Genomic DNA, 72,089 nt, shown 5'->3' with positions numbered 1-72,089 from the left:
AACAGGGCCAGTGGCCTGGTGATCATTTCTCCAAATATGTGTCTGCATTGAGAGAATTACCACTTCATTGTAAGTTTTGAACACTGCACGATGAGATGATTTGAGATCAGCTGACTGAGAAAACATCAAGTGCAGAAGTGAGGAGAGACTTGCTCGAATGTGACGACCTAACGTTGACTTAGGCTATAAAGATAGCCATTCAAGTGGAAGCAGCTTTCCACAGTGCACAATAAATTACCAGAAGAATCTCACCTGTTACAGCTTCAGACGACAGTTCAGGGAATTCGGCAAACTCACAACAACGGGAACAGATTTCGCAGCCCAAAATACGCAGCAACAACCCACGTAGTCCACACAGCATTACAGCAGCTGTGGGTCCACCAGGCACGAGTCCAGAGCTACAAAGAGCCCTGCCCAGGGACAACGGTGCAGAAATTGTGGAAAATTTAACAACTTTGCCAGGTGGTGTCGCTCCACCTCAACATGAGCAACCGCTCAGCCACAGACCTCGCACACTCCACCGGCCAAAATCCATACTGTGATATCGGCCATGAAACTTTAAAATATGAGTTGTTTCTCAAGATGAGGATGGGCCAGTCATCTGCTTGGGGGATGGCCAGACAGAGGTGGACGCAGCAAAGTGGATGCAGCAACGAGCTGCTCCGGTGCATTCACCCATACATGACCTGACCTGACACTTTGGCCCCTTGAGACTCCTTCAGACCCTCATACCTGTGGAACCCTCTGGGTAGTTTATCAAGAACCCTCACCCTCCTATATACTCATTATATCATATATCGATGCTCATTACAATGCTTCAAAAACTCAAAATAATCCTCACTGCATGGAATGCATGCTTCTGTAGTCTAAATAGTTTGTGCTGATTGAAATGTATACTCCTATAGCGCTGAAGTAATCATGGTGCGTTAGTTGGGCCTCTAGTTACATGTTAAAGACGGGGAGAATGTGGTGAATTGAAGGACGTGACGCGTGATCACATGTCGTGCGGCTCGCACACGGGACAGATAAAACCGAGATTCCGCGCGGTCGGTGGGATTGTCCCTGGGGCATTGTCATTTACAGCGGCGGTTCACTTGGTGCTCGTTGAATGGTGAGAATTGAGAGTATACCGGACTCCCTGCGAATTGCTGATTTATTTTGCGGTGATCGACTGCACATGTATACATTGCTACACATGTACTCCTTGCTGCACATGTATCCCCTGGTGTGCCCGGAGAAGCGGCTTCAATCAAGAGAAATAAAGCCGACACTCTGAAGGTTCTTCCCTCGCATTCATTTCAGAAGCCATGTCGACAAACACAAACAAAAAGGTTCATCAACAATCGACGACAGCCAAGTATAATAATAATGAACCAGCAAACACACAGAGCGAGGTTCACTCTCAACTCTCACCCTTTAAGCCTCAATGGACGACAACGCCGGTCAACGACAAGAACCGAGGGACCGTCCTTTCATCAGAGCAGTTTGTCAGCGATTGCTCCACAAGCAAGTCACACGTCACGTGGTGCGGTATTGTCTTCTTCTTCTTTAATTCCACCACAGTTTATAAACTTAATTTTGAACATTCAAATGTTGAAATCACAGTGAATCATAATTATCAGGGAATGTTATCTCCACTCGATGAGAGAACCCTCCATCACAAGGCCCTGTTGTACTGGTCCCGCTCTCGATCTTTCTGATCATCTTTGAAGGAAACATTTAGTTTTTTGTTTGTTTTTTAACCGCCAATGAGAATCTGACTACCAGTGACGTCACCCGCTGGTGAAGACCCACCCCGCCAGACTCCGCCCACATGGAACGTCACAACCGGTGACGGAACTCCATGGATTGCAGATCTTTACAGCACATTGTATATAAACATTACAACAGTCAAAATAACCGAAAACAGAACAGGAAGTGAATCGATGACGTTCACCATGACACATTATTTATTAAAATATCCAGTTTTGTGTAAAATCGCTGGCTTGACATGAACTCATCCTGGGAGTTGATTCTTCATTGTGAGATTCAGTGAGTGTGAGGTGTGAGTGTTATTTATGGTTTTGGTTACCATGGTAACGTGTATATTTCATTTACCACTCATTTTGGGACTCAAATGGTGTCATGTCAAAAGGTGTGGGACGGTTAACCTGTCGATGACGTCACAGTGCACATGTAACACGATCCGGTTTCTCAACGTCACGTGACATCACTGGACAGAGTCCGTCCATATAACTTTTTGGGATATCATGCCATATATCGTTTTGACCCCATCTCTGAATGGTGAAGAATGAGTTAAAAATTAAAATTAATTCTCCTTTCTGTATCCCGATCCGATCAATTCGTTCTCGTCAAACACCAAGCACACTGACGTCACTGAGGTTGTTTGACGTCACAATGACAATTCCAACAATACATAAGGTAGAGACGTATTGTTGAAACGTCAGTTGGAGGATCGACGGACGGCAGAGATGTTGCTTCTTATCGCGCTCTTCGTGCTGGTCGTCGTCGGTGGGACATCGCGACCTCCGCAGCAGGTAAGTGGGGATTGTAAGAGATGACGGACTCGGGAAGGAACTCAACACGAAAGTGGGGATTTGTAAGATACCCTCGGGGAAAGGTACACACAAACTGTCACACGTTGGTACTTTTTCAAGTTGGTAAACCGGATACATTTGTGATTTTACAGGGAACCTGTTTGGGACATTTTCTTTTGTCTTATCCGAGTTTAATTCCATTGTTATCGGATCCATTTATAAAAGCTGTCATCCTTGTGCACCAGAACCAGTATATTCCGTCTCAATTGGTCAGCCGGCTTAACTTTCTTTCCCTTCAGAGACCAAATTAAGATGGCTGTCTGGTCCAATGGCACTTTTTGGGAGAAGTCAAAGATTCCTGGAGTAGCCTTTAAAAAGGAGTAGGCCAGTGTGTGTTGGTGCACAGTTTAAATGCCATATTTAATCTTCCTTGTCTGTCCTTTCAATGGTTGCGATCTCTCATTGCCATGAGGATGTGATGAGGAATACAAAAGAGAGTTTATCTTTGGTTAGAAACTGCAGGTTTTGGGTGAACTATCCTCACCAAGCAAAGTTGGAATTTGTCCCTTCAAGAAGCTCCTTCATGGTCTAGTCGATGGAGGAATCTTCACGGGACACTTTACTCATTGGTGGACGTTAAAGATCCCACGGTGTTTCTCACAAAGAGTCGGCGAGTTATCACCAGCATTCTGAACAAATCACAAATTCCTTTCAAACCCTTTTACAAAACTGTTCTTGTCAAACATGGTCACAAAACGAATGTACCCAGTGTGAGTAAAATGACACCTTCATGCTGGAGAGGATTGAAAACGGGATGATGATGATGATGATGATGATGATGATGATGATGATGATGATGATGATGATGATGATGATGATGATGATGATGATGATGATGATGATGATGATGATGATGATGATGATGATGAGGATGATGATGAGGATGATGATGAAATGTACCTTGAAAAGTTGGGTCTAAACCCTTATCTTTAACAAATGATAAATTCTCATACATTCCATGACCCGTTGTGTTTGAACTCGAAAAAAAATTTCACCAACATCTTGTTCTTTGTCACGAAGTTTTGGATTTTGTTAAATAATTGTAAATATATTGTTTAGTTTAATTTGAAATGTAATAAACTTTTCTCCTGTCCCTGCCCTTTTCCATGTCCATAGATTTTCCAGAATGAGCCTGCGGAGAAACCACCGATCTCCACATTTTGTGATGTGGTCTTCGTCTCCATTGCCATCTTCTTATTTGTGGTGGTGATATCGTTTCGACCATCGTCGTTCTTCAATATTAAGAAGAGGCACAATAAAAAGCCCCACGTTCACTGGTAAGGAACACAAGTGACATTTTCATCAATATTATAATTCCTTCATCCAAGGGGACAAGATCGCTCAGGAATTTTAAACGAATTTACATTTAATTTTCACAAATAACGAGCAGAGTACCCTTCCTCTGGGTGGGTCGAGTTTGAACATTACTTGCTGAAAAAGTGAAGTCTGTGTTTTCAAGAAGACTGTTGATGTTTGTGTGGTGTGTGTTTAAAAGGTTCTCGATGGTTTTCAGGTCTAAAGGGTATGTTCCAATTGAAGTTAGGGTCGAAGGGGTTGAAAGGGTCCAGTTTCTCAGGCTTGTAAAAATGGTCTAACAAGGTCAACTGGTCTAAAGCTCGAAGTTGTCAATTGTGAAATCTGTCTGAAAGGTGTAAAGGGTCCAAATTGTGTGAACGTCCAAGGGGTCCAAAGGGACTTCAGGGAAGTAAAGGTTTAAAGTGTCTGTGGGGTGAAACGGTTAATGGGTTCCAAAGGGTGAAGGGGTGTAAAGGGTCTTCAAGAGTCATGGGGGTCTTTACGGTTTTGGTGCACTGAGCGATCTTGATGTTCTTTGGGATTTTATCATTATTTGGGGGTCTGAAAGGTCATGGGGGTCTTCAGGATCTCAAGAATTTTAGGAAAGGCTCCTCTTATTAACAACGCTGACATTTGGCTTGTTCAACATTTTGATAATCCTCATACTCACCTGGAGCATCGTTGTCACTGCCTAAGCAGGATCCTGAGCAAGGGTTACACGAGATGTTTTGCTATTGCCTTCCCAGCAGTAGTTTTGGCATGAATTTGTAATTTGGCCATACTGTCAACAATAGCGCACCCACACTTCATTCTCAAACATCACCGTGGGGATCTTTCACGTCCATCAACTGATGGCAGACGGGACACCCAGTTTAACGTACATCGGAGGAACGGCACACACATTGATTATTCACCCAGTCGGTGAAACACTCAGGATGCTAACCCAGGCTAGTGAGACAGCTTCGAGTCAAGTGTGCGTTCCTGGAGGCCATCCTTTCAGCCCAGGTCATATCTTCATGCATTTCTTCCGGTTAAACGTTAAACTTTGCCTGCATGTGGAGCTTTTGAAACGCAGTGTGTGAGAAGCGGCCGCTAGAAACGGGAGACAGCCGAACGTGCGACCTTACAAACATACGGACAGACACCACACTTCACTTTATATAATAGTGAGTGTACTTCATTTTAGCTCAAACTGACAAGTATTGTGTCTGTTTCTTGCAGTTTTGGATGTGGCCGCAAACATTCAAAGAACAAAATTGGAACGAAAGAGCAGCCATTACTCGAGGAGGTTCCAAAAACAGAAACAGTGGAGATGCAGGATGCAAAGGAACAGGAGGATCAAAGGATGATGTTGTGGCAGAGAGAGAATGAAAAACTACAGGAGATGGGGGAAAAGTTGCACCAAAAAGAGGAAGAACTGAAAGAAAGAGAACTGTTAGTTCAGCTTGGAGAGCAAACACTTCAGGAAAAAGTTGTGGAACAAAAATATGAGGAAGAAGAATGGACGAAAGAGAAAGAAAAGCAGAAGGAAATCGAGGAAGAACAGCAGAGGAAAAGCAAGGAAGAGGAAATGAGGAAAAAAGATGAAGAGGAGAAGATAAAAAAACATAATGAAGAGCTAAAGAAAAGAAAGACGGCAGAGTGGAAGCAAATAGAGGAGGAAGATCGGAGAGAATTCACAAAATTTGTGCAATGGAGGGAATCAGTGTATCAGGAGCATACACGTGCATGGCTTGAGATCGAACGAAAAGAGAAAGAGGTTCTCAAGAGTGAGTACATGGTGGAGAAATTACAGAAAGGGATTTCTGAACTCGAGGGAATGGAGCAGGAAAAACGGGCTCAATTCGAAAAAAGGAAGATGTTAAAAGAAGGGGAAATAAAACATAGAGAGATTGAGATATGCCGACAAGAGGAAGAGATTAGAGAACGAGAAAAGGATGTTGAGAAAATGGAGAGAATGTTGAACCAACGAGAAGAGGAGGAGCGTGGTCGGCAAGAGCGATTTTTAGAGACCAAAAAAAGAAAAGAGGAAGAGTTGTTCAGGAGAGAGAAAGAGGTACATCAGCTGGAGCAGGAGATTTATAAGAGGGAAAAAGATGTGCACTCTCGGGAACAAGAGGTTTGGCGAAGTGAGGGGAAGGAGGAAAAACGACGAGAGGAGGAAGAACAGAGACGAGTAGAACAGGAAAAGCAGACACGACGAGAACAGGAAGAACAGGAACAACGAGAACAGGAAAACCAGAAACTACCAGAAGAGGAAGAACAGAAACGAGTGGAACAGAAAAAAGAGACAGTAACTGATCAAGAACTCAAAAAACCTTGTCAAAAATCTGACGAGACCAACGAGGAGGCAGAAGCAAATGTTGATGCAGAGGAGGCAGAACATGTGCAAAAGATTGCTGACTGGAAACTGCATCGACAGCAAAAACGGAATGAGAATGTCATTGAGTGGTCTCAAAATTGGAATGAGAAACAACGGGTGAAGCAGCAAGAGAAACAGCTGCTCAAAGAAAAGGAAAAAAAATTCAACAAACAAATGAAGAAGCAAAGACGGGCAGAAAAGAAAAGTACAGAAATTGAACTGAAACCCCATGGTGTTGGTGTGATACAGCAACAACAGAAGCATCGCCATGATAGCGAGCTACAACAACAGAAGCCTCGCCATGATAGCGAGCCACAACAACAGAAGCCTCGCCATGATAGCAAGCCACAACAGCAGCAACAGCAAACACAAGATGTTGTTCAAGGGTTCCAGCAGGAACAGAAGCCTCATTCTCATCAAGTGCTGCAACAGAAGCAGCATGGTGTTGAGGGGCCCGGCCACATTCAGGACCTTCAACAGGTAAGCATTCTTACAGGTAAACACTTGATTTGATGAAGAATAATATCCTCAATTGTAGAGATAATTGTGATTATAATTTTGGTGGGAAAGGTAACTTATTGGCACGGTCATCTCCACGCAGGATAAATCACAAGTATTTTAACTCCCCTTGATTGGATTAGATCAACGAATTCACCTTTTCACTGATTACCTGTTTTATCAGTGATTTTCATTCTGTGCCACATCCTGAACAAGTTATCAAACTGATGAACATATCAATGTATTTAATCTTTCTTATTTTTTATTGTTTTTCCAAAGACCCCTCAGAAGAGACGCCCGTTCCCTCCTCCACCACCGTCATACGTCAAACCATCCTACCGGATGGAACGTAAGTTACCAAGAATCTTACCTTACAATACAAGTTATCTGAAACTTTGTCTAAATTAGATGTTCTTCACCTCCATCATGCCCCATTTTGTCTGTGCTCCAGAAGTGTTGAAAATAAATTTATATTTTGCTTCACTTGCAAAAGCACCAGACAAGCACCAAACAAACATTTCAATTGGTGGAAGTCTGGGATGAGTGTCAGTGTTTCCACACAGTAGTCATTGTGAACACCTGGATGTTCATTAAAATTAATTGTTTGAAAAATCGAAATTTTTTTAAAACCCACTTTCAATCAGCGATGGAAGATTTGAGCTCTCTTCCATGAAGCACTCCATCATGGTTCACTTCTACGTCATCAGATGAGGTTTCGTTATTTTAAGTCGGACAGTAAGTGGGGATTTGTGGGCTCTGTCTGAAGCACAGGAATGATGGAACAAATTGCAGAAATTCCCTTGTAAGGTGACAGAAACTAAACGTTCATGCAAGTCCAGTGGGAGTTGGTGATGGAGAAAATCAAGAAGTGAAGGTGGAGGGAAAAGTGAAATAAAACATGAACTGAAATGTAAAAAATGAGGGAAAGGGAGAAACACAGAGTTGGAGAGAGATAGATATTCATTCCAGGGTTGTGTTGGAAGACAGGACAATGATGGAGATTATAATGACAATGCTGTTGAGTGGTTTTGACTTCCTTTTGTTGATGTGTGTGCAGAGGAAGAAGTCATATTTATGGCCGCTGGAGAGGAAGATGCCATGTTTGGCTGTGATTCCCTCATCACTCCTTCATGCAAGCTCTCCAGGAATGCAAAGCGATTCACCAGGCTCATGCAGATGGCTGATTCAAGATTTTTCAAATGAACAATCTCCAGAACTAAGGTACGGTAAGCACTTGATGGACTGATTTCATCACCTGGATCCTTTTTGTGTCCATGTTTATCAATCTGTCACTTCCTTGTTTAAAATATCATGATGAGAACTAAATAATTCCAAGTGTAGAGAATTTAATAAGTTGAGTGAATCCCTCAAGCAGGTGAAGTCTCTCCCTGGTTCATACAATCAATGCCAATTATGAAGGGAACTGCAGATATTAACCCTTGGTGTTCGCTGCTTGACTTCATCACTGAATATCATGCGCGACTTCATTAATGTACATCATGTGTGACTTCATTACTGTACATCATGTGTGACGTCATCACTGAATATCATGCACAACTTCATTACTGTACATCATGTGTGACTTCATTACTGTACATCATGTGTGACTTCATCACTGAATATCATGTACGACTTCATTACTGTACATCATGTGTGACTTCATTACTGTACATCATGTGTGACGTCATCACTGAATATCATGCACGACTTAATCACTGAATATCATGCGTGACGTCATTTCTGTACATCATGTGTGACTTCATTACTGGACGTCAAGTGTGACGTCATCACTGAATATCATGCACGACTTAATCACTGAATATCATGCGTGACGTCATTTCTGTACATCATGTGTGACTTCATTACTGGACGTCAAGTGTGACGTCATCACTGAATATCATGCACGACTTCATCACTGTGCACCATGCGTGACATCATTTCTGTACATAATGTGTGAGTTCATTACTGGATGTCATGTGTGACGTCATCACTGAATATCATGCACGACTTCATCACTGTACATCATGTGTGACGTCATTTCTGTACGTCATGGATGACTTCATTACTGGACGTCATGTGTGACTTCATCACTGTACATCATGCGTGACGACATTTCTGTACATCGTGTGTGACTTCATTGCTGGACGTCATGCGTGACTTCATCACTGTACATCATGCGTGACGACATTTCTGTACATCGTGTGTGACTTCATTACTGGACGACATGCGTGACTTCATCACTGTACATCATTGATGACTTCATTACTGTACATCGTGTGTGACTTCATTACTGTACATCGTGTGTGACTTCATTACTATAATAACAAACACATTTAAACTCGAACGTTGTATTTACATTTCTTCCCTCCATTTAGCTGCTGCCATCATCTGGATTGACTTCAAATATTCTGCTGAATCATCTCCAGTCTGAACTGTGACCATGGTCTCCTCCACCTCATCGACTCAAGGACTTGGTCAATCAGAAATCCAATTCGTTTTTTCCCAACATCCTTCACCCCAACCAGATTACCAAACCCACCTGCAGATTCCATGTAAACAACTTCAATCAAGATCTCATTCAAATCCTGTCCTTAAAACATTCATTGTGTAATTATTGAAAAATTCTCTTCTCATAACTTTTCCTGAATAAAGGTTCCTTTCCATGAGCATCTTTCCATGTTTCTTTAACCTTGGTTTCTCATTTCACTCTCACATCCAAACCTCCACCCTTCAGTTATTCCAGTTCAACGACGGGTGTTCAGTTTCGAGTCTGACCAAAAATAACATTATTTATTTTCAACATTGTCTCCCTTGAGATAATTGCAGTTCGTCCATCTCTGTTGCATCTTGATCAAGGAGATTTGTAAACAGCCTGACCTTGCTTTTTCAGAATGTTCTCAACCTCTGAAATTATTTCCTCATTATTTGTTGCATCTTACAACTGTGGCAGTTCATCAGCACAGTAATCCTCAATATCATGTCTCTCACCTGATGAAATGGAGAGTCATGAGAGCCTTGACACTGCAATCCCACAAAAAGTAGCCACAACCTTTCCAGATGACACTTCAATGTTGTTGTGCTTCCAGGGAGTTAAGACGAGCACCAAGGGTTCATCGCACAATCGGGGCTGGATTAAGGCACATGCCAGACAGGCCATGGCCTCGGGCACCATCTGAAGGGGCCCCACACCTATGGCTTTTGGATGAAGCCTTCACCAATCTCTACAAAACTGAATGTGAATAGACAAATAGAGCATTGGATATGGCCTTCAACATTTAAAATGTCCGAGGGCCCCGCAACGTCTTAATCCGGCCGTAGGCACAATGTGTGCTTACACGGCATGCTCTGCTATTTGGTCTCAAGATCAAAGCAGTTAACCCGTAACTCTTTCTGAATCACAATCGTGTTCATGACGCCCTCGACGTTTGTTTTAAACTGCTTAAAATATTCCCTGCAGGTCAAATCAATCTCTCTTCAAATCAGCAGTCAATATCCTGGGAATCCATCTCACTGAGAACTTTCATATGATGGATAAAATTCCAGTATCCAGATCTGATTCTCGGTGAGAATGGACTGCCCTGACCCAGTGATTGGACTCGGTCTCACCAACGTTCCTGTTCATCTTCCATTGTTGGTCAAAAGCTGTGGAATGTATCAACCTCTTCGAGTGTGGTTGCCTCTTTGGGACATCATTATCTTGGCTCAGACTCAGTCCTGTTTCTTTCTCAAAGAAATTTAGTTGCCCAGTTGTTATTTTTCAGTGGCGCATGAAGGGGCATCATCTCCCAGTGTGAACGTCACGTCCTCATGAATTCCATTTGGACCTTTCTTCTGGAGTTATTTGACTTATTGCTCTGATTTCAGTCCTTTTATTTGACAAACTCATAGTTAGACTTCTGTTCAGATGTCTTGCGAAAATAAACAAAAGGTTGTTTATAAATAAATAAAAACAAGAGTGCATCGATCGACGATCGATATTTATTGGGTCTGAACAAATCATGAAATGAGTCAAGCTGGAGACTTTCTGAATGGCCGTCAACATGCTTCTCATTGGCTCCCTCTATCATTTCATTTTCATTGTTCCTTCCACTCCTCTCTTTCGTTATCCTTCCTATCTCATCATATGTCCAGTCCATGCTCGGTGTTATCTTAATGGCCTTCAACAGTGTTATCTTCATCCAACACCTCCATCTTTTCATCTCAACCTCCCTTTCATGATATCAACCATCCTTTCCAACCTTTCTCCCAAAATGTTCAGCAAATCTTTATGAATATTTTATTATTATTGAACTGAAAAAATGTTCTATTGCTTTTATTACAAATAAATCACATTATTGAATTGCAATGTTGAATTGGACGTAAAAGGGTACACGCATCGGGATGTAAGGGTACTGGTGCTTCGTGATTTATGCGCAGATGTAATTCTGGGTCATAATGTCCTCAAGCAGCACACGAGCGTCGAAATACCCTTTGGAGGAAGCAAACCTCGTCTAATTCTAAATGCTCTGACCACCGCAGAGGTATCGTCCCAATAGCTGTTTGCTAACTTGTCGCCAGACTGTAAACCGATAGCGAACAAATCGCGACGATATACCACTGCCGATATGAACTTCATCACTTCTGAGACCAAGCGATTACTGGAAGAAGGTATTATAGAACCAAGCGATTCGCCATGGTGCGCGCAGGTGTTGGTAACCACCAGCCAGAACCATAAGAAACGAATGGTTGTCGATTACTCTCAAACGGTCAATCGCTTCACCCAACTCTATGCCCACCCTTTGCCGCGCATAGATGAGATGGTCGAACGCGTGGCCAATTTTAAAATATTCAGCACCATCGATTTGCGAAGCGCCTATCATCAAATTCCCATTCGAGAAGAAGACAAACCTTACACCGCGTTCCAGGCAGGTCGACGCCTCTACCAATTCAGGAGGATTCCGTTCGGTGTCACCAATGGAGTAGCTTGCTTCCAACGAGTTATGGACGACATCATCTCGGATGAAAACCTCAAAGACACTTTTGTTTACGTGGACAATGTCATGGTGTGCGGTAAAGATCGGGGGGAACATGATATGAATCTGGACAGTTTCTTGAGCATTGCTAGAAAATATAATCTGACCCTCAACTCCGAGAAATGCATATTCTTGGCAAGGTCAATTAATCTTCTCGGCTGCACAATAGCAGACAGCACGATTAAGCCCGATCCTGAACGATTGCGCGCACTCCGTGAGCTACCCCCACCTCAGGACCTGCAGATAATGCATCGGGTGATCGGAATGTTCGCTTACTACGTGAGATGGATCCCCCAATACTCTGAAAAAATACATCCCCGAGTGCATTGCAAAAACTTCCCACCAGATGCCGCTGTTGTAAAAGCTTTCCACAGCCTCAAAGATGATATCAGTAATTCCGTGGTATTATCGATCGACAGCTCAGTGCCCTTCATGGTGGAAATGGATGCTTCCGATCACGCGATCGCTGCGATGCTCAATCAGTCCGGCCGACCCGTCGCGTTCTTCTCGAGAACTCTCTCTGGAAGCGAGCAGAGACACTCAGCAATAGAGAAGGAAGCGTACGCTATTGTCGAAGCCCTGCGTAAATGGAGACATTATTTACTGGGAAACCACTTCACACTCATCACGGACCAGCGATCCGTTGCATTCATGTATGATGGGAAAAATAACGGGAAAATTAAGAATGAGAAAATAATGAGATGGCGGATAGATCTAGCTTGTTATAGTTACGACATTGTTTACCGGCCCGGGAGGGAAAACCCTGCTGCAGACACCTTCTCTCGGGTCTACTGTTCGGCGACAATCAGTCGGGCTTTGCAAGACCTCCATGAGTCTCTGTGCCACCCAGGAGTAACCAGAATGGCACATTTCATGCGCAGACAAAACCTTCCCTATTCTATCGAAGATATTAAACAAATGAATGCTTCATGCCCTGTTTGTGCTGAAATAAAACCCAGATTCTATGGCGCGGCATCTGGCAGGTTAATCAAGGCCACTTCACCCTTCGAGAGACTAAATATCGACTTCAAAGGGCCCTGCCGACCGAGACAGACAACAGATACATATTCACTGTTGTTGATGAATACTCAAGGTTCCCATTCGCATTTCCGTGCTCGGATATGACCTTGGGCACTGTCGTGAAATGTCTGTCTGACCTCTTCGCTATGTTTGGGAAACCTTCCTACATACATTCAGACAGAGGGCCGTGTTTCATGTCGGCCGGGCTAAAACAGTTCCTATTTGAGCATGGCATAGCAACTAGTCGAACGACGGGTTACAACCCACAGGGTAATGGGCAGGTGGAACGATGTAATGGAATAATTTGGAAAGCCATAACTCTGGCACTGAAATCGAGAGGGCTGGGGCCCGAGCGGTGGGAGGTTACCCTTCCCGACGCTCTGAATTCCATACGCTCTTTGCTCTGTACGTCCACCAATGCTACTCCTCACAAACGAATGTTTACTCACCAACGACGTTATGTTGACGGCCAAACGGTGCACAACTGGCGAATCTATCCCGGAACAGTGTTCATGAAACGCCCGGTACGACAAAGCAAGTATGAACCCATGGTGGAGGAGGTCGAACTCATCGATGCTAATCCAGAGTATGCTCATGTCAGACTTCCTGATGGCAGGGAGACCACTGTGTCGGTTCGCCATTTGGCTCCCTCAAGTACTCCTCCTGCAGGTACACCACCATCTGGCACTCCTCCCTCTGACATTCCCTCCCCAGGTGTTTCCCCCCCAGAAACTCCACCCGGGAATGGTGGTGACGGAGCTGCCGCGTTCCACCCGAGAGCGATCGAGGAGTCATCCCCGGCACGAGTCGAGGCTCCCCAAGAGGATCGGAAGCCTCCCTCAAGTGAAACCGCCATTTACTCCCGGAGAGGTCGACGGATAAAACCCCCTCGCCGACTCGATCTGTAAAGGGGATTATCGGCATCCTTTAGACCCTGAAGAACCCGATGATCGTTTCTACCTTTTGTAACTCCAAGACACTTTATGGAATGCAGCCTGACTCTGACTGTTCCACTTCAAACTATTCATTCGTCCATCCCCTGCGTAGGGGCAAAAGATGGGGTTCTGGTGTGTGTGTGTGTGTGTGTGTGTGTGTGTGTGTGTGTGTGTGTGTGTGTGTGTGTGTGTGTGTGTGTGTGTGTGTGTGTGTGTGTGTGTGTGTGTGTGTGTGTGTGTGTGTGTGTGTGTGTGTGTGTGTGTGTGTGTGTGTGTGTGTGTGTGTGTCGTAAGTTTTTCTTTATATTTGAGCTTTTGTCATTACATTTTCAAGAAAATATTGTTGTGAGAAGGTCAAAGGTCAGCATCAGTTAAAATCGTCAGTTTTTATCCAATTGACCTGAAATTTGAAGAATTTGTATGCTGGGTCACTGAATTGGTTCACCAATGAAAAGCTACTGTCATGGCCAAAAATATTTGCACTCTTGCACGTTTTTTCAAATAACTCAATTTTCTTGAAAAATAAGTTGAAATTGACAAAAGTATTTCATGTTCACAATTCTTTAATTCATTGTTAATATTATAGAACCTTGATTTTTGATTCAGACCTTAATATATCCTTTTAAATCAGAAAATAAAAGAAATGGCATTGACAAAATTAATGACACCTTCTTCTTCTTCCTCTTTCGGCTTGCTCCCGTTAGGGGTCGCCACAGCGGACCAACTGTCTCCATTTCGCTCTATCCTCCACATCTTCCATTGACACTCCAACCACCCGCATGTCCACCCTCACCGCATCCATGAACCTCTTCTTTGGCCTTCCTCTTCTCCTCCTGCCTGGCGGCTCCATCTTCAACATCCTTCTCCCGATATACTCCGTTTCCCTCCTGTGCACATGTCCAAACCATCTCAATCTCGCCTCTCTCACTTTGTTTCCAAACCGTCCTACCTGCGCTGTCCCTGTAATATACTCATTTCTTATCCTATCCATCCTCGTCACTCCCAACGAGAATCGCAGCATCTTTAACTCTGCCAGCTCCAGCTCCGCTTCCTGTCTTTTTGTTAGCGCCACCGCCTCCAAACCATACAACAGAGCTGGTCTCACTACCGTCTTGTATACTTTCCCCTTCACTCTTGCAGCTACCCTTCTGTCACAAATCACTCCTGCACCTCTTCTCCACCCACTCCATCCTGCCTGCACTCTCTTTTTCACTTCTCTCCCACACTCTCCGTTACTTTGGACAGTTGATCCCATGTATTTAAACCAATCCACCTTCCCCACCTCAACTCCTTGCAACCCCACCATACCACCACCCTCCCTCTCATTTACACACATGTACTCCGTCTTACTCCTACTGACTATCATTCCCCTTCTCTCCAGTGCGTACCTCCACCTCTCGAGGCTCGCTTCAGCCTGCTCCCTACTCTCCCTACAGATCATGATGTCATCCGCGAACATCATAGTCCATGGGGACTCCAGTCTGATCTCGTCCGTCAACCTGTCCATCACCATTGCAAACAGGAAAGGGCTCAGAGTCGATCCTTGGTGCAATCCCACTTTAACCTTAAACCGGTCCGTCATTCCTACCGCACACCTCACCGCTGTCACACTGTCCTCATACATATCCTGCACGATCCTCACATACTTCTCCAACACTCCCGACTTCCTCATACAATACCACAACTCCTCTCTTGGCACCTATCATAAGCTTTCTCTAAGTCCACAAACACACAATGTAACTCTTTCTGGCCTTCCCTATACTTCTCCATCAACATTCTCAGCAAACATTGCATCAGTGGTGCTCTTTCCTGGCATAAACCCATATTGCTGCTCACAGATCATCACCTCTCCTCTCAACCTAGCTTCCACTACTCTTTCCCACAACTTCATGGTGTGGCTTAACAACTTTATCCCTCTGTAATTTCCACAGCTCTGCACATCACCCTTATTCTTGAAAATCGGAACCAGTACACTTAATCTCCACTCCTCCGGCATCCTCTCACTTTCCAAGACTTTATTAAACAATCTGGTTAACAACCCCACTGCCATCTCTTCTAACCACCTCCATGCCTCCACTGGTATACCATCTGGGCCAACCGCCTTTCCACTTTTCATCTTCTTCATAGCAGTCCTCACTTCATCCTGACTGATCCACCCCACTTCCAGATTCACAATCTCCACCTCATCCAACCTTCTCTCTCTCTCATTTTCTTCATTCGTCAGCTCCTCAAAGTACTCCATCCACCTTCTCAACACACTCTCCTCGCTCGTCAGCACATTCCCATTTGCATCCTTTATCACCCTAACCTGCAGAACATCCGTCCCAGCTCAGTCCCTCTGTCTTGCCAATCGGTATAAATCCTTTTTCCCCTTCTTTTGTATCCAACTTCTCATACAGCTCGTCATATGCCTTTTCCTTGGCCTTTGCCACCTCTCTTTTTGCCTTTCGCCACCACTCCTTGTACTCCTGCCTACTTTCTTCATCTCTCTGACTATCCCACTTCTTTTTCGCCAACCCCTTCTTCCTTATACTTTCCTGTACTTCCTCATTCCACCACCAAGTCTCCTTATCTTCCTTCCTCTGTCCAGATGTCACACCAAGTACCTTCCTAGCTATCTCCCTCAAAACTTCTGCTGTCGTTGCCCAATCATCCCACCCATCTTTACCACCATCCAACGCCTGTCTCACCTCCTCCCTAAATTTCACGCAACAGTCTTCCTCCTTCAGCTTCCACCATCTGGTCCTTGGTTCAGCCCTCACTCTCTTCCTCAACCTCACCTCTAAAGTCATCCTACAGACCACCAATCGATGGTGTCGAGCTACACTCTCCCGTGCCACAACCTTACAGTCACTCATCTCTTTCAGGTTGCATCTCCAACTTAAGATGTAATCCACCTGTGTGCACTTTCCTCCACTCTTGTATGTCACCCTGTGTTCCTCCTTCTTCGTGAAATACGTATTTAATTACTGACACCCTCGACTTAAAATTTGTATCACAGCCTTTGGACAAAACAACTGCAGTCAAGCACTTCCTCTAGCCATGTATGAGCTTTATACACCTCTCTACTGGCAGTTTGGTCCACTCTTCTTGTGCAAACTGTATTGTGAGGCCGTTAGTCCTCATCTGCTCTCTTTCTTTCTGGCTATCTAATTGTGTGTGTGTGTGTGTGTGTGTGTGTGTGTGTGTGTGTGTGTGTGTGTGTGTGTGTGTGTGTGTGTGTGTGTGTGTGTGTGAGTGCCTGTCGTAGCATAAGTTAAGATTGTCGAAGTTCTAACGGGATAAATCTGCTCTGTGTCTGCTTTTGTAAATTTCTTGCCTTTTGCCGCACCCCACAAATTCCTTGCTATCCCTGCTGTACATACGAATAAACCCATTCACTGTGCCATATACCTTTCCTCGCTTGATTACAAATAAATTATTGTATAGAAATGTTACCTCAAATGTTATCACATACCCCAATGATCTGTTTTCCTAGCTGGTACGTCCTTGGGCAGTTGCACTTGGTTGCATCTGATCCGGTAAGTTGATCCGGTTTGTACAAGGCGTACCGAGGGTGTGTCCCCCGTTGATTAAATCATGCGACCATAAAGTCACCGGTATTCATTATACGGAGGACCCTAAGTCACGTGGTTGGGTTATTGGCCTTCACGCTCGATTTGCGACCTACAACGTCAAGAAGTTATCTGTGTGCGATGACCTGCAATGCCGGAGAGTCTGGTGGGAACCCAAGGTAACCCCCCCACCCCCTCTTCGTCTTCTCACTCCCGACCCCGGGTCCACAACAATATATACAGCACGAGCAAATCTAAATTTTAATGCAAGACCTTGTATTCTCAGAGATAACCATCAAATTTTATTGATGTACAGGTGTAGCTGAAAGGGCATTACTTCGCATGAGCTTCCCTGAACTTTCAACCTCATGGTGCAGTGATGTCAGGTTAGAGTTCAATGTTTTACAGTTCATTGTATAAGCTTCACAATGAGTCTTCAAAGATGTTCAAAAACTGCTTTTTAGAGCTTCGATTCAACTTTTAACAATCTTTCATGACGTCACATTACTTTTATTACTCTTGGTTGCATTTCATCCAAATTTGTCTTCAGTCTGTTTTTTAACAAATGTCTAAAGTTGTTTTTATTTGTAGAAGTGGAGCACTGTTAGCTATTCCGAAAGGTAGATTCCTTATTACTCTGTGCTCTGCCACCTTTGGTGGACAGAGGTTATGTATTCATCCGTGTCTGTCTGTTTGTTTGTCTTTGAGCAGGATATCTCAGAGTTATGGATGGATTCGGACGAAACTTGGTGAACAGGTTCGGTGTGTGACAAGTACGAATTGATTGCATCTTAGTGAAGATGCGGTTCTGGATCCGGATACGAGAATTATTTTTAATTTCTCTCGTGATTCTTCACCACTGAGAGATGTGGCCAAAAAAGATACACAGTACAGCACAATATTTCAAAAAATTATAGAAGAGTTATTGGTGTATTGATGTATGAATTGAGGTAACCAGAACAAGCTGATGAGATTTTGTTTCTTGATGAGAGGAATTTCCTCCTCTCCAAGGATGCCAAAAATAAGGGACTGTCCTTGCTCTATCCTTTCAAAAGCTGAACCTCAAGCAAGGAAGCAGCACACACAATTTTAAAATTTTTGGTATGACTCAGCTGGAGTTTGAACCACTGACCGATCAGACTCAGAGCAGATGGTCTCAACATTACACCAGACCACCAAGTCTGGGTATCGAGTAAAGAATTGAGGAAAGGTGTCTTTACACCATGAATTTGCCACCTTAATTTTGGGGAACCTGCATTGTTCGTTCCATGGAACTGTTCCTGTAGTTGCAGGATTTAATTTTCAAGCAAGGTTACGTTTGTTTGTTCGTTTTAAACACCATCTGCACAATATTGATGATGGAAGAGTCTAATGTGCATTTCAGCTTTATCCCACCATTGTTGGTGGAAATTGTCACAACTGTTGTATTTTGGTCTGAAAACCCAGGTGGGCAGATCATCGATGACAGAGTGAAACGTGAAAGTCAAGGATTACCATGAAAGTTGTCCAAGTGAGCAAGTGCTATATTACTTTCAATGTAACGACACCATGAGTATTGTATCGTTGAAGGGTGTTGTAACCACCACATGTGTTTGTAATTCAGTTGTTTTTTAAAACCTTACGAGGGGTGTTGTGGAGGCAACAAGGGATTCAGTGCTGTTCCTGCCTCATCGGGCTTCGAGAGTGGAGTTGAAACCTCCGCTGATGCAGATATGGTCGTTTTGGTTATTTAGGGTATTCTGGTTATCAAAGGAAGTTAAGTGTGTTCAGAGGTGATTTAAAAAGTTTTGCTGAACTAAAGATGTACTTGAACCATCTATACTGAATATGAATACTGAAGGACCAATTTTGTGCTCCTCCTCGCGGTCGCGTCACGTTTTTCTCGGTACTGTGACCTGGACTGAAAGAAACTTCGTACCAGTAAGAGTGCATCGCACATCGTGCCAACAGTCAAACTTCAACTCTGAAGCAGAATAAACACTTTTCATTTTACATTCGTTTACATGGCGACGTGTGACGTCACCGCTGAGAGGCGTCAGGACGTCATGACATCATCGGTCATTCGTTGACGTCATTACGTCTGTCGTCGACAGAACCTGGACTGTATCGAGAAGGACACTACTGAGAAGCATAATACCACTCCTAGAAAACAGCGTCTGCAATGTAAAACCCTCTTCTGTATATGCTGACTACCTCAGAAGGTGCGTTTGACACAAAAAAATGTAAGAATAAACACTGCAGATAAAGAAATTCTTTAAATCACATTGTGAACACTGGATATATTGACGTCCCAAAGAGCCCTCATTTTAGAAACTTTGCGCGGAGCGTGGTTTCGGTGAGTACATGTTGAAAATAGTGTGAAACTTTCACATTGGAGAAATGTTATGGCCGCCTCCACATTCTATGACCACCTCCACATGCTATGGCCGCATCCCAACACCACTCACACAGCCGCCTATGCACACTCCACACACACAGACAGGATTGGTTGGAGAGACACACATGCTCTCTCAGCTGCCTCGCCTGGGTTCGAACCCTGACCAAGATATAAACTGTCATCCCGGTGTTTGACAGGCACAGTGATTCATCAATGTGTGTACCCACCCTTGGTTGGACAGTAAGCTGAGCATCCCACCTGCCAGCATTAGTTGGTGGACGTTGAAGATCCCAAAGTGTCCTTTGTGAAGACGAGGTGAGCCATCATCAGCACCATGAACAAATTCCAAATCCTGCCCGAACCAGCATAGGGCATTGCATCACTGACATAGTTATGCCGTCAGCCAATGATGCTACCCCACAACTTTGTGCTGCATATGAATGAAGAAGGACTGAACGAGTGGACGATTCCCCCAGTACATTTTGTGTTGTGTCCATTTGATGAGATTTCATTTTCTTCACAAGGAGATTTTTACCACAGATGGTTTTTATTGATTAATTTGTATAAACAGAAATAGAACATTTATTCAATTCAATCATAATAAAATATTCATAAAGATTTGCTGAACATTTTGGGAGAAAGGTTATGAAGGATGGTTGATATCATGAAAGGGAGTTGGAGATGAAAAGATGGAGGTGTTGGATGAAGATAACACTGTTGAAGGCCATAAAGATAACACCGAGCATGGACTGGACATATGATGAGATAGGAAGGATAACGAAAGAGAGGTTGTGGAAGGAACAATGAAAATGAAATGATAGAGGGAGCCAATGAGAAGCATGTTGACGGCCATTCAGAAAGTCTCCAGCTTGACTCATTTAATGATTTGTTCAGACCCAATAAATATCGATCGTCGATCGATGCACTCTTGTTTTTATTTATTTATAAACAACCTTTTGTTTATTTTCGCAAGACCTCTGAACAGAAGTCTAACTATGAGTTGGTCAAATGAAAGGACTGAAATCAGAGCAATAAGTCAAATAACTCTATAAGAAAGGTCCAAAGGGAATTCATGAGGACGTGGCGTTCACACTGGGAGATGATGTCCCTTCATGCGCCACTGAAACATAACAACTGGGCAACTAAATTTCTTTGAGAAAGAAACAGCACTGAGTCTGAGCCAAGATAATGATGTCCCAAAGAGGCAACCACACTCGAAGAAGTTGATACATTCCACAGCTTTTGACCAACAACGCAAGATGAACAGGAACGTTGGTGAGACCGAGTCCAATCACTGGGTCAGGGCAGTCCATCCTCACCGAGAATCAGATCTGGATACTAGAATTTTATCCATCATGTGAAAGTTCTCAGTGAGATGGGTTCCCAGGATATTGACTGCTGATTTGAGGAGAGATTGATTTGACCTCCAGGGAATATTTTAAGCAGTTTAAAACAAACGTCGAGGGCGTCATGAACAAGATTGTGATTCAGGAAGAGTTATGGGTTCACTGCTTTGATCTTGAGACCAAATAGCAGAGCATGCCGTGTAAGCACACATTGTGCCTACGGCCGTTTTAAGACGTTGTGGGGCCCTCGGCCATTTTAAATGTTGAAGGCCACATCCAATGCCCTAATTGTCTATTCAAATTCAGTTTTGTAGAGATTGGTGAAGGCTTCATCCAAAAGCCATAGGTGTGGGGCCCCTTCAGATGGTGCCCGAGGCCATGGCCTGTCTGGCATGTGACTTATCCAGCCCCGATTGTGCGATGAACCCTTGGTGCTCGTCTTACCTCCCTGGAAGCACAACAACATTGAAGTGTCATCTGGAAAGGTTGTGGCTACTTTTTGTGGGATTGCAGTGTCAAGGCTCTCATGACTCTCCATTTCATCAGGTGAGAGACATGATATTGAGGATTACTGTGCTGATGAACTGCCACAGTTGTAAGATGCTACAAATAATGAGGAAATAATTTCAGAGGTTGAGAACATTCTGAAAAAGCAAGGTCAGGCTGTTTACAAATCTCCTTGATCAAGATGCAACAGAGATGGACGAACTGCAATTATCTCAAGGGAGACAATAATGAAAATAAATAAGACTCGAAACTGAACACCCGTCATTGAACTGGAATAACTGAAGGGTGGAGGTTTGGATGTGAGAGTGAAATGAGAAACCAAAGTTAAAGAAACATGGAAAGATGCTCATGGAAAGGAACCTTTATTCAGGAAAAGTTATTAGAAGAGAATTTTTCAATAATTACACAATGAATGTTTTAAGGACAGGATTTGAATGAGATCTTGATTGAAGTTGTTTACATGGAATCTGCAGGTGGGTTTGGTAATCTGGTTGGGGTGAAGGATGTTGGGAAAAAAACAAATCGGATTTCTGATTGACCAAGTCCTTGAGTCGATGAGATGGAGGAGACCATGGTCACAGTTCAGACTGGAGATGATTCAGCAGAATATTTGAAGTCAATCCAGATGATGGCAGCAGCTAAATGGAGGGGAAGAAATGTAAATACAACGTTCGAGTTTAAATGTGTTTGTTATTACAGTAATGAAGTCACACACGATGTACAGAAATGACGTCACGCATGATGTACAGTGATGAAGTCACACATGATGTACAGTAATGAAGTCATCCATGATGTACAGTGATGAAGTCACGCATGACGTCCAGTAATGAAGTCACACATGATGTACAGAAATGACGTCACGCATGATGTACAGTGATGAAGTCGTGCATGATATTCAGTGATGATGTGCAGTAATGAAGTCACACATGATGTACAGTGATGAAGTCGTGCATTATATTCAGTGATGACGTCACACATGACGTCCAGTAATGAAGTCACACATGATGTACAGAAATGACGTCACGCATGATATTCAGTGATGACGTCACACATGATGTACAGTAATGAAGTCACACATGATGTACAGTGATGAAGTCGTGCATGATATTCAGTGATGATGTCACACATGATGTGCAGTAATGAAGTCACACATGATGTACAGTGATGAAGTCGTGCATGATATTCAGTGATGACGTCACACATGACGTCCAGTAATGAAGTCACACATGATGTACAGAAATGACGTCACGCATGATATTCAGTGATTAAGTCGTGCATGATATTCAGTGATGACGTCACACATGATGTACAGTAATGAAGTCACACATGATGTACAGTGATGAAGTCGTGCATGATATTCAGTGATGGTGTCACACATGATGTGCAGTAATGAAGTCACACATGATGTACAGTGATGAAGTCGTGCATGATATTCAGTGATGACGTCACACATGACGTCCAGCAATGAAGTCACACATGATGTACAGAAATGACGTCACGCATGATATTCAGTGATGACGTCACACATGATGTACAGTAATGAAGTCACACATGATGTGCAGTAATGAAGTCACACATGATGTACAGTGATGAAGTCACACATGATGTACAGTGATGAAGTCAAGCAGCGAACACCAAGGGTTAATATCTGCAGTTCCCTTCATGATTGGCATTGATTGTATGAACCAGGGAGAGACTCCACCTGCTTGATGGATTCACTCAACTTATTAAATTCTCTACACTTGGAATTATTTAGTTCTCATCATGATATTTTGAACAAGGAAGGGACAGATTGACAAACGTGGACACAAAAAGGATCCAGGTGATGAAATCAGTCCATCGAGTGTTTACCGTACCTTAGTTCTGGAGATTGTTCATTTGAAAAAGCTTGAATCAGCCATCTGCATGAGCCTGGTGAATCGCTTTGCATTCCTGGAGAGCTTGCATGAAGGAGTGATGAGGGAATCACAGCCAAACATGGCATCTTCCTCTCCAGCGGCCATAAATATGACTTCTTCCTCTGCACACACATCAACAAAAGGAAGTCAAAACCACTCAACAACATTGTCATTATAATCTCCATCATTGTCCTGCCTTCCATCACAACCCTGGAATGAATATCTATCTCTCTCCATCTCTGTGTTTCTCCCTTTCCCTCATTTTTTACATTTCAGTTCATGTTTTATTTCACTTTTCCCTCCACCTTCACTTCTTGATTTTCTCCATCACCAACTCCCACTGGACTTGCATGAACGTTTAGTTTCTGTCACCTTACAAGGGAATTTCTGCAATTTGTTCCATCATTCCTGTGCTTCAGACAGAGCCCACAAATCCCCACTTACTGTCCGAATTAAAATAACGAAACCTCATCTGATGACGTAGAAGTGAACCATGATGGAGTGCTTCATGGAAGAGAGCTCAAGTCTTTCATCACTGAATGAAAGTGGGTTTTAATAAAATTTCGATTTTTCAAACAATTAATTTTAATGAACATCCAGGTGTTCACAATGACTACTGTGTGGAAACACTGATACTCATCCCAGACTTTCACCAATTGTAATGTTTGTTTGGTGCTTGTCTGGCTTCAAGTGAAGCTAAATATTGATTTGTTTTCAACACTTCTGAAGCACAGACGAAATGGGGCACGATGGAGGTGAGGAACATCTAATTTAGACAAAGTTTCGGATAACTTGTATTGCAAGGTAAGATTCTTAGTAACTTACGTTCCATCCGGTAGGATGGTTTGACGTATGACGGTGGTGGAGGCGGGAACGGGCGTCTCTTCTGAGGGGTCTTTGGAAAAACAATAAAAATAAGAAAGATTAAATACATTGATATGTTCATCAGTTTGATAACTTGTTCAGGATGTGGCACAGAATGAAAATCACTGATAGAACAGGTAATCAGTTAAAAGGTGAATTCGTTGATCTAATTCAATCAAGGGGAGTTAAAATACTTGTGATTTATCCTGGGTGGAGATGACCGTGCCAATAAGTTACCTTTCCCACGAAAATTATAATCACAATTATCTCTACAATTGAGGATATTATTCTTCGCTAAATCAAGTGTTTACCTGTAAGAATGCTTACCTGTTGAAGGTCCTGAATGTGGCCGGGCCCCTCAACACCATGCTGCTTCTGCTGCTGTTGCAGCACTTGATCAGAATGAGGTTTCTGTTCCTGCTGGAACCGTTGAACAACATCTTGTGTTAGCTTTTGCTGTTGTTGTGGCTTGCTATCATGGCGAGGATTATGTTGTTGTGGCTCCCGATCATGGCGAGGCTTCTGTTGTTGTGGCTCGCTATCATGGCGAGGCTTCTGTTGTTGTGGCTCGCTATCATGGCGAGGCTTCTGTTGTTGTGGCTCCCGATCATGGCGAGGCTTCTGTTGTTGTGGCTCGCTATCATGGCGAGGCTTCTGTTGTTGTGGCTCGCTATCATGGCGAGGCTTCTGTTGTTGTGGTTCGTTATCATGACGAGGCTTCTGTTGTTGTGGCTCGCTATCATGACGAGGCTTCTGTTGTTGTGGCTCGCTATCATGACGAGGCTTCTGTTGTTGTGGCTCGCTATCATGACGAGGCTTCTGTTGTTGTGGCTCGCTATCATGGCGAGGCTTCTGTTGTTGCTGTATCACACCAACACCATGGGGTTTCAGTTCAATTTCTGTACTTTTCTTTTCTGCCCGTCTTTGCTTCTTCATTTGTTTGTTGAATTTTTTTTCCTTTTCTTTGAGCAGCTGTTTCTCTTGCTGCTTCACCCGTTGTTTCTCATTCCAATTTTGAGACCACTCAATGACATTCTCATTCCGTTTTTGCTGTCGATGCAGTTTCCAGTCAGCAATCTTTTGCACATGTTCTGCCTCCTCTGCATCAACATTTGCTTCTGCCTCCTCGTTGGTCTCGTCAGATTTTTGACAAGGTTTTTTGAGTTCTTGATCAGTTACTGTCTCTTTTTTCTGTTCCACTCGTCTCTGTTCTTCCTGTTCTATTTGTCTCTGTTCTTCCTGTTGTCTTCGTTTCTGTTCTTCCTGTTTGAGTCGTCTTTCTTCTTCTGCACTTAATCTCAGTTGTTCCTGTTCAAGTCGTTTCTGTTCTTCCTGTCCTGGTGGTTTCTGCTTTTCCTGTTCTCGTTGTTCCTGTTCTTCCTGTTCTCGTCGTCTCTGCTTTTCCTGTTCTACTCGTCTCTGTTCTTCCTCTCTTAATCTCCGGTTTTCCTCTTCTCGTCGTCTCCGGTTTTCCTGTTCCACTCGTCTCTGTTCTTCCTCCTCTCGTCGTTTTTCCTCCGTTACCTCACTTCGCCAAACCTCTTGTTCCCGAGAGTGCACATCTTTTTCCCTCTTATAAATCTCCTGCTCCAGCTGATGTACCTCTTTTTCTCTCCTGAACAACTCTTCCTCTTTTCTTTTTTTTGTCTCTAAAAATCGCTCTTGCCGACCACGCTCCTCCTCTTCTCGTTGGTTCAACACTCTCTCCATTTTCTCAACATCCTTTTCTCGTTCTCTAATCTCTTCCTCTTGCCGGCATGTCTCAATCTCTCTATGTTTTATTTCCCCTTCTTTTAACATCTTCCTTTTTTCGAATTGAGCCCGTTTTTCCTGCTCCATTCCCTCGAGTTCTGAAATCCCTTTCTGTAATTTCTCCACCATGTACTCACTCTTGAGAACCTCTTTCTCTTTTCGTTCGATCTCAAGCCATGCACGTGTATGCTCCTGATACACTGATTCCCTCCATTGCACAAATTTTTGGAATTCTCTCCGATCTTCCTCCTCTATTTGCCTCCACTCTGCCGTCTTTCTTTTCTTTAGCTCTTCATTATGTTTTCTTATCTTCTCCTCTTCATCTTTTTTTCTCATTTCCTCTTCCTTGCTTTTCCTCTGCTGTTCTTTTTCGATTTCGTTCTGCTTTTCTTTCTCTTTCGTCCATTCCTCTTCCTCATATTTTTGTTGCACAACTTTTTCCTGAACTGTTTGCTCTCCAAGCTGAACTAACAGTTCTCTTTCTTTCAGTTCTTCCTCTTTTTGGTGCAACTTTTCCCCCATCTCCTGTAGTTTTTCATTCTCTCTCTGCCACAACATCATCCTCTGATCCTGTTCCTTTACATCCTGCAGCTCCACTGTTTCTGTTTTTGGAACCTCCTCGAGCAACGGCTGCTCTTTCGTTCCAATTTTGTTCTTTAAATGTTTGCGGCCACATCCAAAACTGCAAGAAACAGACACAATACTTGTCAGTTTGAGCTAAAATGAAGTACAGTAACTATTATATAATGTGAAGTGTGGTGTCTGTCCATATGTTTGTAAGGTCGCACTTTCGGCTGTCTCCCGTTTCTAGCGGTCCCTTCTCACACACTGCGTTTCAAAAGCTCCACATGCAGGCAAAGTTTAACGTTTAACCGAAAGAAATGCATGAAGATATGACCTGGGCTGAAAGGATGGCTTCCAGGAACGCACACTTGACTCGAAGCTGTCTCACTAGCCTGGGTTAGCATCCTGAGTGTTTCACCGACTGGGTGAATAATCAATGTGTGTGCCGTTCCTCCGATGTACGTTAAACTGGGTGTCCCGTCTGCCATCAATTGATGGATGTGAAAGATCCCCACGGTGATGTTTGAGAATGAAGTGTGGGCGCGCTATTGGTGGCAGTATGGCCAATTTACAAATTCCTGCCAAAACTACTGCTGGGAAGGCAATGGCAAAACATCTCGTGTAACCCTTGCTCAGGATCCTGCTTGGGCAGTGACACCGATGCTCCACGTGAGTATGAGGATTATCAAAATGTTGAACAAGCCAAATGTCAGCGTTGTTAATAACAGGAACCTTTCCTAAAATTCTTAAGATGCTGTAGACCCCCATGACCTTTCAGACCCCCAAATAATGATAAAATCCCAAAGAACATCAAGATCACTCAGTGCACCAAAACCGTAAAGACCCCCATGACCCTTGAAGACCCTTCAGACCCCTTCACCCTTTGGAACCCATTAACCGTTTCACCCCACAGACACTTTAAACCTTTACTTCCCTGAAGTCCCTTTGGACCCCTTGGACCTTCACACAATTTGGACCCTTTACACCTTTCAGACAGATTTCACAATTGACAACTTCGAGCTTTAGACCAGTTAAACTTGTTAGACCCTTTTTACATGCCTGAGAAACTGGACCCTTTCAACCCCTTCGACCCTAACTTCAATTGGAACATACCCTTTAGACCTGAAAACCATCGAGAACCTTTTAAACACACACCACACAAACATCAACAGTCTTCTTGAAAACACAGACTTCACTTTTTCAGCAAGTAATGTTCAAACTCGACCCACCCAGAGGGTGGGTACTCTGCTCGTTATTTGTGAAAATTAAATGTAAATTCGTTTAAAATTCCTGAGCGATCTTGTCCCCTTGGATGAAGGAATTATAATATTGATGAAAATGTCACTTGTGTTCCTTGCCAGTGAACGTGGGGCTTTTTATTGTGCCTCTTCTTAATATTGAAGCACGACGATGGTCGAAACGATATCACCACCACAAATAAGAAGATGGCAATGGAGACGAAGACCACATCACAAAATGTGGAGATCGGTGGTTCCTCCGCAGCCTCATTCTGGTAAATCTATGGATATGGAAAAGGGCAGGGACAGGAGAAAAGTTTATTACATTTCAAATTAAACTAAACAATATATTTACAATTATTTAACAAAATCCAAAACTTCGTGACAAAGAACAAGATGTTGGTGAAATTTTTTTTTCGAGTTCAAACACAACGGGTCATGGAATGTATGAGAATTTATCATTTGTTAAAGATAAGGGTTTAGACCCAACTTTTCAAGGTACATTTCATCATCATCATCCTCATCATCATCATCATCATCATCATCATCATCATCATCCCGTTTTCAATCCTCTCCAGCATGAAGGTGTCATTTTACTCACACTGGGTACATTCGTTTTGTGACCATGTTTGACAAGAACAGTTTTGTAAAAGGGTTTGAAAGGAATTTGTGATTTGTTTAGAATGCTGGTGATAACTCGCCTACTCTTTGTGAGAAACACCGTGGGATCTTTAACGTCCACCAATGAGTAAAGTGTCCCCTGAAGATTCCTCCATCGACTAGACCATGAAGGACCTTCTTGAAGGGACAAATTCCAACTTTGCTTGGTGAGTAAAGTTAACCCTCAACCTGCAGTTTCTAACTAAAGATAAACTCTCTTTTGTATTCCTCATCACATCCTCATGGCAATGAGAGATCGCAACCATTGAAAGGACAGACTAGGAAGATTAAATATGGGATGTAAACTGTGCACCAACACACACTGGCCTACTCCTTTTTAAAGGCTACTCCAGGAATCTTTGACTTCTCCCAAAAATTGCCATTGGACAAGACAGCCATCTTAATTTGGTCTCTGAAGGGAAAGAACGTTAAGGCGGCTGTCCCATTGTGACGGAATATCCTGGTTCTGGTGCACAAGGATGACAGCTTTTATAAATGGATCCGATAACAATGGAATTAAACTCGGATAAGACAAAAGAAAATGTCCCAAACAGGTTCCCTGTAAAACGACAAATGTATCCAGTTTATCAACTTGAAAAAGTACCAACGTGTGACAGTTTGTGTGTACCTTTCCCCGAGGGTATCTTACAAATCCCCACTTACGTGCCAGGGTGACCTGGAGGTTTCGATACGGAGGACCAGCAAGGCCAAGATGATAACCCACGTCATCTCTGGTACCTGGTGCATGCCAAGCATCGAACTTGGGAACTAACAATTTAACGATTTATTCAACATTGTTCGACTGTGACGTCATCACGCACTGTGACCATGTTATCCACATTGCGTCATTGTTGCGGTACTGGTTCTTAAATTAATTATTAAAATCTTCAGAGTTTATCTCCAAATACAGGAAAGTGCAAAATAGTTTGAATTTAACAATAAAGGAAATTACAAAACAATAAATAAAATTGAAATTTTACTTTACCGCCACCATCATAACTACCACAACTAGTATCACAATTTCCATTGTCACTCTCAACACCACCTCCACCACAACCACAACCACAACTACCATTATCACGATGACAATTATCACGCTCAACACACCTCCACCTCCACAACTACCACCACCAACACCACTTCTATAACATGACCATCACTCTCCTCCAACCAGAGATCACTCCCTGTCCTTCCATCTTTCCCAATCCCACGGTTAATTCCCAATTGATCCCCGGATTTCACTCCAATACAAGTTTATATTTCGGACCCCTCGGTATGAAAAGGTACAAATATCGAACAAACCGTTTCACGTGGATCACCTCGCCGCCATTGGACCATTTAACTTACATCCCACGTGGTAATCAATGTGAATTGTTCCTCCCAACTTGCCGGCTCCATGATACAAGACGTCATTTGTATTTTTCCCTCCTCCATCCGTACTCCGTGTGGAATCCCGTGCGGGCACGAACAACTTGATGGAGTTACAAACTCTCAATACACCACCCGTTCCCTTTTACATTGAACCACACAAACTACTAATAAACGAACTCCTTTCGTGTTGAGTTCCTTCCCGAGTCCGTCATCTCTTACAATCCCCACTTACCTGCTGCGGAGGTCGCGATGTCCCACCGACGACGACCAGCACGAAGAGCGCGATAAGAAGCAACATCTCTGCCGTCCGTCGATCCTCCAACTGACGTTTCAACAATACGTCTCTACCTTATGTATTGTTGGAATTATCATTGTGACGTCAAACAACCTCAGTGACGTCAGTGTTCCTGGTGTTTGAAGAGAACGAATTGATCGGATCGGGATAGAGAAAGGAGAATTTATTTTAATTTTTAACTCATTCTTCACCATTCAGAGATGGGGTCAAAACGATATCTGGCACGATATCCCAAAAAGTTATATGGACGGACTATGTCCAGTAATGTCACGTGACGTTGAGAAACCGGATCGTGTAAAATGTCCACTGTGACGTCATCGACAGGTTAACCGTCCCACACCTTTTGACATGACACCATTTGAGTCCCAAAATGAGTGATAAATGAAATACACACATGTTACCATGGTAACCAAAACTATAAATAACACTCACACGTCACACTCACTGAATCTCACAATGAAGAATCAACTCCCAGGATGAGTTCATGTCAAACCAGCGATTTTACACAAAACTGGATATTTTAATAAATAATGTGGCATGGTGACGTCATCGATTCACTTCCTGTTCTGTTTGAAGTTATTAACCTCCGCCATCTTCGAAGATGGATGGAGGTTACTGTTTTCACCCCTTTCTGTTTGTTTGTTTGTTACTTACGAAATCTAAAGATTTCGTAAGTATATTGATGACTTCCGTTTCTGTTTGTTTGTTTGTTTGTTTATTTGTAGGCACGACAACTCGAGAACGGAAGAAGCTACCAATGTTAAATTACCCACGTGATTCAGGAGGCTGATGGCTAGTGCTGATTAGATTTTGGTCAAAATCGGTCAAAGGTCAAGGTCACAGTGAGGTCAAACATCCAAAACATTCGATTTTTGATGGTTTGGTACAGAATCATCGTAGAAACGTCTGGTTTGCGTCGCTACCTTCTCTGGAGACAGCTTTTATTAGACAAGGTCAGAGGTCAAGTTGACGATTTCGTAAGTACCAGTCTATGACTGCTTGTTTGTTTGTTTGTGAAGAGTATTACGGAAAAACTCCTCGACGGATTTTGACGAAACTTGGTGGGGGGGTTAGGTATGGTCCAAGGATCATGTCATTAAATTTTGGACTTGGTCCCCCCCCCCAAAAAAAAATTGTTAGAGAAATTTTTTTTTTTTTTTGCATTTCTACAATTTTTAAGTGATTTCCAACCCCCCCCCCAAAAAAATTGTTACCCCCCCCCAAGAAAAATAGAGAAATTTTTTTTCATTTCTACATGTTTTAAGTGATTTCCAACCCCCCCTCAAAAAATTGTTACCCCCCCAAAAAATTATTAGATAATTTTTTTTTGCATTTCTACATGTTTTAAGTGATTTTCAACCCCCCAAAAAAAAAATTGTAAGAGAAAAAACCTTTTTTTTGCATTTCTTCATGTTTTCAGTGATTTCCAACCCCCCCAAAAAAAATTGTTAGGGAAAATTTTTTTTTTTTTTTTTTTTTTTTTGCATTTCTGCATGTTTTAAGTGATTTCCAACCCCCCCTCCAAAAAAATTTAGAGAAATTTTTTTATGCATTTCTACATGTTTTAAGTGATTTCCAACCCCCCCTCCCCGACCCAAAAAAATTGTTGGAGAAAAAAAATTTTTGCAACTTTTTTTTTCAACAAAATTTCGATTTCTTTTTTTTGCATTTTTCCATGTTTTAAGTGATTTCCAACCCCCCCCCCCCGCCCCACCACCGCCAAAAAAATGGAGAAAAGAACTATAACTATGACAGCACTGTTGACATCATATTTGACGAATAAGATATAAGGTTCACTTGAGTGACCCAGCAGTATTGGCAGCGGAGGTTTTGCACTCTCCCGAGTGCTCCCCCTCTAGTTATCCTCCGCCATCGAAGATGGGCGGAGGTTACTGTTTCACCCCTGTCTGTTTGTTTGTTTGTTTGTTTGTGAACAGTATTACGGAAAAACTCCTCGACGGATTTTGACGAAATTTGGTGGGGGGATTAGGTATGGTCCAAGGATCATGCCATTAGATTTTGGACATGGTCCAAAGTCCAATATGGCCGCTATGGCGGCCAATTTGAAAAAAATATTTGAATTTTTGTTTTTGCATTTCTACATGCTTTAAATGATTTCCAACCCAAAAAAAGAAATTGTTGGCAAAAAAAAATTTTTTCAACTTTTTTTCAAAAAAATTTCGATTTTATTTGGAAAATATTTGAATTTTTTTTTGCATTTCTACATGTTTTAAGTGATTTCCAACCCCCGAAAAAATGTTAGAGAAAAAACAACAAATTTTGCAACTTTTTTTTTCAAAAAATTTCGATTTTTTCTTTGGCATTTGTACTTGCGCGTCGATCTAGTTTAGTTTATTCAATCGTGGTTCAGTATAGTCTGATCCGTTTTGACCTACAATGAATAGGATATCAGATTCACTTAAGTGACCCAGCAGTATTGGCGGCAGAGGTTTTGCACTCCACCGAGTGCTCCCCCTCTAATTTTGACTGTTATCATGTAAATATACAATGTACAATAAAATATACAATGTACAATATAAATGTACAAGAGGGGCGGGAGAGGGAAGGACAAACCAGTGGGGAACAGAGACATGAGGAGATCTGTGGAAGGGTGAGGGATGGGACGGGGAACACGGGGCAAACAAGAGGGACACTACAGGGACTTTCACAAAGGAAAGCAGGGAATTTGAAGGAGGTGAGTTTGGGGTGGGGTCATGGTGGTAGAAAAGATCATGGTTTTTTTATGGGGGAAGATATGAGATGGTGGTGAATATCTGCTTTGAAGACCGGGAGGGAAGAGTGGGATTAAAGAGAGTGTGGGAGTTTGTTCCAAAGGCGCGAAAAAAGAGGAATGAAAGAGTGAAGGTGAGCAGTGATTGTTGATTTTTGTCTTTTCACCAGAAGGGGGTTGTTGGCGGACCTTGAGCACCCTGTGGAAATATGGGGGGAGGCATGGCGCAGTCAGAGCGGGGGGGGGGGCAAGGCAAGTGAGAAGACAGTAGAAGTCAGAAAGGCCACTGACCTGCCTGTGGTGAGAGAGTAAGAGACCCAAAGACTCAGCCTCATCACAGGAGATACAAATGATCCATAGCGTGAATCTGAGCTAGGTGTAAGGCGAGAGCACCAGCACAGACGGGAGAGCAGTGCACCATCAGGCTGTGGATTAAAGCTATGTCGGTGGTCAGGAGCTCAGGTGTGCCAAGAAAGGGCTTTGCACGACAGAGCAAAGCTGTTTACCAAACCCAGTCAGCGACTGGCTTTGGAAACCAGTTTGGAAATTTGGCTTTCCCAGGAAAGATCATGGCAGATAGTAAGACCAAAAAGCTTGGATGAAAGGACTTCTTCAAGAGGATTGTTGAGAAATTAGATTGTGTGTGTGTGTATGTATGTGTGTGTGTGTGTGTGTGTGTGTGTGTGTGTGTGTGTGTGTGTGTATGTGTATGTGTGTGTGTGTGTGTGTGTGTGTGTGTGTGTGTGTGTGTGTGTGTGTGTGTGTGTGTGTGTGTGTGTGTGTGTGTGTGTGTGTGTGTGTGTGTGGGTTCCAGACGGTCCTTTTGGAGAGACACAGTGAGTGTGAGATTTGTCAGGATTGAAAGACATGTTCCATGTGTTTGACCATCTTGTGATTTCATCCTGATCTGCAAAGAGTGAAGAGGCTGCTGCTTGCCAATCTAAGGAATGACAGATGGTATGGCAAAGGGTGGAGTCATCAGCAAAGAGATAAAGAGAATTTTCCAGAGTCAGAGAGATCATTGATGAAAACCAGAAAAAACACAGGGCTCAGAACACTGCCTTGAAGAACTCCAACCTGGACAAGAAGAGGGGATGAGAAAATTCCATCAAGGGCTACACGTTGACTGTGACAGGAGAGGAAGCCTGTGAGCCTTGAGTGGAGATTTTGATGAGCGGGGCAAGGTGCCATACTGTATCGAAAGCTTGCGATATGTCGAGGGAGATGCCTCAGATCTCAAGTCTGGCATTGAGTTTCTCCATTGTTGGGAAAGCAGAAGCAGCATATCCAGGGTAGAGTGACCTGGTTTGAATCAAAATTGATGGTTGGAAATCAAGCCATTGGAGAAGAGAACGGATTTGATGGTGGAAGCAGTGATGGATTCCATGACCTTGCTGATGATTGGTAGTTGGCTGATTGGTCTGTAGTTGCAGGGATCAGTTTTTGCACTTCTTTATTCAGTGGTAATGTTTGCTGATTTCCAAGCAGATGGCAGATCACCTTGAGAAAACGAGAAGGTGAATAGAACAGAGTGAGCGTGAGCAAGAGCAGCACAGCAGGTTTTTAGGACACGTGGGCTGATGCCGTCTGGACCAGTTGCACAATCTGAGTGGAGGTTTGACAGCAAGCTCTCCACCTTGTCGGGAGAAAAGGACACAGAGTCCAGGAACAGCTGGGTGCAACTGGGTAAGGTGGGTAGAGAAAGTGTTGGGTTTGGGACACAAGACTTCGAAGCAAGCACGGACTTGAGGCATTCAGCCTTTTCACGTGCAGTGTCAGCTAGGCGGGCATTTTAGGTAAGGGAGAGGATGGAGGGGGAACATACACCAGAAACAGAATTAACTCAGGGGCACACGGAAGAGCAAACGCCTCTGCCACGTTATGCCTCATCCACGAGAACATATCGGGCCCAATACATTTTTGAAATATCATGCTATACAGTCATATATCGTTTTTGGCCCGATCTCTCAATGGTGAAGAATCACTTTAAAAATTAAATAATTCTCGAATCCAGATTCGGATTCGGATATTCACCAAAATGGAATCAATGCGTCGTTGCCCGATACCCAACCTGTCCACCAAGTTTCATCCGAATCTGTCCACAACTTTTTGAGATATCGTACAACTTATTAGTTTTGTCCCATCTCTCAAAGGTGAAGAATCACTTAAGTAATTCTCGAATCCAGATCCGGATTCAGATCCACCAAAATTGAATCAACTCTTCCTTCTCACACACTCAACGTGTCCACCAAGTTTCATCCGAATCCGTCCACAACTTTTTGAGATATCATGCTATATATTGTTTCTGATGCTATCTCTTAATGGTGAAGAATCACTTCAAAAATTATTGTCGCTGGATCAGGATCAGGATCCGGATCTTCACCAAAATCTAACAGCTCGTCCTTGTCACACACCGAACCTCCCCACGAAATTTCATCCAGATCCAGATCCGTCCACAACTTTTTTGAGATATCCTGCACGCAAACAAACAAACAAACAAACAAACAAACAAACAGACAGAAAGGGGTGAAAACATTACCTCCTTCACCTTTGGTGAAGTAATGCCACCAGATAACTAGATGCCACCAGGATATGGAGGAGGGAGACAGGTTTGGAAGTTTAGACAAGATTAGAAAGATGTTTTCTGGCTCTCCTGAGGGTAGACACACACTTATTCTAAGTTTTGTGGAAGGAACTGAGAGTGGCTTCAGTTGGGTTTGCTTTCCATGAGGCGAAGGCAAGTTGTTTCAGGACAACTGTCTCGCCACAAGCTTCAGTGTACCATGGGTGGGAGGAAGGGTAGGACAACTGAAGACGAGATGGGATAAATCTGTGCATGAGGGAGAGCAAGTTTCTTTGAAATAATTCTCAGGACGAGTTGGTGTTGGAAAGAGCAGAGATGGGAGACCATTCTAGAAGCTTGATGGCTGCTTGAAGACCCTGATGGCGCTGAGGTGGTTCTCTAATAACGTCCAGAGAGATGCCCACTTTAACAAGAATATGGTCAGATGAACCGATTGGAGGAGAAGAAGAACGTTATTTACCACCACCACCACAACAACCACAACCACTATCACGACTACCATTGTCACTCTCAACCCAACTTCCACCACCACCATCACACCTACCATTATCACTCTCAATACCATTTCCAACACCACGACCTCAACCACTCCCATCACAAAAAACACCGTCAGTCTCAACACTATCTCCACCACCATCACAACTACTATTATGACTACCAATGTCACTCTCCAACACCACCTCCAGCACCACCATCACAACAACCATTATCACATTATAGAATGGAAAAATAATAATGTTGATGTTGTTGTTGTTGTTGTTGTTGTTGTTGTTGTATGTAATGACTGATCACGTGATGTTGTGGAAGGATAAATTTTGTTGTAGTTCAATTTCGATTTTCATTGTGTTCCAGGAAACTTTATCAACTTGGAGTGACGTCAGCGAGCTGTGGAGAGAGTGGAGCAGGAGACGCCATTAAAAATGGTTGAGCTGAAGAACCTCGGTGTGGGCTGACCTTGCTACACAACAACTGATGAACGGATCCATCATACGGTCGACTTGACTGGGTTGGGGCGCCATGTTGGAGGTTCGTGAATGTCTGGTTCGAGCTTTTGTGTGTTTGAGATCTCTGCTGCGTCTGACGTATGCTTTAGTATCACGTGATCCGTCGGTATCCGGGTTGATGACGTCATTATGGGGTGGGCGCAGAGTTGCGATGCGCATGCGCAGGAGGAGCTGGAATGATCGAGAAGAAACTCATTTACCTCACGGATACTGGTCGTGATCCCTGCGTCTCCGGACATAATCTCGAAGAAGACAAACTGCGAGACCTCGTGATAAGTTTAGCGTGAAGTCAGTTGGGGCCTTGAGAGTATGGGGGTGAAGAAGGTTATATATACATATATATATATATACATATATACATATATATATATATATACATATATATATATATATATATATATATATATATATATATATATATATATATATATATATATATATATATACATATATATATATATATATATATATATATATATATATATATATATATATATCGAGAGCGAAGGAGAAAGGATGAGGCGTACGTAAAATGTCACAGCTGCTCAATGTGGGCCACGTCAACAATGGGGGAAGCACAGGGTTCGTGTTGTTGTAGGAAGTGTGAGGAAATCGTCCACTTGAGGAAGGTTATTACCGAGTTGAAGGAACGCATCGATAGATAATTTGCAGCAAGTAGCAGAATGTGAGAAATTTGTCGATAATAGTTGGTTACGGTTGTGGAGTGAGGTTGCTGAGGATATTGGAAGTGGTGACGGTGTAACGGGGGTGGGCGGTGGTGACGGTGTGACGGTGCAAATGTGTAGAATGCAGAGTGAGTACATTCCAATGAGGTGTAAAACTAGAAGCAGAAGGAGACCAGGGTGGTTGAGGCATTTATTATGTTTAAAATAATATGTTGGATTTACACATCACCATCGGAGTAAATAGAGGAAAGTTAATAAAATAACTCGACAAGCCAAAAGAGAGTATGAGAAGGACATGGCTAAGAATATTAAACATAATAACAAGGCTTTCTTTAAATATATCAAGGGAAAAGAACAGGTAAGGACCAGTGTGGGCACATTGAGGAAGGGCACCGGGAGAGTGGTTTGTGATGAAAGTGAGATGGCAGGCTTATTAAACAGGTATTTTTCTTCAACTTTTACACAAGAACAGTCAAGAGAATTGCCAATAGCTGAGAGTATCTATCGAGGAGGTGAGGAAGGGCTTTTTACAGAAGATCCAGGTTGGAGTGGAGGAAGTAAAGGAAGAGCTCGGTAATCTAGAGTAGCAAATGTAACACCATTATTTAATAAAGGATCCAGAGAAGAATTGGGAAACTATAGACCTGTCAGCTTGACTTCATTGTGGGGAAGGTGTTGGAGACTTTAATTAAAGACCGGATGAGGACCCATTTTAACAATTACAAACTAACTAAAGTGTTCGCGTTATGATTTAAATCATTGAGCGGCAGCCTATTAATTATATTATATTATAACCGCACTATAAATCGAAGTGTTAACATCACCGTCATACCGAAGAAAAAAAAAAACCCCAAAAAAAACAGGGACTCTGGAACACTGACGCTAACCATTACCTCGACGTGTTTCGACTTTTGAGTAACTTACAAGTAACGTGTGTCTATATGTGTCAACGATCGCGTAATGTGCCTACAACTTATGGCCAGTATCCGGAACGTGTGAGTCATACGCTGGCATACGTCGAAAAATTTTCAGCATGTTGAAAATTTGTCGACGTACTCGGCGTACTACGACATATGCCAGCGTGCTTCAGCGTGCTCTTAACGTATACAAAACTTACCCATAACGTATTCGACGTGTGCCAGCGTATTCGGCAAATTTTTCATACGTCGGCATACGCTGGCTAAAACGTCAAGGTGTGACAGGGCCTTAAGGAGGGGGATCAATTATAAATCAATTGAGGTGGTGTTAACATTGTACAGGAATTTAGTGAGGGCCACATCTAAAATATTGTGTGCATTTTGGTTACCACAGTTCCGGAAGAACAAAGATGTCATAGAGAGGGTTCAGCGTAGGGCTACTAGATTGATTCCAGGCCGAGCTAGACTCAGCTATCAGGAGCGGTTGAAGGAGACAGAGCTTTATACACGAGAAAGGAGGCAGTTGCTGTGGTGTCGTGGTAGTGGTGCTCCAAAGGCAGACACGAGCGGGGGAACAGTTCAACCCTGCTTTATTGCGAGAGCGTGAGTACGTTGCCCGTAACTCCCCTTTATTACGTACTCGATGCACTCTACAAGCCACACGACTTACAGGCTCCCAGGCCACAACGGCTACAGCAACCACTACGACGCCTCAGGCGGCGCGCACTCCTATATCCCGTGTAAGCACGTGATCACGCCGACCACTCCTCCACCACGCTCCCCCACATCATGCCCTGCCCCCGCAGGCCCGCTACACCACAGTTGCGAGGAGATATGATTGAGATGTTTAAGATAATGAAAGGTATAGATAAAATAAGTGCAGATAAATTATTCAACAGAGTTGACAGTGATAGAACCAGTGGCCATAGCCTGAGAGTAAAGAAGAGGAGAGTTAAGATGGTAGTCAGGCAGGGGACTTTCACTCAGAGAGTAGTTAATGTATGTGTAAAGACCTTGGACCTTGGAAAGCAATCTTGGAATAAAACTAGGAAATCCTCATCTGCTCTGCCCTTTCCCTGTTCCTGGACCCAATGTATCCCTGGCAAGTTAAAATCCCCCACAATCAATACTCTTCCCTTACCACATGCCCTTTTGAATTATTCATGTACTCCTCCTTCCTCGTCTTCCTTCCCACTCAGAGCCCTATAAAAGAATCCTACCAGTATCTTACTGTTTTTACAATCTCTAATCTCTACCCACACAGAATCTTCCGGATTTCCGATTCAGGGATCGGCGCACACTGCGGACTGGGTGGCGAGCTCTCCTTCCAGGCCCTCGAAAGCTAAGTTTCAGTCCTAAAGCATTTTGCATATTTTGTTATCGAGATTTGTGTCAGGGCTGTGGAACTGTACTTATGTTTTTTTTTTCATGCTGTGTTCATAACAGTTTTAGCAGGTAGTTGAGTTAGTTTATTGAAAGAAGCAGGGCGAGGCCTCGTGATAAGTTTAGCGTGAAGTCATTTGGGGCCTTGGGAGTATGGGGGTGAAGAAGGTTATAAATAGAGAGCAAAAGGAGAAATGATGAGGAGTACGTAAAATTCGGTAGTTTGAGTATCGATTGGTGATTGTGTACGGAATGCTGTTGGTGGGGGTCTTGTTAAGGGGAGGGGGGGTTGTGTGGTTGATGTGTGTTTTTAACCAAGTCCACGCCCCCTCTCCGAGGGGAAGAAAAGAAAAAAAAAATTACAAAAATTATTTTTCTTTCATGAATTAAAAACATTTTATTTATTTTTTGGCATTTTCTTTTTGGATCTTGGGTGGGTGTGGTGTTCGCACCGGCATGATGGGCTGAATAGCCTCCACCTGTGTTGGATTTCCTTGTTGTCCTTGTTGAAACACTGAACTCTGTAAAAGTACTGATAATGCTAGCTCGATGTGTTGTTGCCAGTTGTAGCAATACAACCAGAGATGGTGTGAGTACGCATGTTTTCCCAAAAGATCCAACTGTTCGGAAGATTTGGAGAGCCAAGGTAAAATATACCAGAGGAAGGTGGTGTGGCCCAAATGTTTCAACTGTCATTTGGAGCGTCCATGTTGAAGATAATTAGTTCGACACTGACCTGTATTCCCATTTTGGGATGAGTAAATTGAAGCGGTTGAAAGCTGACGCGATCCCCACAGAGCTTCGGGATAATTCTAATTGAATGAAAAGTAATAAAATGGACAGAACAGGTGCGGAGAAGCATGATAACCTGAGGGTAAGTAGCGTTTGTTTGTTTTTTACCCAGCGTTTCTATTTAGCATCGGCCATGATCGTCATCACTTTACTAATCGATCAGTAACTTTCTATGTTACGTATCGGACACAAGTACAGGTACCGCCGTATCAGCCAGAAGTACGTGTCAGAGGGATAGCGCCAACAGGGCGCTAGAGAGTGAGTGTGTGTCGAGGTCGGTGTGGTCTCCATCGGGCAGAGCGTTGTGAACCGGTGAATTAAGATTTGCTCCGTGCACGTGAACCGAGCTACGTGTCCACGAGTCTTGTACTGTGAAAGACGAGGAATCTTGCAGTATGGGTGCAGCCGTGTCAGACAGACGTATGGGTGCAGCCATGTCGTACAGATGTACCGGTACCGCTTTATCAGACATACGTGCAGACTATGTGTTGTTCGTCTTTCGGCTGCTCCCGTTAAGGGTCGCCACAGCGGATCATCTGTTATGATCCGCATACTGATTTGCCATAGGTTTTATGCCGGATGCCCTTCCTGATGCAACCCTGGTCGCCTCTTACGACACAGGGATAAGGATTGGGTTTCACCATGATTCCGGGCTGCCCTACACCCTCTCATAGCACGGCCTAGTGCAGAGCCCCCGTCCTCAAGCGATCCTCCAACCCAAGCCTCCGAGTAGCCGGATTACTGGCGCATGCCACTACGCCCAGTATATGTGCAGACTATGTAAGGGTGCATAATTTTTTTTAAAATCATGGTCGAGTTTGAGGGGTCTGTGGGGGTTTGAGCCCCCCCAAAATAGGTATTTTCTCTCTTCTCCGAAACTACACACAATTTTGATGAAACTTGACCACAACCTTCATCACCCGTGATGTACCAAAGTTTGTTCACGGCATTTAAAAAAAATCACGGTCTAGCTACAAGGGTCTGCGGGGGTTTGAGCCCCTCCAAAATAGGTATTTGCCCTCTTTTCTGATACTACACACACTATTTCAATGAAACCTGACCATAATCTTTATCACCTCTCTTCTTCTTCTTCTTTTTTCGGCTGCTCCCGTTAGGGGTCGCCACAGCGGATCATCTGTATGATCCACATAGTGATTTGGCACATGTTTTACGCCGGATGCCCTTCCTGACGCAACCCTGGTCGCCTCTTACGACACAGGGACATGGTACACATATTTTAACCGGGGTATACACCGGCCCAGTATACTGGTACTCATTTCGCCGACCTCGGAAGGATGACAGGCTGAGTCAACCCCCTGGTGTATTAATTCAGTGGCCCAACAGGGCTTGAACTCAGGACCTCTTGGATCCCAAGCCGCTGTCCTAACCACTGCGCCAACACCAGGCTCATAATCTTTATCACCTGTGATGTATTAAAGTTTGTTGACAGCGTTAAAAAAAATCAGGTTCTAGAGGTGTTTAAGGCGGGTTTGAGTGACTTGCCCCTGATCCAGGTGAGCTTCAGGATGTGCAGTGCTATTTTTACTGTGAGGAGGAAAGTCGGAGCCCTCACTATTCATGAATACTATATGCTCTAACATGATCCATCAACATTTTCCACAAAACATATAATGGCTCTCGGTTTATCCATAAACTGCTCAGAAATTGTGAATCAAAATCTCTTGAGAACTCAATGATTTGTTACCATTTCACCATTTCAATTTCCACTGTTTTTCGATTAATTAGCATTGGCTATAAATTTTCTTAATGTAATCTTGGCAATCAGTTGCACATTGCTGATCGACTTCAACATTCTGTATTCAGAAATTTATTCATCATAGTATCTATCTATAATTCCAGCTGTGTGTGTGTGTGTGTGTGTGTGTGTGTGTGTGTGTGTGTGTGTGTGTGTGTGTGTGTGTGTGTGTGTGTGTGTGTGTGTGTGTGTGTGTGTGTGTGTGTGTGTGTGTGTGTGTGTGTGTATGTGTGTGTGATCACTGTTTCTCGACAACCTCTGGTCCGATCTAATTGAAACTTGACAGGTATATTGCTGGGGACCTGAGGATGTGCCTTTTCAAGGTTTGATATTAATCGGACAAGTGCTTCCCAAGTTATGGCCATTTATTTACCAAACCAATGGGAAGACCCGTTGTTGCGTGGGCGTGGCCGATGGGGAAGGGAACCACAGCCACGTTCCCCATTACGGGTTACAACGTACGGGCTTCCGGAGAGTGATTACTTCGTGTATTCTAATAATTTCTCGATTTCTTATGCGCATTTATAGATAAACAGAATGGCCCAAGTTATGATCGTTTTCATATTAGACGGTGTATAAATTTTGGGAACATCAGAGTGCTGGTATGCTCCGAACCAGGAAGTAAATTTTTTTCTCACTCTTCTCTTCTCTTTTTGTTTTTCCTTGCCACGACATTGCGAAAAGGTAAAATACGTGTTGAATTGAATAATTATCCCTAATTGAATAATTGGGTATTAAAAATAAATTGCGAATAATCGTAACTGCAAATAATATCGAACTTCCGGGTCATACACGTACGGGCACGTGAGAACGAAGAAACGGCCTGTGTGGTTTATTTATTTATTATAATTATAAATTTTTTTTTTTTTTTTTTTAAGGGCACGTACTAGTATTTAAAATGGCAGAAAGCCAATAATGTTGCTGTTTTTCCCACGAAGATGTCTTTGGAGCCACCTGTGATGAATATTCCAGTGAATTCTGACCTGGAAGTTATTGTACGATTTTATATTAACTATCAATCTATATATATATCTGTAGTCCCATATTGGGGGAAACAATATTTGTTTCTGAGCTACATTTTGTTGATTCATCTCGTATTCAAATAGCGTTTAGCGTAATATCACTGTATTACAGTAATCCCCCACTCTTGTTCAAAATAAAAATTATTAGAATGCATCTTAACAGAGCCCCACATACGTTGTGGGTAATGCATGGGTATTTCTGCTGTTTTTAAGCTGTAATAATGGCAGTACTCTTGCAACATGGTATGAAATGATGCAAACAAAGATTACAATACATACTCCATACAGGAGGGAATGATGATGGGGTATAGGGGTAATTTATTTTGCCGTATTTGCACATACAGCATAGAAATGTTACTGTTCGTGTGTGTAGAAATACATCCGGGGTTCGAGGCCTGCCACGAGGGGAGCACTTGGGTCCCTCCTGACTCCCGGGCACAGATAATTCCGCACACTGGCAGGTTGCTAGGCAACCACGAACGCCGATTGGCACGGCCAATCCACGCTGGGTTATACTACTTGGCATGATACCTTACCTGTGGACGGCCGGCTAATTTGGGTCACGTGCCCTCAACGCACACTCGGATTATTGTCGAGCGTTACAGTGAGTGTGCGCTGGCTAACAAAGCGAATTATTGGGGTATACCTTCCCATGTGTCAGAATGGAAATTGTGCACTGTGGCAGACCAATGATGGAAAAGACAACTGAGACAGATTGGAAATGACAAACAATTATTTATTACAAACATGCAAGCAAGCAATCATTTAAAAGCGAGAAAGCAAAAAGGCACAAAACAGCAGATTTATCCAGAACACGTATTTTTATTCAATCTTATTTACAAAAAAGACTTGGCCATCATTCAATCAGGGGCGAATAATAAAACAAGAAGGACTTGAAAATAAAATAAAAGTAACGTATGGAGAAAAGAAAAATAGCCTTTTCCTTTCTCCCTCACCTCACACTGCCCAAATATATAAGAGAATGCAGAGGAAAATGGATAGGGAAAATTGGAAGTGGCGATGTGATGCATTGGGAACACGCAGCCACGTCCGTGAGATGCCCAGACTCGGTACACAAGTCCTCTCCAGCGTCCCAGATATGTGAGCTAGACAGACGACTTGCCCTCCTCTGCCTCAGATTCTTCCTCCTCAGGTCCCTGTTGATGAGGTGCTGCCGTTCACCATCCTCGTCCTTCGTGGCTGACAGGATTGAGAGGGCAGGATGATGCTCGTGGAAGGAGTGCTCTTTTTCCACAGAATCTCGACGACAACTGCTCGTGAAACCTTCCTTTATTTACCCTCGCACATTTTTCTCCCTCCCTCACGAGCCTTCTCAGTCTTTGAGTCTTCTTCACTCAGCCTTTCTGCTCTCTGAGCCGTCTGCCCAGGAGCTCTTTTTGTTCTTGCTCGTATGAGCTTTGCCTGTTCACTTCTGCCTTCTGCTTCTCTCATGATCATAAAACTCTTTCAAGGCACGAACGTTCGCTGACAGGCAAACTGTGTTGCATTCTGTTATCGCCTCTTCTTCTCTCATGAGCTCTTTGCGTCCCTGCTCGTGCGAGCTTTCCACGTTCACTTCTGCTTTTCTGCTGCTTCTACTTTCATGAACTCTTTTCCCTCCTCCCACAAACTTTCTCTCTCTCCCATTGGTCCGCAGCCGATGGGGGTGGGTCCGCGACGTCACTTGTGGAATTTTCCACTCCATTCTGAGGGAACTTTCAACGTAGCTCCCGCCCTCCCTTTATGTGCCCAAAGCCGCATGCGACAAGAGCCCCCAGCCCCCTCCCTGTGCGCACAAAACACCCACTCGTACAGTTCTGCACTTTACCATGCCTGCGATAAGCGCTGCACCTCGCAGGCCACGATGAGCACCAAGTGTCATGAACATGCATGTGAGAGCACCCGATGGGTTAACGACCACAGACGGGTCGAACGTGCCCAATTAAAGAATGCGCAAATGGAGGGAACACTGAGAATAATTCCACCGGACCGAGGAACGGCCACGGGACCGAAGGCAAGACTGATGGGGTGAAGGAGGGACTGTTGAAAGGATGTTTGATGGAGGGGAGATTATTGGTGGACCGTTGAAACAGGCCGATGGGGTAAAGGAAGGAAGATTGTAAGTAGCAGTGGGATTGAACAGAACGATGGTACAAAGGAAGAAAGATTGAAAGTAACAGAGGGGGAGGGTGGAGACATTGCACTGGAAAAATACATCTTGGCCAACGCATGCCTCTCAAACAGCCCTTTGACAAGGGACCAAGGACTATCCAAAACAAAGACTAATGAAATCACTGATCCTCGGTTCACCTACATGTCCATGTATGCTCTCCCCCTGGGCTAAGTTTTTCAAAACAATAACAGTACCTCGTGTTTTTAATTGTTTAATATGTCATGTAAAAAGGTGTGAAACCAAAAACTATACTTTGACATTAAAACCTGAAAAAGTTTGTGAACAAATGGAGAATCAGGATCCTGACAACCAGTTTATAGTGTTGTTTGCTGTGCACGATTCCTTGTTGCCAAATTCTCATTCGGGTAGTGAGTCATTAAAAATGTGAGATCCTGATAATGGACAAATCCTAATGACTGCATGTTCCATGAGCAATGGAATATTTGACTTATTGTGTCCCATCTGCATCAGGTTAATGCCACAGTACTTTTTACTAATTCACCTGCCAGTGTTCCCCAAAGTAAGACTGAACTTTTCCTCCCAAGGTTATTGATGACATACAGAACCATGACAACAAATACAGGCTATATTCATGGCAGCTATTCTCCAGCCACAGAAGTCAATATCAGTGGCTATAATGTCTCACTCATGGTATTGTGAAGAATTGTGTGTCATAATTTGCTTTAGGTCTCCGTTTTTTCCTTCTTTCCTTCCACATGATGCAAGTGCTGTTTAATCAGGATGAAGATTACCGCACTGTGGTTTCTGAGAGCTGCTCAAATGTTTTTTTTCATCATTTGTGTTACTAATTATCCAGCCATTATAGCAAGGGCAGTCAGAGAATATTTGCTTGTTGACTGCCATAAATGCAATCGTTACTCTACAGATGTACAATATCCCACTTGCTCAAGTCAAAATGGTTGTTCAAAGAACAGGGCCAGCAGCAATGGGAGGGTACAAGGCATTAGGGGAAGAACAGAAGTCGTCAGGGAGCCCAGGTACAGCATATCTCAGTGAGACACATGGCTGATATCCCAGATCTCCAGTAAACGATTAGATTGTATGACAAGCTCATGTTAGGAGAAGTTTCGGCAGATGCAGTGTTTGTAAGAGGTACTTGATGTAGTCAGCGGAAAACTGGAGGGTCAAAAAGCAACAATGGGTTGCCATCCAACTGAGTTTGTGGTTGCAGTATATGGCGATGATTGGTTTGCCCTACCAGTTCATCAACGCAGAATGTTTGCGTAACTGTTACTTCTGATCCAGGTGAGCTTCAGTACACGCAGTGCTATTTTTATTTCAGGTTTGTTGCCACTACCATCATGGAACCTCTCTGGGATTCATCGATTCAAGTTGGTCAGAAAACGAAGACTCCTGATGACACGGATTACGACTCCTGTATAATCTTCCAGAAGAAGGTATTGTCTCCATCAGAAGAGCAGAAGTTCGGGTTATGCATCATTACTGCAAGCTGTAATGCAACGGGGTGATTGGTGTCGCCTGCCATCTCATGGACGATGCCAAAAATAAGGACTCATTCTTACACAAAAATCCCAAGGTTCCCACTCACACTGACTGTCGCAGTGCATATGTCATGAAGAAAACTGTAGAAAGGGAAAAGGGTGAAGTTGCAAGCAGAGATCGAATCAAGTGAAGTACCTGTTGGCTCATCCACTGTGTCAAAGATTGTTTTGAAATTTAATTTCAAAACAGTGCTTTGGTTGTGGTAAAGAGCGAGACAAGAAAAGGTGGTAGAAAACTTAATCTTGGTGCTACTGAGGATCAACAACACTCTATGGAGCAAAGTGAAATACCTAAATGCCAAAAAAATGTTGCATTTATTGCAGGGAAGTGGTGAAGATATGATTTGCTCGTAATTTCAGGTATCAAAAACTGTGCTTAGAGAACGTCGTGACAAAACGTGTCATAGAAAAAGATAGTGATTCGGGGTTAACTTTGGACAAAGAAGGCTTTCTATGGCTAATTTTGAAGATTGAACCAAAATTGTTCAACAATGGTTGGTTATTCTGTTTCTTGTTTGCGTGATATTCTTCAAAGTTGGTTACTAGATAATAATGTTGAAAATGCAGTGTCAGTTGGTGGTGATATGTGGCTCTTGTCTAGGCACTTTCAAAACCATTATGGTGACAGGGTCATTATTGTTCCTTCCAATATTTTATGCTCCTCTGGGTTAAATTTGGCGAAAGTACTTACAGAAGTTAAAAAGGTAAAGAGTCAGTTAAAATTATTTGATTACATTTACCTTGGTGCTGAAAATGAAAAAGTTGCTGCAGAGTCTGAACAGGTTGGTCTCTCATCACTGTGTGTCTCTGAAAGACCTTTAGTCCACACTCTGCTCTTTCTGTGCCACAGTGGAAAAACTTCATTTGTAAAATGGAGAAAACTGAGAAGCTACTGAACTCCGTTCAAGAGTAAATGAGAAGAAATGAAGGCTATCTAAATTTCCCAATTTTGGTCAATTTTCCAGATTTTCACTTTTGGGTGTAAGATGTTCACAGAAAAACTGTGTACCTTTTGTAAGCTTTCTTGATATTAAAACTTTGTCTATGTCTAATCTAAATCATATTTTTGATGTTCTGGCTTTATTGGCTTGTCTGAATCGGGGCAATTTATTTACAAGATACATTGATTTTCATGTTCATTCCAAATCGGTGACCTTTTTGACCTCTTGACGTCATCAATAATATAATTGAACTAATTTTACCACCACATTGTAACTTCGGCCAAGACCTTTCTATTGATGCCCAACATGTTTGTTTTCTAGAAAGCTGACCCACTGTAAATCCCAAATGTATTTCCGCTACCCGTAATTTTTTTTGGCCACAATTGTTGCATGCAAAAGTTCAAAATTTGGGCCAAAATTTGAGTTTCCAAAAGCTTTTTCCCAGCACACAGCATCGAATGTATGAGGAATAGATATATCTCCCAAAAAACACATTCAAACAAAGTGCAGCATCCATCCCCACCCCAATTAGGATTTCAGGGCCTTGGCTCCCCGACTCAAAGGCGGGCGTGCATACCTCGAAAACATCCTACCAGCTAATTTGGCAGATATCACATCACCTAAAGCTTGTAAATGAATAGCCAAAGCCACCAACAAATACAACCTAAGAGCATCGGGTGATCGAATGAAGGATTCAAATGATTTGTTGAAAAAGATACATAAGATTGTTACAAATTTGGAATATCATCAAATAAGGGTTACTGTAATGTACCTTTACTTAGTCAGAATGTTGTTTCTGTTCTTTTATTCTGCTGGAGAAAAGACTCGTATCGGATGCTTGAACATACATTTTGTGATTTAATGTTTTCCGTAATTATCAGTAACTAGATGCCTTCCATCTTCAAGCAAGCTGTCAGACTCATCACCACCACATGCTTTGGCATATGTATGCCAGCCTGTTCACCACCCAGATCTATTTAATGAATGATTGCAGCAGATGCTCACATGCTCATAATACAGGAGCTATTATTGTGTACGAGAAGACTTTCTTAAACTGGAATGACTCGTACAAAACGTGCCTGACAATTATTACCCTTGCCAAAGGAGAGGGTACCGCTTTTGGGTCTGTTCGTCTGTCTGTCTGTTTGTCCGCACAGGACATGAGTGTTTTTCTCCGCAACCACTTGTCAGATTGAAACGAAATTTTCACCATAGGAGCGACTGCTCATGTAGAATGTTCTAATGATAATTATGATGTCATAGATCACGTGTTGTGGCAGCCATGTTGGAAAAAATGGGGAAAAAAACGTTGAACCTTGTATTGTTGCGGACCGGGTATCGGCTGCGAGCACGACCACTAGATGGAGCGGTAGGGTCGACTCTACCGAACACCCGGAATCTAGATCGTACCTTTCGGAGAACTCCCACAGGTACGGGTCCCTTACCGGACCGTGAATCGTCAATAATTCTACCACGTAGTACAGGGTTATTTGCCAATCTTCAAAATACCTAGAGATCCAAGTGGCGAGTTACCGAGTATTCACACCCTCGACGGCCCTCGTACGAGTCGAGCCCTTAGCGTGCCCAACCCGTGTGCAACCCGAGCGGATGGTTGCCGAAGTTCCGTCGGTCCAAATGTACATTTACAGCGGCAACAGCCTTTATAATTTACCAACATGCGCCATGCTAAGCCAATGGAAGAAACACAGCAACGAACTGATACATTTAACAAATGTATTTATTTATAATGGGGGAAAACGAGGGAAGCACGTAAGGGCAGAGTTATCACGACTAATAGAGAAGCAAGTATGTACAGCAAAGAGCACTTATACAATTCATACTTACAGACGGGCCCACAAACACCACACGCACGCGCGCGCACGCGCGCGCGCGCACACACACACACACACACACACACACACACACACACACACACGAACCGGTGGCCACATCCTTTATTGAGGCCTCCAGCTCAGAGGGAAAGGCAAGCTGAAGACCAGAGCCTGCACTCGGACCTGTCCGCCTCGTGCGGGTACGTTGAGCTGGCGGGGTGGCGGGACTCGGACCTGTAGCAGCCCAGGCGTCCACACGACTGGGCTCTTAGGCGAACGGAGGCTGGCAGGGCTAAGTCTGGCAAGATGAAAAACTGACTTTCCAAAAGAAGAACCACCACCGGGGACCTTTCGCGGGTGAGGCGAACGTGATAACCACTCTTGGTCAGGCGAACGTGATCACCACTCGCGTCAGGCGAACATGATCACCACTCGCGTCACAAGTTTCTCTCCCCCCCAAAAAAAATGGAGCCGGACCTTTATCCTAACCCCCTCCCTCAGCCGAACCTCGGTGTCGTGGTCTATGTCTTCCCTCATTGGCTGGTTTTGGCACGCAGAATGCGCTCGTCGCCCTGTCATTGCCCAAAACTGGCGCCAAGGCCTTTGATTGGACCGGGGGGCATGACGGGGTGTCTCGACTCCCCGCCTCCCGAAGAGGCTTCGCTTATCTTGGAGCCCACTCTGTGCCCTTTGACCGACTTACGGCCACCTCGTCCATGCCCCCCCCCGGATTGGGCGAGAGAGACGTCAGGTCTTCGTGAACTCCACCCACGTACCTGCTGACACGCACGTAGGCCATGGCGTTGGTGTGAGGAAGCGAGGTGAAGGCGTGTTGTTGTAGTTGATGGTGGTGTAAAAATAAAAGAAAACCCTGACTGCCAAAGTAACTCACAGCACATGTACATTTATTCACCCCTTAAACGGGGGACGGGAACCCTAACTAAAACACATACTTACTGATATAACTATTCTATAGGACCTGTATGTTGTGTGCTCATGGCTTCCAGATTCGCAACAGTATCTCTAAAACCACACCAAGGAAAAATTGAACCTTGGTACATGGCAAGAACTTCTCATGGGGAATAAGTGTGATTTTTTTTTTTAAATGACGTTATATATGCCTTTGTTATGACGTCATAATTGCATATGTAGAACACTACATCCGATCAGTATGAAAAATTTTGAGGACCATCTAGGGGTAAATTGGTACACAGAAAAAAAAAATTGATGACATCATCGATCATACGATTTGGCAACCATATTGCTAAAAAATATAAATTAAAAAAACTTCTAAAATCTTCTCTGAAGTGGCTGAACCGATCGAGGTGAAGCTATACACGTATGACGGCTATCCATGAGGAACAAAACGTTTACACATGACTCATAGGTCACTTGGTTTGGCAGCCATATTGGATTTACCTGAAAATCTATTTTTTTTAAATCTTCTTTTCCAGAACAGCTGGACAGATTGAGGGGAAACTTCACACAAATGTTCCCCAAGCCTGGGGATACCAGGCTATTCACGAATAATTAATGTGACATGGTATGGCAGCTATATTGGATTGATCGAAAATCTTAAAAAAAAAATATAAAAATTTCTCTTGAACCGCTTCATCAATATTCACAATTACTTCACAATTATGATCAAGTAGTGGTGTGGAATATATGTTTTAAATTTCAACCTGATCAGCTGCATTGTGTGGCAGCAACAATTGATTAATTACACAGCAGCTAACAAACACCACACAAAATGCACCACACAGACGCATCTTGGCGAGGGTCTGCAATTTCCGATTGCTCTTTTTCTTGTTTAAAATGTCTTTGGCTGTGTGATCCACGAGGTGCTGGGGAATTTTAGTTGTGGGTCATGATCAAAAATATTTGGTGACCCCTGAACTAATCCCTAATTTGCTTAATTTTGGTGATTAGACGAGAACCGGTGTTTTCAACCTAATAGCGCCGCATGTCCGGCCAGTTAAAACCGACCATGTACGGACGGCCAAACGGTTACAGCTGAGACGTTCAAGTTTTTGGTGTGAATCATTCGCATGTGTGGGAATTGCAAAGCAACAGGAGACTAGACTGTGGATTTTGTGGGTTTAATCACCTGAACCCCAAAAAATTCAATAAAGCAGGAAATGCAACAATAAATAAAATCATCAAATGTTCAACAATTATGTACAAGGAAAGCTATCGAGCAAAAGCAAATAGAAGGCACCAAGAAACAAATAAATAAAGGTCTAAATGGAGCGCTCCCACACATAGGCACACTCAACAAACAAAGGAGTAGCTACAACACACCCAGAAAATCTCCCAGAGGCCAGGCTGTCCGGTGAACAGGCAAAGGTCCCTCGCGAGCGGAAGGCAGAAAAATGTCCACCGGCCCTTGGTGTGAAACGCTCGGCGCTGACCAAATCTCCTCAGATGCACCCTTCCGCGTCCAACACCACCCTCCCTTCTGCACCAAAGATCGCAAACGCAAGACGGTGGAACCGGGGGACAGGCTGAAGCGGGGCACATGACCAGGAGATAGACGTCAAGCGAAGTCCGTGAGGGAGAGAGAGAGAGAGAGAGAGAGAGAGAGAGAGAGAGACAGACAGACAGACAGACAGACAGACAGACAGACAGACAGACAGACAGACACAGACAGACACACGATGATGCCAGATCGAACGTGGAGGCATAGCCGAGAGAGAGAGGGAGCCAAGAGAGAGTGGCGGGGGGGAGCACGACCAGCGCAGGCTCGCCTCTTTTATAACCCCTGATCATGTGACCTTATCAAACCTTCTTTTTAGTTTGTCGCCGTGATCTCCACGGGCCCTACATTCTCCAATGTCATTCTCTCTGCTGGATACTCTGAGCACCAAAGCTCCCTTCCTACTCCCCTGGTGCATTTTTCTTGTGTTTTATCCTGCACTCACTTCAGCCTTCATTTCCATCATCTACAACACTGCAAAAGTCCCGTCCTCATTTCCCAAGCACAGGGATGGCTGCAATGGGTTGTTACAAACAGGCGATTTTACCCATAATCCCTACGCAAATTATCATGAGCCCCCACCTCCTGTATGGGGGGAACAAAGATACACCTTTGCACTACAGGTTCCCTGACTTAAAGTGCTGTCATTGTCGCTCCTAACCGCGTCACACGGCCCATGCTAAGCTATGCATTCCTATTATATCTCAACTAAAGTCATTTAACCTTCCCCCCACAGACATAACAATAGGTTTGGCTGTTGTTACATTGTGCCGCTGTCGGCTATGTCAGTGGAGGAAGGCAACATGCATGTATGTATGTATATATATATATATATATATATATATATATATATATATATATATATATATATATATATATATATATATATATATTTTCTATATAGCACTGCTCTGGGCTGACACCCCTGCCTCACACCTTTCTCAGCCTGACACCATGGAAACTAAGGCCTTCAAGATCAATGAAATCTCCTGTGATGAAGCTTTTTCTGTGGGCCTATCACTTTGCCATCACAGACAAGTTGGTTGTCTGTCTTATTCTGCCTCCTTTATGGTCTTGCACCCTCACTTGGTTGGTTCTGTTCCCTAAATCCCATCCACCTCTTCCCCCTCCCCGTATCCCTTTTCTTTTATTGAAAATTCACCCTTATAAGGGTAAGAGACCTTTTCCCATCTTTCGTCTCACGTGCATTCCGCTGCCGAACTTGGCTTGATTGGGAATAACCTTGGTGAATAATGAGATGAATCCAATCGCACGGTAATTCATATTTGAACACAGTTTAGCATCCAACCTTTCAGCTGTTTGCTGGATCAAAAATCCTGGTGCTGAAGCATGTCGCATTTGCGAGCCTCAGACGCGCATCACGTTTCTCTGAAGAACCTTCCTGAATCATTAGCAAACAATCCTATTTTAATTTTGTGCAATACCTCAGGCTTGAGGTTGAAGGACTTCTGATGCAATAGATCATTCTCATAAACCCCAAACACTAAGTTTCACTTTCTCAAACTGAAATGCATTTAAAGACTTTACTTGTATTGTCTCTGAATTTGGTTGAGGTTCTCTCATTCAGTCATTTCCTCAATCATTTTGTAACCATGGTTGTATGTTATCTAACCTGAGGCAGTGATTTCCACAGCATAAGCATTGTTTGATGTGGCATACAGCATTTTGATGAAAAATATTATTGCTTCATTTAAATGAGTGTTCAGAGCCTACAGGAGATTAAGCTTTCTGCAATGCAATAAAGGAAGCAATAGACGATTTGGCTGAGTTTCAAGAAACGATATCACTCAGTCTACATTCACACGCAGCCCGCATGCATGGGTCCAAGTGCAATCAATGCAGGACATTAGATGATGGGCGGTTTAGCAAAAGCCAGGAGAAGAGCAATAAAGCATCAGACACTTTTAAGGATATATGGCTGAGTTTGGTGTGTGTGTGTGTGCATGTGCGTGTGTGCGTGCGAACATGCCTATGTATTCGTAGGCGGGTTTTCAAAATGTGTTTTCTTAATTTTTGGCTGAGTTGCACCTTTTCGTAAGTGCACAGACTCAGTGGTGTAATGGTTAGAGTGTCTGCTCCGAGTTTGTGAGGACGTCGGTTCAAACCTTCACTTTCCTTATTTCTCCATCATGAATACTCCATGTGTTCTTCATCAAGATTCATTCCTCCTCATTCTTCACAAGACATATTTTACAAACCTGTCTCTCACCTTGGTCCATCAACCCTCCTCCCACTCCTACAGCATGACCTTTCTCCATTACTTCAATAAAAATTACTTCCACTCATCCAATGATCTTTATCTTCATTTGAACAATTTGGGAATCTTGAGAACTGCACAAGATGATCAAATGCCCTTCAAATTATTTTATGGTGTCAAACCCCTCTGTCAGTACCATACCCCACATCTTATCCAAGCCCACCCTCATAATTGTCCCCCTCTTCAGCGTCCCTCTACTTCATGTTTCTGCATTGCCCCTTAAAACTTCCCCTGTCCTGTCCTGTACACTTTTGGCTTCCCACGTTCCGTCCCCCCTCAGCTGCCTCCCGTCCCGCCTGCTCGTCCCACCCCCTCTCAGCTTACCCCTCATCCCAACCCTCCGATCTTCCACTTCATCCGGCACTCTCCAAGCGTCCCTCCCCAATCCCTCACCCTCCCAACCCCTCTTCCCCTGTCCCTCACTGCGTGGATCACAAACATCCAAGGCCTCTGCTCCAATTTGACATCTCTCAATCCAGGTTGCTGCTGATAAACCGTATATCATCTGTTTAACAGAATCCTGCCTCCCACAGGACCTCCCTTATTCCGTAGTGTCTCTCCCAGCTCTTGCCTCCTCCGCTTTGATAGGCTTCACCTCAAGTATTCAATTTTGCACTCCCCGTGTACTGATCTTACACCTCTCAAGCCCCAGGAGAACCTTGTCTGTGACTTCTCTTCTGCTCCCACTTATTGTTTGTCTTTGTGTTGTGCCGCAGAAGGAGGGTGGATGAACCGAGGGAGGGGATTGGTGTAAAACTGGCTGAAGTGGGCTGGTCATGTGGTGCAGATGGGGGAAGAGAGAATGGCAAAAAGAGGGAATGGGTTGAGGGAGTAAGCTGCAAGAGAGGAGGAAAAGAGGTAGACCATGGTCGAGATTGGAAGATTGTGTGAAGAGGGTTACCTATAAGGTGGGGGAAAGTGGAGAAAGTTGGCTGAGGACAGGCGGGAGTGGAGCAGTATCATGGTCAAGGCAGTGTAAAAGATTGGTACCATTGGACCTCATCCCTTATAAAGGGAGAGAAGGAGAACAAGTTACATAATGACTGAGGTTCATCTGCGATGTGATGCAAAGTTGAATGGGAGATTAGAATTTGCTCAGGGGGACTGCATGCAATGGCATGCCCTTTTCAAAAGCAACCGTTGAATCTATCATGTGCCATCACATGACTGCAGATGGAACACATGGTGTAACATCCCCTTGAAGGACTTCACACACTGATGAAACACCGCGTCTCTTAAGCACCAGGATGACATTTTATGGTTTGGGCAAAAATCATACCCATACGAAACAGCCTAAAGGTGAGTACCCCATCCCAGAGCTATCTTACCAGCCCAATTTTCATTTTAATTAAATTGAATGCTTGTCGAAGTCTAAATGGTTATTTTCATTCCATAACAAGCTATTACCAAGGTCACACATGCTATTCGTAAAAACAGCATACCTTTTCATTATGTCGAATTATTACAATAAGTGAAATAAAATGATCAGGTGCTCGTAGTTTTACAACTGACCATCAATTTGAATAAATATCCTCCCATAGTACCATGGGGTGATGGAGTGAGAGTGAATCTGTTGTTCATGCAGTTATTAACCCTGCAAGCTGAGGTTTCTGCTCTCCCCAGCACTAAAAGGAATTGTATGCTTTTGAGGATATTTAAAATCCTGCAAACACAACCTGGTACGTAATACGGAATAAACACCGATTTTGCAGGAGATTTTACAGCACTCTGTTGTACGTAACGTTTTCTGCTTTGCAAATCCTGCAGCACTTACCTTGGAGTTATTTCGCAAAGAGCGATGAACATTTTTCAACGCTCAATAGGTGGGTATACAAGATGCAATTTAATTTTTTTTTCCCTTCGAGCTAGCTTGAAGACTGTGTTCGACGGTTTGGCATTTCTGTCTGAGCAAGTTGCATTTGTGATGCTGGAATAATTACCCAGACTAGGCAGGTCTATGGCAAGTTAGTGTGCTATGTTGATTTGCCCGTTGTCTAATAACATTCTCATCTATGAACTTGGTAAAAGTACACTTGGTCCTCACTTAACATCGTTGTTGTATTCTCGTAAAATGTGACTTCAACCGAATCACATTTTCCCATTATTAGTCCTCTGCCGGTTTCACCAGAGAGGATTATAGGTTTGCTCTCCATCTATGTCTGTATGTCCGTCCGTCCGTCCCATCTGTGGTTTTTCAGACTTTTTTCTCATACCCTTAAACATATTCAACCGACACTTGGTGCATGGTTTTATTATGATAAGCTACAGAATAATTTCGAGTTTCGTCAATTTTTCAGTTATGCCCTTTTTAAACATGGAAAATATCACATGCTAGACATGGGTCAGTATTTAGCTGCCCTGACTCCACCCCTCTGCTTTACACCCATTGGCTGGACAGCTGGCCTGACTCCACCCCAATAAGAAATCTTGCTCCGCCATCTGTTCGTTTGTTTGTTTGTGTGCAGGATATCTCAAAAAGTTGTGGATGGATCCGGATGAAATTTCATGTTCAAACTGATCGGATAAAGCGTTTGATGAATGCAATGATGTCATAATTAAGGCAATTGGATGACGTCATGACTATTCATGTAGAATGTTTTTATGATAACGACATCATAGGTCACGTGTTGTGGCAGACTCGTTGGAAAAAAACGAAAACTTTGGAACTCTGTATCTCTGAAACCGCCCCATGGAAAAAATTGAAACTTTTCACATCGCAAGTACTCCGCGTGGTGAACAAGCATGATTTTTGACGATCATAGTTGCCTTCATTATGACATCATTGCAATTGTCGAATCCTTTATCAGATCAGTTTGAAAATTTGTGAGGGTAATCTGGGGCTAAATTGTATGGGTGGAAAATTTGATGACATCCTCGGTCATGTGGTTCGGCAACCATTTCTTTTTTTTAAAAAAAAAACCTTCAAAAAAATCATCTCTGAAACGGCTGAACAGATCAAAGTGAAACTTTAAAGGTGTGATCACCTATCCTTGGGAGCAAAAAGTTATCCACTTACAATGTCATAGGTCACATGGTTTGGCAGCTGTGATTATTTTATTTTTTTTGAAGAATATATATATATATATATATATATATATATATATATATATATATATTTTAATCCTCTTCTCCAGAACAGCTTGACAGATAGAGGGGAAATTTAACATACATGTTCCCAAAGCCTTGGCGATACCAGGGTGTTCACAAATAATTAATAGGTCAAATGGTCTGGCAGCCACATTGGATTGAACGAAAATCTTTTCAAAATTATTTCTCTTTAATTGCTTCATCAATCGACGTCATAATTATGATCTCGTAGTCATGGGGAATATGTGTTATAAATTTAAAGCCGATTGGATGCATGGTCTGACAGCTAGAATTATTTAATGATTTGAATCTGGGTTCAGGGACTTTAATCCGACTTTGTACAAAATATATATATATATATATATATATATATATATATATATATATATATATATATATATATATATATATATAATCTTCTTCTTCTTCTTTCGGCTGCTCCCGTTAGGGGTCGCCACAGCGGATCATCCGTGTGATCCGCATAGTGATTTGGCACATGTTTTATGCCGGATGCCCTTCCTGACGCAACCCTGGTCGCCTCTTATGACACAGGGATATGGTACACCTATTTTAACCGGGGTATACACCGGCCCAGTATACTGGTACTCATTTCGCTGACCTCGGAAGGATGACAGGCTGAGTCAACCCCCTGGTGTATAAATTCAGTGGCCCAACGGGGCTTGAATTCAGGACCCGAGGATCCCAAGCCGCTGCCCGAACCACTGCGCCAACACCAGGCTAAAATATATATATATATATATATATATATATATATATATATATATATATATATATATATATATATATATATAATATATATATATGAATAAAACCTTTTTACAGCCATTTTTCCCTGCTGAGCAGGGGTTAGCTTTTTGTGGGCTCTATGCAATCCTGGTTCCCTTCTTGAGGCAATGTTTTATGGCTGGATGCCCTTCCCAACGCCAACCCTGGTCACCTCTTACGACACACAGAGATATGGCACACCTCTTCTAACCAGGGCATACACCAGGACCAGTACACTGGTACTCATTTTGCCGACCTCGGAAGGATGACAGGCTGAGTCAACCCACTGGTGTTAATTCAATGGACGGGGCTCGGACTCAGGACCCGAGGATCTCATGCCAGCCACCATAACCACTAAGCCAACACCAGGCTACTGTACAAATATGTATATTGATATAATAATGTGAATGGAGGCATATCTTTCGATGTCGCGATGTCGAAGAGTGCCGTTCTAGTTTTTTATATGAAATAGACAAAACCTAGAAATAAACAAAACATGGTGGATTAGAGAGGTTCTTCTTCTTAAAGGAAACCTTATAACCCACTCGGGTTCTGGTATTAGCTCGAGCATACATTAAAGGAAACTAATTTTTATCCCGGTTTGTTATCCAAATTGTCTTTCTTGGTTTTTGCATCTACAAAAGATATCAGTAAATGAAATTTTTTATTTTTTTTTTGCCAATGGACCCAAACATGGTGGGTTCAGGTTTCTTCTTCTTCTTCATTTTTGTTCCACTATCGGCCTGAGCGTGCGTGAAACTCAAACAAATTTTTATGTCTTGAACATTCATTGGGACTGGGAGGGGACATGTATTGTGAAGCAATTCTCGCTCTTATTATTATTAGTCCCCTACCTGTTTCATCGGAGGGTAGTGGAGGTTTGCTCTCTATCTGTCCGTCCATCGCATCTGTGGTTTTTCAGACTTTTTTTCCCGTACCCTTTAACATATTTAACTGAAACTTATTTTCAGACTTAGAAAATATCACATTGGCAGGGGGATCTATTGCAAAGCAATTCCCACTCTTATTATTACCCTCACTGAAGGAGAGGGTATTGCAATTGGGTTTGTTTGTTTGTCTGTCTGTTTGTTTGGCTGACTGTTTGTCTGTCTGTTTATCCGCACAGAACTTTCGTGTTTTTCTCTGCAACCGCTTGTCGGATTGAGACTAAATTTTCACCATTGGTGCGACTACTCATGTAGAATGTTTTAATGATAATTATGACATCATATGTCACGTGGTGTGGCAGTAATATTGGGAAAATGGAAAAACTTTGGACCTCTGTATCTCTGAAACTGCACCAAGGAAAAAATTGAAACTTGGCACATAGTAAGTACTCCTCAAGGGGAATGAGTATGATTTTTTTTAATGATGTCATAGGTGCCCTCATTATGACGTCATAATTGCGAATGTAGAACACCACATCCGATCAGTATGAAAATTTTTGAGGGTCATCTTGGGATAAAATGGTCCACAGAAAAAAAATTCATGACATCTTTGGTCACGTGATTTGGCACTCATATTGTTTTTTTTTGTTTTTTTTTTAAACCTTCAAAAATCTTCTTCTCTGAAATGATTGAAGAAATTGAGGTGAAACTTTACATGTATGACTGCCTGTCCATGAGGAACAAAGGTTCACATATATGATATTATAGTTCACATGGTTTGGCCACAATATTGGATTTACCCTAAAACCCACAAACACACACCACTCAAAAAGACTTCAAAAGAAGTCCTGGTGAGGGTTTGCAATCTCTGATTACTCTTTTTCTTGTTATTATTAATATTATGATGGTTAGTATTATTATTATTATTATTACCAGTAAGCTGGTATTCATTTTTGCCAAACTCAGAAGAATGGCCGGCTGAATCAACCCACCTGGTGTTATTTAACGGAATGACAGGGGCTCATACTAAACACCCTCAGATCTTAAGCCAGCCAACTTAACTGTTAAGCCAACATCAGGCTATTTTCCCAAAATAAGTAATGTATCAACTGGAGTTAGGCTCTTAAAAATTTATCGTTGGAAAAAAAACTACATACTGTACAATGTAGAGGACATTCCTCAATGAAATAACATTTTAAAACTAGAACAATACTTGGTAGAGCGCATCCCTCCACCAGGCTGAACAGTTTACTGATAGGCCAGATCTGCATCTGGACTTAACCAAAATTTAATCGGCTTATTCTTGTCACTTTCCCAACTCATGCACCAAGTTTTTTTCATAACATGTCCACAACTTTTTCCAATATCATACTATGTGTTCATATTGCTTTTGTTCCTATCTTTCAATGATGAAGAATCACTCATAAAATTCAAAAAAAATCTCATCCAGTTTCGATTATTCACCAAAATCAAATCAATTCATCCTCCCAACCTGCCCGATAAATTTCATCCGAATCCGTTTATTCTTTTTATCTTTTTGAGTTATCCTGCTTTTTGAGTTATCCTGCTCACACAGACAGACAAATAGACAAACAGAGGTGAAAACATAACCTCCATTCACCTTAGGTGGCAGAGGTAATTAATAACCCAAACCCGGATGCGCCCACGGCTCATTGAACGAATGGGAATCTTTATTATGTAAGTCCTTAAGGCTTCAGACATTCCTCTGGAGATAGATAAGAGAAAGATGGCACAAAACAGGAAATACCATTGCTGCATCCTCCCGGATGCAGCGAGTTCCAAGTGGTGACACGACCTGACTGTCAAAAGTTTATGGCAGTGGTCCCCAACCTTTTGATCTCACGGGCCACATTCACGACTCGCAAGGATGTTGGGAGCCAGAAAAAAAATTGATGCATTTTATTGAAAAACTTCATACTGAGAAACTTTTTCAGAGTCAATGAGAAACTTGATGCATTTTTTTCAGTCAATGAGAAACTTGATACTGCTTCTGCTCTCCCAGGATCGAGTTGATGTCAGGCACCAGATGGGAGGAAGCAACACGAAGAGTGTCTTCCAGGTGCATGTCGGACAAGGCATTTCGGTTATTGTTCTTGGAGTACTTCAGCTTGCTAAAGAACTGCTCGCACAAGTATGTGCTGCCAAACATGGAAAACAACTTCTGGGCATGCTTGATCAGGTTGGGGAAGGTCTGGTGGGGTAGCCCCCTGTAGAACTCCTGGAGTTCCTTCTCCAGGAACTGGGCTTGATGTCGATGTCACTCTTCAGCTCGATCAGCTCCTCCTGCAGGTCCGTTGGGGCTTGCAAGGGATCGAATGAGAATGGCATGGCAAATATCTCGAAGCTGACTTTGTGCTTGCAGAAGTCTTGGAATCGTTTCTTGAACTCCTTCTTCAGATGGGCCACCTCTGCAGCATACCTCTCACCATCAAAAACGGTCTCATCCTCACCGTGCTGGCCCTGCAGAGTAGTGAAGTGGTCGAGTCGGCCGGCATGCAGTTGTGACTCCCACAGCTCCAGCTTGTCCTCGAAGGACTGGATGCAGCCATAGAGGTTGTGGACCAGCTTGCCTCTTCCCTGCATGGAGACGTTGAGGGCATTGAGCTTCTCAGTGATGCCAACAAGGAAGGCGAGGTCATCCAGCCACTGGGAGTCTGAGAAGTGACTGACTGGCTGGCCCTTCATTCCCAGGAACCTGGCAAGCTCGTCCTTCAGCTCAAAGAAGCACTTCAAAGTGCAGCCCCTGCTCAGCCACCTCACGGCCGAGAAGTACAGGACATCCCCGTAGTTTGCATCAAGCTCCTGCAGCAGCTCCTTGAACTGACGGTGGTTAAGAGCATGCGCACGAATGTAGTTGACATTGCCAGTGACCACTGTAAGGCTTTTCAGGTCACGGCACCGGCCGGCAGTGGCCGGCAGTGGCATTGTATAAACCCCTTTAAAATTGCTACATGGAAATGTGTTTTGATTGGAAAGTCCTCGCCGGCCACAGTATAGGGCTCCGCGGGCCGAATGTTGGGGACCAATGGTTTATGGCCACGCATTGAACCCAGCTCAAGGGAGAAAGTGGTTGTGGCCTGCTGTGGTGGGTGTGTCTGGAGCTGCGGTGGCAAAGGCTTAATTCGGGGAGGAACCTCGTTGCAGCTTATGTGCAGGTTTCACCGTAAGCTTTGCGTGCCTCTGACACCCCGCTGATTGTGTCACCCCTATTTAAAACTGCTGCCCCCACCATGCAGCTGTGACATCACTAGCCCCTCCCCACTTGGCCGACATTAGCCTGCACGAAGTTTGTGAGTAAGGCATCCACCCTTCTGAAATGCCACTCAGCACTTTTGACATGCTTTGCATCATGGTAGTGCTCCCACCCAAAGTTGGCAACTGATGGCCTGTCAGATGCTTCAAAAGAATATTTAAAATAGATTACAAAGTGTCAGGGGTGGGGGGAATATGCACACCTTTGGGGGTTTCCTTCCCTTTGGTGTACGTATGTTGTCTGTGGTGCCGGACTCAGTGCGTCCTCTAATGACTAGAATTCAAGCTTTGAGCTTCACGAGTCTGGAGGAACGTACAGGTCAGCTCCCACTCAAATGGATCTTTGTCAGTTGGTGTCTGTGACTGCCAAGTGTCGTTACAATGACCACATCAACTGCGTAACGTTTTTGAAACTTGTATTTCAAACAAACAGATACAAAGTCAAATGAGAAAGTTCACCATTACATGCAATGTTCAACTCTGATTCCTGCGAGAAGTTGTTTCCGCCACCCATTGTCCCAGTCCTGCCGGCACAACTCACACGTGTTCACCTCGTCCACCATGGCTGTTGAATGTTTGTCTTGTCATGGTCTCTTGTACGATGGCCCGTCCAGGATGATTTTCAAGAGCTCAAAGGAGTTCTTTCCCATACACAATCTTAATGAGTTTTAAACAACCTGTTGATAATCAGCTCCACGCATTAACAACCGCTTTGGACATTAACAACTCGTTCACTCGTAGTTAAATTGAGCACAGGGACGATGGAAACACACAGCTCGTCATGTTACCCGTCTCTCTACGCCTCCCTTTCGTGGGTTTATATAGTATCACAGAACAATCCCGTGCCTTCCAGCAAATGCGATGCTTGTCCATCCTGGAATTTTTTCGTCTGAGAACATTCCAGCACCTTCACAAATCTTACCAGGTAGTTTACAGTACAATACTGCCATCTACAGTTAAAAATTAGCTCATTACATCAAGGAGTTTATGTTGCAATTAACTGATCCATGCTCAATGAAACTTACAACATGTAACGATTAATTTGAATCATTCATTTTACAGGCATTTACGATTGCTTAAATTTACCACATATAGCTTTTAACCGAGACCAAAACAAGAGCATTAATAAGGGAATGAAGGGAAAGGTTTTTGAGAAACGTGTGAGGAAGTTTAATCATGGCTTTCTGCACATAAAATGACGCATTCTATCTATATCACAATTAAATTACCTTATGTTTATGCTAAAACATGCAATATGGAAATAGGTTCCCCCGTACTATTCAAAGTCATTTCAACAACAATGTAATCCCTATCGCATCAGCGGCGTTATCACAAAACAACATTGACCGAATCAACGTTAAGTGAAGAATTACTGCACAATGTCATCTCAGAATATCCTTCTCGTGTGTGTGTGTGTGTGTGTGTGTGTGTGTGTGTGTGTGTGTGTGTGTGTGTGTGTGTGTGTGTGTGTGTGTGTGTGTGTGTTAGTTCCTCCGTGAGTCTAGGACCACTGGAATGAAGAATATAAAAATTATGTGCACAGAAGATGAGTGTGTTAAATACTGTGGACTTTGTTTTTACTGGGAGTGAGTAAAATCCATGCAATTTCTAAATATTACTGAAAATATTCTCAAAATAATGGCACTTTGCAGAATCTTAAATGTTGCAAGACTGAAAAAAAGCCAAACCTGTTTGTTATTACATTTAACCTATATCTTTTTTTTTCTTCTTTTTTTTTACATGATATTGTTGTGGAGTTGCTGCATCCGGCAGGATTCTGCAAGTTCCAAGTGGTGGCACGACCCGGCCATCAACAGTTCATGGCCGCGCATTGAACTCGGTTCGAGGGAGAAAGTGGGTGTGGCCTGCTCTGGGGTGGGAGGGGGTGTGACATGGCTGTAGCTGTGGCGACAGAGGCTTCATTCAGGGAAGAACCATACACAAAAATACAGACGAACATACTCGAAACGTGACAACACAAGACTGTTACACAAGACAACTACAGCTACTGAGAGTACCAGTGACGTCACAGCAATGGCGTTCGCAGCAGAAGAGACTGGGGTACAGGCAATCCCAGCCCTCACACTTGACCAAACAATTTACTTATTCCTACCATCTTTAGAAGTGGCTAAATGACAATACTGAACCTGGAGTGTGTTCTCAGTTGAAGATGAGGACTCTTCACTACTTTTCCACTTGGACCTTATGTGTGAGGCCCAGCATGCTGGCATGTACTTGAGACTTGCCATACAAAAACTTGGGAACACCTGTATTAAATGTCCATTTGAAGGTGTAATGAAGCACACACGAAGAACGTAGTTTTATCGGTTGTAACTGCACCACGTACAAGTTAAATGATTGATGGAGATGAAAACAGATTCCATACAACACTTCAACACAACATTATGCTACTTAGGAATGGCAATAATGTACTCACACTCCCCTCGTATTTCTTCTGCGGAGACATGTACAAGTATTTACACCTGACCAAATTACATTGTTTCCTGATTATTAGAAGTTTAACAAACAAGCTAGACAATGTTTTTCAAATCGATTTTCGTTACTCTGACTCTCTTCCTCCTGTCATTGTTGTTCTTCAGCCAATCTGATGTTGGGCATGGTCATGCCACGCTCTTCCACACACCCCTGCGGTATGCCCTGACCTGTGATGGATTGACAGGACAATTCGAGGAAGGACACTTACCGAGTTTGGTGTCATGTTCGATTATAGACAGGCGATCAAGAGACAGGGAGTTGAACGTACTAGTGTGCCATCCATCTGATGGGACATTGAAATAGCTAGTCCAATGTACCAGCATTCGAAAAAGAGCATGCTATTGTGTGCCCAGACCATGACTTAGCTATAAACTCCTGCTCTGGTGTATAGTGGATACTGCATCAGTGGCTTTGCTGCTTTCCCAGAAATAAGCAAATTCGCAGCCAGGTGCTACACACACACATTGATTATGACCTATAATTATACTTTAGTCGTGTAACATGAGGCCTCCGCATGGTGAATGCTTACCGACTGCTCACTTATAATGTGGTTGTTGGGCTCATTGGAATACAAAAGCACCTGGTGGCGGCCAGGAGATTGTACCAAAGCGGTTGTAAGCTGCATCGACACGATGAACCATGCTGTCTGTAGGTAAATGAAATTTAACAGGACTTGAATGGTAAAAGTTATGTTGGATATGAGGGCTATGGCACCAACAATCTCAAAAACTGTAAAAGAAGTGGAGAACAATGCAAAGTATGCACGACAGTTGCGTATAGATGGAGTCGTCCACCAGTCATGGAGGAGAAAAGTTCAAAACGTGCATCCTCCCCAAAACAAAGCTGTCTGCTCACCTCCACTCCTTTGTCCGACATTTTATTTTCCTTTTTACACTGATCCTGTGCACTCTGTTAACTTGCAACTTTATCAGCATTCTTGCTGATGTTGTTTGTCTTTATATTACTTGTTCTCCTGTTCCTCTCCATCCCATCGTTGTTTTTTTTTTTTACCTTAAACTCTGTCATATTGCTATTCCATTGGAATTTTTGTGTTTTCTTCTTCTTCCTTCCTTCCTTTTTGTTCCTCCTTTGCACTTATACAGATGCGGTCATTGATTACGGTAAAGTTGAAATTTTTTGGTTGTTGGCATTCATGAGGAGAAACATTATTGATCTCAGTCCTCGGGTCTCACTGTACTTTGAAAACTTAAAAGTGTCATTTATTATAGCACGTACACTGTATACAATTGCACTGAGTTTGAAATGTCCCCGGTGTCCCCCCCCCCCCCACATGCCTCAAGTGAGCCAATGATGGCAGTCCGGTAGATGGCAGTGCGTAACCTAGACGGAAATGGCGACAATTGACGGAAATACCCGAGTATTTCAATGGAAATTTGTGAAACTAATGTGTTATATAATCGCGGGTTGAGAGGCATAATGTTGTAACTGCATTTTTGGCGAGGTTGAATGGAATGGCTCTCTTGTCTAACAAAACACCATTTATCTTTCATTAGCGATTTGCAGGAAATGGGAAATTTTCAGTTACAACATTATGTCTCTCAACCTGCGAAATGGTGTTTTGTTAGACATGAGAGCCATTTTATTCGGTTTCTCCAAAAATGCAGTTACAACATTATGCCTCTCAACCCACGATATATGAAAACCATTGAATTTATTGCTTGACGGAAAAAAACTAAGAAACGCTCCCCTCTCATGTATGAACAAACGAAAGACGTCATTTCCACCCACCATGGCATTTCGTGCCGAACGCTGAAAGCTAAGTTCTTCTGATGCCATCATTCTCTTTAATATTAGCCATAAACAAGTGTTTTGTCATGCATTAGTAGTTGAAATTTACTTACAATTATGGCAGATATTGGTGGCAAAGTGATAAGTGGTTCTTTCAATAACATTAGTGTACTCATTTGCTTCACCACACGCACTGTCTTGAAGGGTTTCACGTGTTATGATTGTTTTAACACCAATATCCTTGCCTTACTGGAACGATGGGGGAAAAAGGAATTCTAAAAAGTGACAGAAATCTCCGCATTGTTTTAGACACTCAAAATGCATGCAAGGGGGGTTAATGCAATTTATCGGTTAAGCATTGTAATTTTTGTATACAGTGTTGAGGCTCGTGGAGGAGCGAGAACATAGAACGGATCAGGACATAATGGTACAAAAGGAACAGCAGAGAGGAGGAGGGGGTGGGGGGGGACACCAACAGCAGAGTTGAAGGACAAAATAGAGGGAGACTTGGACAAACAATGGGTGTGGGGAGGCGTGAAGGGTCGGGGAGGATGCATGGGGGTGGCAAGATGGATACAGCCAAAATGGATATACAGAGTGAAATGGAAGATAATGCAAAAGTTGGTTCCCCAGGTGGCGGGGGGGGGGGAGGAATGAGTGGAGGTGAGCTGTAAATCTGGATTTTGAGAGTTTCACCAGAAAGGGTTATTGGCAGACAATGTGTGCCCTGTAGAAACTTTGGGAGGAGGGTAAAGAGCACAGAAGGTGCAAGACCAGAAAGGAGGTGGTAGAAGACAGAGAGACCACCGACCTGTCTGCAATGTGAAAGTGATAGGCCCAAAGACAGCTTCATCGTGGAAGATTCCAATGATCTTGAAGGCCCTTGAACAATGTGTGAGGTAGGGGTGCACTCCATCAAGCTGTCTCGGGCGTAGCCAGGCTGAGGCAGACGAGGCAGTTGCCTCGTCGCTCATTTCCTGAAATATGATGTGGCCTGAGCCATTTGGCCATCTGAGCTCCCTGGGGAGTAAACTATCAAAGCTACCTGGCATTGCTCTGAATACCCTTATCTTCACTCCTATCACAATACCTAAATATGACAATACCCCCCTCCCTCCCCCCCCCCCGACAGTGACTGAACAACCCTCCTCCCAGTACACTGATCTCATGAGGCACCAGCTCGTGCACTTGGCTCTGTCATTGCGATTGAATGATGACAGAACATGTGGTGAGGGTGTGGGGTGGGTTTACCATGGGGGCTAAAATGTTTTGACACAAACAAAATTTACTGTTTGACTGTGTGGATATATATATATATATATATATATATATATATATATATATATATATATATATATATATATATATATATATATATATATATATATCTTCTTCTTCTTCTTTCGGCTGCTCCCGTTAAGGGTCACCACAGCGGATCATCCGTATGATCCGCATCATAATTTGGCACATGTTTTACGCCGGATGCCCTTCCTGACGCAACCCTGGTCACCTCTTACGACACAGGGATATGGTACACCTATTTTAACCGGGGTATACACCGGCCCAGTACACTGGTACTCATTTCGCCGACCTCGGAAGGATGACAGGCTGAGTCAACCCTCTGGTGTATTAATTCAGTGGCCCAACGGGGCTTGAACTCAGGACCTTTTGGATCCCAAGCCGCTGCCCTAACCACTGCGCCAACACCAGGCTCATATACATATATACATATATATATATATATATATATATATATATATATATATATATATATATATATATATATATATATATATATATATATATATATATATATATATATATATATATATATATATATATATATATATATATATATATATATATATATATATATATATATATATATATATATATATATATATATATATATATATATATATATATATATATATATATAATTTTTTTTTTTTTCATGATTAATGTGGTTGAAATGAACATTAACATTTTAAAATTTTGAGCATTGAAATTAGCCAAGAATAGGTTTCTGGGCATCAAAAATGCATTGGCTTCTGGGGGCCGCTCAAGGCCCCCAGACCCCTCGCCGTAATGGCTTCGTGTTGTTGGCGCTCGAAACGCTGCACTACGCGCACCGTCACATCAACCAAGTTCACCTCTTTTCGCCTCATCGCTTTTGGACCTCTGGCTATGCTCTTGGCTGTGGATGAAGGCCTTCTAGGTGGATGAGTTCAGGAATGCCAAGGAAGGACTTTGCATGACAGAGTATGCCGAGTTAGTGACTGGCTTTGGACAGGCTTTTTAAACTAACTTCGAAATGTGTTTTTTTCAAGGAAGATCATGGCTGAGAGTGAGACCCAAGAGTTTAAGTAATTGAACTTAACTTTGAGAGGGTTGAGAAAGTAGATGGGAGTGTTCACCAGATGGTCCTTGTGAAGAGAATGAGTGAGAGCAAGATTTGTCAGGATTAAATGACATAGTCCCAGTGTATTGACCAGTTCGTGATATTATCAATGTCTGCAGAGAGGGAAGAGGCTGCTGTCTGCATATCTGAGGGATTAGCGATGTCACCAGAGGATGGAGTCATCAGCAAATAGATTAATGGAATTTTCCAGTCAGAGAGATTATTGTTGATAAGGAATAGAAATATACCCAGAACACTTCCTCACAGCACTGCAGTCTTGACAGGGAGAGGAGATGAAAGTATTCTGTGTTGAGAGCCATATGTTGGCTACGCGAGTAGAGAAAATCAGTAAACCATGTGTGGAGTTGGCCTTGGATTCCATGGGCAGACAGTTTGGAGAGCAAGGTGGGATGCCAGACTATTGAAAGCTTGAGATATATCAAGAGTGATGGTCTTGATTTCATATCTGACATTGAGGGTCTCCATCCATTGTTAGCAGAGTCAAAGCAGCATGTCCAAGGAACAGTGACTGGGTTTGAAAGTAAACTGATGGTCTAAGATCAGGCCTTTGGAGAAAAGGAGGGATTGTCATGATGGATTCCATGACCTTGCTAACTGAAAAATTCACCATTGAGAGATGAAGACAAAAACGATATAGGCTATAGCACGATATCTCAAAAAGTTATGGACAGATTCGGATGAAACTTGGTGGACAGGTTGGGTGTGTGACAAGAACAAGCAGATTAGATTTTGGTGAAGATCCAGATCCAGCCCATGAGTGGGATACAAAAGGTAAACTGTTCAGTCTGGCGGAGGTATATGTTCTACCCAGTGCTGTTCTACTTTAGAGTAGCAATGCCTACCTTGTTTAAAGAGAAAATCAGACAACAGTATAAATGGCCCCAAAGTTGTGCAGTATTGCTTCAGATATCAAATCCTTTCTTGTTAGATGACAAGAAACAACAACAATTTGTTGAAACAATACAAATGTTAATTTTTATCTTCTCCACTTGAAAGCATTACATGTCTTTCATTCATCTTAATTGCTGACATAATTAAGAGGTTCTGATTATGGAAATGTTACCTCCAATTCAGATTAAAGCACAAACAAACAACAAAGCCTTTTGCTTTCATAAAAGGCTTTTTGAGTGCTTATTGAATCTCACACAAAATTCCATGTTTTAATTTGACACCAGTTTTATGATGTGATGAGATATGAAGAAAGCCAAGGACAACATATATACGTTAGCGTCACCTAGCGGGGAAAAATGAAATTTGAAGTGTATGCAAACAAAATGCTGTTCAATTTGAAGGATAGGCTTAAAAGCATAATCAGAGAGGGCATGAACATACTTAAGCCATGCTGCTTGCATGTGAAATCTGTTATTGTATAGCCTCAGTGTCCAATCGGGTTCTCTGGGTATTTAAGTACATGGTCAATTTGAAAAAGTTTGGGGGGGGGGAGGGGAGGCGGCCATCTACCAAAACATTCAATTCAATAGATGGCCACATACCTAAGGATTCAATTCAAAGAAGAGGACATCAGCGATTTGAAATGGAGCACTACAATGTTGTGATATGAATACACATTCAATATAACTAAACGGTTACAGAATCTACATTAAAAGGAAACGTTATTCAAAATTGATCGGTATAACTATAAAACTAGTTGGTATAACTATATACCTGCGGTAATGAAACGATGGTGTCTGTCATGTTTCGTACCGACTATTTCACCGCTTCACACCATAGTTACCAAATGTAGTAGGAATCGTTAACAATGTCTGGGAATTCTGATCGGTCCAGTCCAAGAAAAATCAAATATATCGTTTTGGCCCCCCATCTCTCAACAGGAAAGAAACACTGAAAAAAATTCCAGGATCTGGAATCAGATTTGAATCTTCACCAAAATCTAATCAATTGGTCCTTGGTCCATAGGTTATCCAACCAGCAAGTTTGGTACATATCTGTCCATAACAGTAGGGTGAATATACTGATTCTGGCTCACTTTTCCCCATGTAAATGAATGGGGGATTTCAGCGATTCATATTTTTTTTCCCTAAAAAGTAAATCCCCTTTTTATCCCAAGGTATATTTATTTGTCTCCCCTTTTAACCTCAGGACACTTTTTTTTCAAATAACCAATGCAATAAGATAAAGATTTGTTCAAGTAGTAAAGTAGTAATGTGATTTGTTAAAGGTGATTCTAAAGAAATATCTGAAACATCTAAGCCTCGGGACACTCTTTTTCAAATAACCAATGCATATTGTTTAGCTCACTCATTGAACCTATAAAGATTTGTTCATTCTCAAATTCCATCAATAGTTTAATTTTCTTTGCACAATAATCCCCATCTAAAATATTTTAAAACAAAACATTTGAATCTTTATATTTTTTAAGATACCCCTTTTGTGCCATTACGAAATGATAAACTTCTCTTCATGCTCTTGTTTGACTACCTCCTGAGCCACAGGTTATTTTTTGGTAAGCCACGCCCACTTTTCATAAGCCCCGCCCATTTTTCTTTAAGCCCGCCCACTTTTCATAAGGTATTCCCATAAGCCACGCCCACTTTTCCTAAGCCCCACCCACTTTTATGAGGTATTTTCCTAAGCCCCGCCCACTTTTGCTAAGCCCCACCTACTCTTTTATCATTTCCAGTTCATCTCTGACTCACAAAGAAATCACTAGAAAATTCTGGAATGTTATGGTTTTGAAAAATTTCCCAACGAAAGCTTGCCTGGGCTTGCCCAGGGAATTTCCAAAGGAAACCACACCCACCAGTCTTTCCCTATAAAAGCCTCAAGCCCAGGCTCCATTTTAAACATTTTTTTTGCTGGCAATGGTGTGCTGTGTGCTTGCCTGGAATTCTCCGACTTGTATGAAACTAAACCTTCAAGTTGATGAACTGGATTCAAACCTCTTATCCATTGAGGTAAGATTTTATTTCCCTATTTTCAGTTTGATTTAAGCATCGACTCATTTAATATTTAAATAACTTAATTAATACATTATTATTTTCTCTCACAGGAAATTGTATCTGAAAATACCGATTTTGTCACAACTTTGGGCGAAATTGTTGGCTTGGTTGAAGACCTTGTGAGCGACCAAGACCCACAGAACGAGCAAGACCTTGAGTGGGATGACTTTCGGGTTCCTTGGAGA

At 42.9% G+C, this 72,089-nt stretch overlaps 2 protein-coding genes and 1 long non-coding RNA gene across 4 annotated transcripts; 2 read left to right on the top strand and 1 right to left on the bottom strand.

Annotated features, from left to right (window-relative positions):
* Positions 1–2,298: 2,298 nt before the first annotated feature.
* On the top strand, positions 2,299–7,991 carry LOC147015847 (uncharacterized). The gene is made up of 5 exons (XM_085849168.1): positions 2,299–2,537; positions 3,714–3,874; positions 5,115–6,735; positions 7,033–7,102; positions 7,811–7,991. The coding sequence occupies exons 1-5, from the start codon at positions 2,472–2,474 to the stop codon at positions 7,954–7,956; spliced, it is 2,064 nt and encodes a 687-aa protein (XP_085705294.1). The 5' UTR covers positions 2,299–2,471; the 3' UTR covers positions 7,957–7,991.
* A 13,865-nt stretch (positions 7,992–21,856) lies between these two features.
* On the bottom strand, positions 21,857–30,426 carry LOC147015846 (uncharacterized). Its single transcript, XM_085848430.1, has 6 exons — positions 30,084–30,426; positions 27,941–28,101; positions 24,594–26,700; positions 24,228–24,297; positions 23,361–23,524; positions 21,857–22,142 (listed from the first exon to the last, which is right to left on the bottom strand). Exons 1-5 carry the CDS (start codon positions 30,147–30,149, stop codon positions 23,379–23,381), a joined length of 2,550 nt encoding a protein of 849 aa, XP_085704556.1. The 5' UTR covers positions 30,150–30,426; the 3' UTR covers positions 21,857–22,142; positions 23,361–23,378.
* Positions 27,988–67,775, top strand: LOC147015845 (uncharacterized). Of its 2 annotated transcripts, XR_015049889.1 has the most exons (6): positions 27,988–28,095; positions 28,503–28,647; positions 36,314–36,487; positions 39,333–46,612; positions 55,418–56,067; positions 64,035–67,775. It is a non-coding gene; the product is annotated as an uncharacterized LOC147015845 (long non-coding RNA). The 2 variants fall into 2 exon arrangements; XR_015049888.1 differs by lacking the exon at positions 55,418–56,067.
* The last annotated feature ends 4,314 nt before the right edge of the window (positions 67,776–72,089 follow it).

The sequence above is a fragment of the Eptatretus burgeri genome, chromosome 12, assembly GCF_056783735.1.
Source record: "Eptatretus burgeri isolate ZD-2024b chromosome 12, Ebu_testis_v1, whole genome shotgun sequence".
In the NCBI taxonomy this organism is placed as follows: domain Eukaryota; kingdom Metazoa; phylum Chordata; class Myxini; order Myxiniformes; family Myxinidae; genus Eptatretus; species Eptatretus burgeri.
This window is presented reverse-complemented; position numbering and strand designations above follow the sequence as displayed.

Excerpts from the sequence above, each read along its gene's own strand:
- LOC147015846 (XM_085848430.1), bottom strand. The coding sequence starts at position 30,149 with ATGTTGCTTCTTATCGCGCTCTTCGTGCTGGTCGTCGTCGGTGGGACA. Across the intron at positions 24,298-24,593 it reads ACATTCAGGACCTTCAACAG|ACCCCTCAGAAGAGACGCCC; the intron begins GTAAGCATTCTT and ends GTTTTTCCAAAG. Across the intron at positions 23,525-24,227 it reads ACCATCCTACCGGATGGAAC|AGGAAGAAGTCATATTTATG; the intron begins GTAAGTTACTAA and ends ATGTGTGTGCAG.
- LOC147015847 (XM_085849168.1), top strand. The coding sequence starts at position 2,472 with ATGTTGCTTCTTATCGCGCTCTTCGTGCTGGTCGTCGTCGGTGGGACA. Across the intron at positions 3,875-5,114 it reads AAAAAGCCCCACGTTCACTG|TTTTGGATGTGGCCGCAAAC; the intron begins GTAAGGAACACA and ends TGTTTCTTGCAG. Across the intron at positions 7,103-7,810 it reads ACCATCCTACCGGATGGAAC|AGGAAGAAGTCATATTTATG; the intron begins GTAAGTTACCAA and ends ATGTGTGTGCAG.